Below are 67,593 nucleotides of genomic sequence, written 5' to 3'. Positions count from 1 at the left end.
TTTAGTATGATAACGAGTTTGAACGTTTATTGGGGAGCAAAAAAACGCCTATAGACGCATTCTTAAGTTGGCTGTTTTTAGCCGATTCTACGAAAATGCTATACGTTGGAATACTAAGGGCATATCTCATGGTAAAAAAGAAATCTCTATTTTGAACAGCTTACAGGGCTAGAAGTAGCATGTGTTGATTTAAAGTTAAACAGTGTGGCTGTGGCTGACCGCTGTGCTCTTGGCGAAGGAACCTGAGACTCTGCACCAAGGCGTCAGCTAGGAGGAAGAGGAAGCGCAAAAGGATGGAGAAGACGACGATGACGATGAGGAAGAGGGCCAGGTGCGACCCCCACCAAATAAAGCCTAGCCCAACCGCCCCCCATGGTCGGAGCGTCGACAAGTCGTCGCCTCTCGATAGTTTGAGCGAGGAGGAGGATGTTGAGGCGCAGGACTCCGCCCACAGCTCCCTGGAGGTGGTCCCCTCCCAGGTTGCCATAGATTTCACGGTTGATCAGAAAGCGGGAGCCAGTAAGGGTGGGCCAGCAAAGAGGGGCGGCTTTAAGGACCTGTTGATTCAGATGCGGGGTAACAGCCGCATGATAGTGAGAGAAACACATCACCATTGACCACCATGGAATGGTGTTCTGATGGACGTGTTTGTGCGGAACAGTGTTTTCACTGAACGCACCTTTACCGCGGTGTTCTGATGGACGTGTTCGTGCGGAACAGTGTTTTCACTGAACGCACCTTTACCGCGGTGTTCTGATGGACGTGTTCGTGCGGAACAGTGTTTTCACTCAACGCACCGTTACCGCGGTGTTCTGATGGACGTGTTCGTTCGGAACAGTGTTTTCACTGAACGCACCTTTACCGCGGTGTTCTGATGGACGTGTTCGTGCGGAACAGTGTTTTCACTGAACGCACCATTACCACGGTGTTCTGATGGACGTGTTCGTGCGGAACAGTGTTTTTACTGAATGCACAAGTGTTCGAGAAGTGTTTGAGTGGAATAGCATTGTACACAACCCCAATGTTAACCATGGAGATCTGATGGAAATGTTTGTGCTGAATGGACTTGTAATTGACTGCACTGTTAAGCAACTTGAAAAATCAAAAATGCATATAGCAAAGCAAAGGTATAACATTTTGAACCAGAAAATGGCATATTTGTCTGTTTCCTTGTGGCGTCCTCTTGACAGTTTGCTGTCATCCGGACGACCACACGGTGGCGCCACATGGCAGAAATCCAATAGAAGAACCTTTAGGGTCGTTCAGATCGCAGTCACCGCATTGACTGTTTGCCATAAGTCAACATTGCCGCCAAATTTGATATGCAAAGACGCCGGTAAACGAATTGAAGAAAACGGTGCTGCTGGAGTCCTGCTTTATTAAAAGCACAAACGTTTCCAACGAAATTCAATGAACGTTTTTATATAGATATTTAATACTTTATTTATATAAAACATAAAGGTGAAAAATAAGAGGTGGGTTACTCCTCATTTATTCATATAAAATAGGTTTTGTGTATATTTTGAATTTCTTTCCATCATAACCCCACGAATAATAACGACTCAATCTGTTGGGGTAATGTAAACGTAGTGCTTTCAATCAATAAAAACCGAAGCTCCCCTGTTTAATTGCATTACTTCTTTGCCTCTCCAATATTGTGGCTAAGTTGAAGTATTGCATCAATGCGACGACTATGTATATATGGCTATGGTTCAGACTCTCCCCTCCTTTTCCTCTCCAAACGTTCTTGTTAGTTCACGCCATTCTTATCTCTGCTGTTCTACTGGGAGTGTTTTGTCATTCGATAGGTGAAAATCCACAGACTCCGGCTATTTTCTTTTACCTGACAATAGCAGGAGACGGAGCATGTGGAAGAATGCTGAATGGGAAGATAAGGATCTTGGATTTGGGTCTCTTAAGTAAAGTGAGGGAGGGGGGTGTTTTCTTGTGTTTTCCGAAGGGATTTGTTCACTGGTGAAGGATGCCAGATTGACCACTAAAACCTCTGTTGACAGAAATCAATGCATTGCTCACAGCCACAATATAGTGAAAGAGGTTTTGGGGTTAAATACTGCCTTGAATCTCCAAACACCTACATGCATGATCAAACTTTATTGTTTAGGGTTGGGGGCTGTGATGTGAATACCTGGAATTCATCTGAGTGGTTAAATACAAGAGGGATGATTTTTTATCTTGCATTCACGTGCAGAATATGACTCACACGCACAATCACAATCCTGTCATGCATGTGCCCTCTCTCTCCCTTGCTTCCACAAACACACCTTCCTTCACACATCACATCATACGATGACACACATGAGTGTAGTGGAACGTCTTCACATTCGGGGCGGGGGGAACGCTTGAGTTTCTCTGTGTGAAGTAATGAAGGTATTGCTGCTGGTCCAGAGGGTCGTTACAGCTTGTGTGTGTGTTTGTGTGTGTGTGTGTGTGTGTGTCTGATCAACACGAAGCCTTGCTTCTGGTGGTGCTAGGAGTCCATAAAGCCCAGCTCATTGTTAGATTCATATCAGTCTTCTTTTCTTTTACTGACAATTCCTCCTCATTATTCCAAGCCTTGGGTCTCGGGGTCTAAACAATACAAGAGCGGCACACACACACATGCGCGTGCACGCAAACACACATACATACCCACTCATAGACTCACAGACTCACACACACACATGCACGTTGACCTGCGATAGAAACCGTATCAACACCTGACTCTTACAAAACAGGAAGAGCGTTTCAGCAGGAACACAGATGTGTCTGAGTGTTTAGGGGAGGGTCCATGGCCTTGGGGGGGGGGGGGGGGGGGGGGGGGTGTACATAAACACACCAGATACACATCTCCTCTTCACTCCACACTCGCTCCTGGAGAGAGAGACGAGTTAGAGAGAGAGAGATAGAGAGACACAGACAAAGAGTTAGAGATATAAAGACAGAGAAACGGCTAGAAAAGAGAGACTCGTCGCTAGATCGAGGAAAAGAGCGGCATACAGAGAGATTGTGTGAGATAGATAGAGACACAGTGAGAGATACCTTCCCACAGAGAGACGGAAAGAGTTACCAGACCAATCGATTCCATCATGTCTTACTATGAGGTGAGTGTCCCCGAGCTCCGAAGTCACTCCATTCACAGGCTTCCTGTGGCGCATCACTAAATGTACATTTAGAAAGATAGAGCGCCGTTCGCCCTTTGCTGAATCTAATGGTTCCCGCTCACTACTCTGCCTCCTCCAATCCTCCCCCGTCTCCCTCCGTCTCTCCCGCTCCCAGCACATCTTCATCGAGGACTTCAACTACACGGGGTCGGGGTCCGGGGACATGGGCATCGACCTGGAGGAGCCCTGCAACGTGGAGAAGGTGGTGTCCCCGGACCTCCAGCAGGTGTTTCTGCCCGTCGTCTACACCCTCATCTTCCTGCTGGGCATCACCGGGAACAGCCTGGTGGTGGTGGTGCTGGGCTGCCAGCGCAGGTGAGCAGCTAGGGCGGTGGTGGTGGTGGAGGAGGTGGTGGTGGTGGTGGAGGTGGAGGAGGTGGTGGTGGTGGTGGAGGTTGTGGTGGTGGTGGTGGTGGTTGAGGTGGTGATTGTGGTGTTGGAGGTTGTGGTGGTGGTGGAGGTTGAGGTGGTGATTGTGGTGTTGGAGGTTGTGGTGGTGGTGGAGGTTGAGGTGGTGATTGTGGTGTTGGAGGTTGTGGTGGTGGTGGAGGTTGAGGTGGTGATTGTGGTGTTGGAGGTTGTGGTGGTGGTGGAGGTTGAGGTGGTGATTGTGGTGTTGGAGGTTGTGGTGGTGGTGGAGGTTGAGGTGGTGATTGTGGTGGTGGAGTTTGTGGTGGTGGTGGTGGTGGTGGTGATTGTGGTGGTGGAGTTTGTGGTGGTGGTGGTGGTGGTGGTGATTGTGGTGGTGGAGTTTGTGGTGGTGGTGGTGGTGGTGGTGATTGTGGTGGTGGAGTTTGTGGTGGTGGTGGTGGTGGTGGTGATTGTGGTGGTGGAGTTTGTGGTGGTGGTGGTGGTGGTGGTGATTGTGGTGGTGGAGTTTGTGGTGGTGGTGGTGGTGGTGGTGATTGCGTTGGTGGTGGTGTGGAGGTTGGGGTGGGATTTGACCTGTGTTATGAGTTTTTTGTGTTTCTGTCCTAAACAAGTCTAAAAAAAGGCAGATGGATGTGGCTTTACACAAGTATTGTTGAGGATTATTTCTTTAACAATAATTGTCTGTAAGTTATATGAAGAAAACAATATGTTCAGAATGTTTTATTATTACTATTAATAGATTATCTTGATAGGGTTTTCACCATTCTCTATCTAATATTCTGTTTATTGAACCTTTATTTAGCCAGGTTTGTCTCAATGAAGAACCTCTTTTAAACGAACCAAAGTAATCTCTCTGTTCTAAACATGTAATAATCTTTCCGTCCGTCTCTCTGTCCGTCTCCAGGGCCAAATGCAGTCTGACGGACTGCTACCGTTTGCACCTCTCTGCGGCGGACCTCCTCTTCGTCCTCTCGCTGCCCTTCTGGGCGGTGGACGCGGCGCTGGCCGACTGGCGGCTGGGCCCGGTGGCGTGCGTGGGCGTGCACGTGATCTACACGGTCAACCTGTACGGCAGCGTTCTCATCCTGGCCTTCATCAGCCTGGACCGCTACCTGGCCGTGGTTAGGCCCACCGACACCAACACCGGGGGCCTGCGCCAGCTGCTCGCCAGCCGATTGGTTTACGCCGGTAAGTCCAGCCCCCGCACAACTCAACTCTCCGACCCGGCAATTATCCTCAATGACGTGTGGCACATTTATTGTTAAGTCTTGTTGAGGATTATTTATCTCTAAATTGTAGGAAGGAAATTATATGTGCTAATGTTTTTCAGGAAGTATTATATTATTTTACATTTCTACCATTCTATATTTTATATTCTGTTCATTGAAACTTTATCTAGCCAGGTTTGTCTAAACATATAACTTTTTCTACAATCTAACTAATCCCCAAAGACTTTATCCAAGTGAGACCCAGAATGATCAAAGCCTATAATCTAAATCGGAGACCAAAGTTAAAAAAACAAATCTGTCCAAAACAACTTGGCAGAGTAGCTGGTGGAATCAGAACACCAATTTAGAAGATTTCAAATGTTTATTTTATTTAAGTTCCATCCAGATTAGATCCACTCTCTCTCAATCTCTCCCAATGCCGCCTGCTCTCTCTCTCTCTCTCTCTCTCTCTCTCTCTCTCTCTCTCTCTCTCTCTCTCTCTCTCTCTCTCTCTCTCTCTCTCTCTCTCTCTCTCTCTCTCTCTCTCTCTCTCTCTCTCTCTCTCTCTCCCTCTCCCTCCCTCCCTCCCTCCCTGGTGGATATCTAGCTCTATCTCTTCTCTCATCTCCCGCCTCCTAATGCCTTCCCGTTTATCTCCAAGCTTAATGTTTCCCACTGCGTGGGCCCACCAGGCCCTTTGCACATGTTCCATGACCTATTCCAGGTTGTTGGCCTTGGTCCTCCATGTGTATTTGGATGTGTATTTGCATCACTGCCGGCACACCTCAAACCTCGTCCAATAACTCTCTGACTCCCCCCCCCCAGGTGCCTGGCTGCCCGCGGCGCTGCTGGCCGTGCCCGACCTGGTGTTCGCCCGGACCCGGGAGGGCGGCGAGGGGGTGACCCTGTGCCAGCGCTTCTACCCCGAGGAGAGCGGCCCGCTGTGGGTGGCCGTGTTCCACCTGCAGCTGGTGCTGGTGGGGCTGCTGGTCCCCGGCGTGGTGCTGCTCATCTGCTACTGCGTCATCGTGAGCCGGCTGACCCGCGGCCCGCTGGGCGGCCAGCGGCAGAAGCGGCGGGCGGTGCGCACCACCGTGGCCCTGGTGCTCTGCTTCTTCGTGTGCTGGCTGCCGTACGGCGCCGGCATCGCCCTGGATGCCCTGGTGCGGCTGGAGGTGCTGCCACGGAGCTGCAGCCTGGACGCAGCCATGGGCGTGTGGCTGGCGGTGGCGGAGCCGCTGGCCTTCGCCCACTGCTGCCTCAACCCGCTGCTGTACGCCTTCCTGGGGGCGGGCTTCAAGACGTCGGCGCGCCGCGCCCTGGCGCTGAGCCGGGCCTCCAGCCTGAAGATCCTCCCCCGCAGGCGGGCCGGGCCCTCCACCACCACCGAGTCCGAGTCCTCCAGCCTGCACTCCAGCTAGCCCTGCTAGCCCAGCTAGCTAGCCAGCTAGCCCTGCTAGCCCAGTACCCCCCCACACCCCCCCACCCCGAGGGGGGTGGGGGGGTGTGGGGGGGTGTGGGGTGTGTATATGTGTGGGGGTTTGTGTGTGTGTGAGTCTGTATGTGCGTGCGTGGGTGTGTTTGTGTGTATGAGTGCACTGCCCGTACACACAAACATGTGTGTGTGACTGAATGGATCTGCGTATGTGCATTCCGATTTTAGTTTGAGGAAACGAGACTTCTGTGTATGTGTGTGTGCGTGTACGGACGGGTAGGCTGGTCCATAACCTGTCCTCTTGCAGCTTCCATCCGTAACCTCTCATGTAAATATTGTTGTGCTTTCATAATAAAACTGTGATGTTGTGTAATGGGTTGTGTGCTGTGTGCTTTTCATCTCGTTTCCTCAGTGAAACGCTTCCTGCTTCACATTTATCCATGCAACCAGAATTTGTACTACTACTGTACACTCTACACTCGTATCAAAGCAGTCTGTCTGTCTGTCTGTCTGTCTGTCTGTCTGTCTGTCTCTCTGTCTCTCTCTCTCTCTCTCTCTCTCTCTCTCTCTCTCTCTCTCTCTCTCTCTCTCTATCTCTCTCTATCTCTCTGTGGGTGCATTTCCCATAGGGGTCAAACATCAAACATAATAGAACTGATTGCAATCACGAAAAAAAAAAAATTACCCAGAAGAGGGAGAAGTAGGGGATTATTCACTGAGATAGTACCGTCTAAGTTACTTATTCGTGCAAGTTGTACTTTTTACTTGTTATTGTAAGTGTTAAAATAAATCTGGCAATATATAAATATAGAGATATAAATAGAAGCCATGAAGAAAAAAATTAAACAAGATAGAAAGGTAGATTTGGTTTAGTGTAGGATATACCTCCTTAGTTGTAAACAAAATTGAGGCAATAAACTAAATGTTACTTACAGAGTTTGCTTATGGCTATGCTCCCATACAGTATTACAATGTCTTCCCTTTGAGATGCAGGTCTCAAAGCAAACCACTCATCCTGATCACGAAATCTAAATCCTGTCTGGTATTGAAACTCAGCTGCGATCGTGAGACAGACCGTTTGTGAGTCAAATTCTCTGTCAACATTGTTTCCCAATAATGAGTTTTTTTGGTGTGTTTCGTGTGTGCGTTCGTGTGTGCGCGTGTGTGCACGCGCGCACGTGTGAGTATGGTAGTTTGAGCGCATTTCCCCATCACCTTGAGTGCGACAGTGCGTACACACGCATTGGATGACGAAAATGTCTCCATAGGTTCACTTCCACCCGGAAGCGGGAGAAACAGTAGCTGGAAGCTGCGTTTCCCGGACCGAAGGCGATGCAGAGGAAAAGGTAGCTTTTGGTGACGCTCTGCTCCACAACAAAACATATTGGAATAAATGTGTTACCGTTCTAATCAAAATTAAGTCAAATTAAGTTAACAACAACCCCTTTAATATACCAACATCCTCTTTATGTGTTGGACATGTAAATCAGCTTGGTCCCATTCACATTAGCGCACAATAAACAAACAACCTCTTTCACAAAGGCCTGTTCTCACACGCACACACACACACTCACAAACTTTTTTTTGCTATTCATAGTGTACTCAAAACAGGAAAGACTTCCTCTACCTCATTTTAGGAAAAACAAGCAGCTCAAACAATCGCATTGGCCAGAAAGTGGTTGTAAGGTTTTCAACATTGTGACCGGTAATGTATGTATTAACCTACTTAGAGACCCCTGGATACATGACCTTCTTGACCTGGGCTTCGTAAGAACCTGCAATAATCTATGTTCTGTCATAGAAACATGTGTAGGTAGAAAAAGGCTTTCCTATTTCCTAGGTTCTTACGGAACTCATAACGTTCTGACCCAAGAAAAAAAATAGATTAGATTCGATTTTTGGGGATATCTAAATGAAAATGGTATGGGGCCAGATTATGAACTAGTCAGGGTTTTTCACTCCCGAGGAGCTGAAAGGTTCTGGATTCATCCCCAATCAATGCAGCGTAACCTGGGGGCAAGATGCATGACATCACTGTAGTGTAGGGGAATTGGACCATATAGAGAGCAGATAGAGAGACACATTATAGCTTCAGATCAATGAGGAAATCAAAATATTTTTCCGCCGACTTGACTGCTCTTTTACTTACAAAAGAGCATTAGTGCATTCATTGAGTAACCCCCCCCCCCCCCCCACACACACACACACAAACACACACACCCAAATGTAGAAGCCGCTGCAGAAATGTGCAAACCAACAATCGTCTGAATCTCAAAAACGAACAATGTACGAAGCACGTAAACCTGAAAAACCTGAGGTCTTTGCCTAACGGTCAATTATTCATAAAATAACACCTGAACCAAGATGTGCTGGCTCCGACAGAGCGTTGATGGACCTGATTACAGATACAGTTTGTCTGTGTGGAGGTCTCTAGACTTCCGTGTCTGACTGTCTCTCCCAGACGCACCAGTTGGTCTGGCTGCAGCTGCCGCCGTCACGCTAAGTTGTTACTGTAATGCTGCCAGCCTACCTGCTCCCTGTCTCCTGCAGGTGTGTGTGTGTGTATCTCTGTGTATGTATTTGTGTGTGTACGTGTGCGCATGAGCATGCATGTGTGTGAATGCATGTGTATGTGAGCGATGGTGTTCGTTTTGTTTGTGTTTATGTAAATGTGAGTGTTTACATGTCTGTGAATGCATGCATGCATATTTGTGTGTTTGCATGTGAATGATGGCGTTTGTATGTGAATGTTTATGGTGTTTGTGCTTTTGAATTACTGTTTGGGTGTATGCGTGCGTATTTGTGTGTGTATGGGATTGATAGTGTTTGTTCTTGTGTCCGTGTTTGTTTGTGTGTATGTGAATGATGGTGTCTGTGTATGTGACTTTGTGTGACAATGTGTGTGTTTTTACGCATGAGTCTGTGGATGTGACTGTTTGACAATGTGTGTGAATGCGTCCGTGCCATGGCGGTCCTCAACACAGATGGTTCTTCCAGTGTCAGAGAGGCTGCGCTTCCTGCCCGCGAAACAATCCTGGGAAAACGCCGCTGGAAAGAGATGCATGGGTTGGATCCAAATAGCCCGCAACTACTTCCTGTTAACTTCCTGGTCTCTTTGCGCGGTGTGATAGGTGAAACCAATAGCTAGTCAGGGCCATCCCTATTGCTCCCGGCTGGAGGAGAGGAGCGATGGAATCCCCCATGTCTCGTTTATTGACACGCCACCCTATTAAAACGATGTATGTACAGCGTCCACTGGGCTCCCGGGCCGCCATTGTGGAGCTGGATCACACAGTGTATTGAAACGTATACAGGCTCCATAGGGAGCCATTTTGGAGCGATTGCACTACACTGTATTCAAACACATACAGTCTGGATAGGGTTCTTCCGGGAACCACTTTGAAGACAAACCGCACACTGTATTATCACAATGTAGGAGTGTGTGTGGATGATTCCGAGTCAGACTGATTGGACTCTGGGGCTGGGTGAGGCTTGCACCTGTTGTACAATGAGCAATTAGTGTGCACAGGTTAAACCAGCCATCTCCACACACAAGGAGAGATCTGCTGCATGGCAACATTGATCACCAGCTCATTTATCATCCTCTGCAAAACTTAAACCAGCCTTAACATCACAGGCTCTCATTTTTCAAACAATCTGTCGTCTTTTTGGTCGTCATTATTATAGCTTTGTAGTTACACCGTTGTAAATGATGTTCTGGTTTCTGGTATGCAGCTTCCAGATGGGAGACTGGGAGGTGAAGTATGTGAGAGAGGCGGAGGAGTTGATCCGGAGGCTGAACACCTGTTGCACGTTGAGCAATCAGTGGGCACAGGTTAAAGGTGACATATTGTTCCACCAGGTGTGAGTGTGATAAGCAGTTACAAGCCGTTTTGAGAATCTGCCTCATCTGACATCACTAGTGGGCGTGTCCACCTAGATGTATGACGGATAGATGATCAAAGTTTTCTACACTCCACTGGGTAGGCTGGTAAGACTGATCTATCCAGCACACATCTAGGTGGTCACGCCCACTTGTGATGTCAGAACAGGCAGATTTGCAAAACGGCTTGTAATGGCTAATCACACTCACACCTGGTGGTATAATATGTCACCTTTAAGCCAGCCATTTCCGGCATGGCAACCTGGAGCCCCTCGCCACGTACCAGCCTCTGCAAAATGTTCATTCAACCGGCTTTAACACCACCACCCTGCATCAGTGAAGAGTGGCCCTGGTTTAGCTACAAACAGAGATAATAATTTCCCTTGAGAGCCATTTTGGAGCCAACCGCACACTGTATTATCAGATATATATATATATATATATTTACAATTTATTTATTGTTTTACAATCATTTAAAATGTATATTTATTAAAAGCACAAACAAACATAGAATAAATGGATAAAAAGTGGGCATTATCCACAATATGATGGGAAAACTGTTTAAATGCCATTATTATATAATGGATAACATTATGCGGGGTTGGTGTTTTCTGTATGCATTGCAAAAGTAATGGTAATCAGTAATAGTAAACACTGCCACCCTTAGGTTCGAAGTACACATAACAGTAGGAAAAGCAACATGCCTTATGAAAACGACCTATAAAAGTGTATTTATGGTGTTCGATCTCTATTACCATATCACTACTGTATTAAGAGTCTAGCCTTCATCTTTGCAGACCCCCTGCTGCAGTCCGGGTGGCTGTTTGTGACATTGACGTATTGTTTTAGGCCCCTTTGTCTAGCATTAAGAAGTTGAGAGCATGGTTGAGTATTGTAAAAAGCTAACATAATGGTGACCTCTAGTGGCCAGTCTCTTTCATTACGAAATAGAAAGGCTCCTCTTTCAAACCACCAACTTTCAGAATAATTTAAGTATTGTATTTAACTATTTCACTGCATGCGCATATATTAAGTCCAGAGTGATAGAGATAACACTTCTCTCTCTAGTCAGTCCATGCGGTTTTTATTTCGCGGGAAGAAGAGGGGATGTGCACTGCGTTGACAGGATTGGTCACAATCCAGATCCAGATCCAGCAATTGGTTGACAGTGTTGCGCTGATGATCACGTGGTCCAGGTTTTCGCGCGAAACCGTAGAACATCCTCTTCCTTTTGGTGCTGTGGATGCCCAGAGGAAATCGTTGCACATTACTTGCATTTCTTTTACTTTTTATTTAGATTTTAAGACTATTTAACCATGGATGTCGCACCGCCCGCAGTGGTTAACACCGGAGAAATCGTGAAAGACGAGTTGGCAGAAAAATGCCAGAAGTTATTTCAAGCTTTCTTGGAAGAGTAAGTATTTTCAGAACCTATTGTTTCCAACAAAGGCATCGTGGCCCAAAAAACTGCGCTGTATAAGTTAACTTAACTACTGGAAACCATTCGCCTCTTCTTTTTCAAACAATCGGTCGTCTTTTTGGTGGTTATTATTATTACTTTATAGTTACACCGTTGTAAATGCTGTTCTGTTTTCTGGTGTGTAGGTTCCAGACGGGAGACGGGGAGGTGAAGTATGTGAGGGAGGCGGAGGAGTTGATCCGGCCTGAGAGGAATACTCTTCTGGTGAGCTTCGCTGACCTGGAGGGCTTCAACCAGGAGCTGGCCACCACCATCCAGGAGGAGTACTACAGGTGGTTATACCGTAATAGTTACCAAGAACACAGCCGACGTTTCTTATATACCAGGGCTTGATTAAAATCTCAGATGGAAAGGTTTGGTGTCACAGTAGACGTACACGAATTAAAAAACGATACACTTTATATTGACAGGAGAGGAATTCATTTGCACAGAGTGACTATTGCATTATTCTATTAACATTATTATATCAATAATTTAACTGTTACTATCAAAAACAACCAAGGTATTAGTAGCATCAGTAGTAGTACATCATATAATCTGTTACAAAATTTAACATTACTCTGAGACAGTCCAGTGTAAACCCACCAATTGTTATTATGACTATAATCTTTTTGCAAATGTAAAACAACAACACTGGTTAGTAGTTGGTAAGGAAAGGGTGATCCACCAACAGAAGACTGTTCTATAGGTTGTAACTGATGTTGTTTTCTGTCTGCAGAGTGTATCCGTTCCTGTGTTGCGCCGTGCGTAACTTTGCTAGAGATCACGGAGAAGTGCCGCTCTGCAAAGAGTTCTACGTGGCCATTCAAGACCTGCCAACCAGACACAAGTGAGACAAAATCCCACACATACTCTCTGGGGCCAAATCTGCAATAAATTATAAACACTGAGCCTGTGATACCGTTGTAACAGTTGAACTTTCTCGTTAAAAATGGCAGTTTGATTCATAATGAGATCTCTGTTAGCGTATGTGTGTACTTAATGTGTCGTGTGTGTTTCCCAGGATACGGGAGCTGTCCTCCATGCGCATCGGCACGCTGGTGAAGATCAGTGGTCAGGTGGTGCGGACCCACCCCGTGCATCCCGAGCTGGTGGGCACGCACACACACACATGTGCAACCACGCACACACACGCGCACACACACACACACAAACATGCTGAGGATTTACAAAAAGTGCACGCAGATTTGTAGAAATTAAAATTATAAATATGTACGCACACGCGCCTGAAAATCGCCCTCGTCGCACTTAGAACATTTCCAGAGAACAACAATCTAGTTGTTCTGAAATAACAACTAAAAAAGATTGCACATACGCACACATAATGACGTTGTCTGGGCCCGTAGCAGTAGACCAGGGGTCTCAAACTCAGCTTACCTGGGGGCCACCGGAGGTAGAGTCTGGGTCAGGCTGGGCCGCATCAATTATTCCACAGAAAAAAGGAGCACAACTGACCCAATGTAAGATAATGATCGGGCTATCATTAGATCACGTTGGCTATGTAATCGCTGACGACAGGGGACATTTCATAGTGGTTGGTGGTAACCGCGACATTTTAGCGTCCTTTGGCTTTTGTCGGGACTCAGGACACGCAACTCAAAATTGGGACTGTCTGGTCACCCTATCACAAGTTATAAAAAAGCGTGGCAAGCCACTTAGAAAAAATGTGCGTTTGACAACAACGCGTGGGCCGCACTAACACTAAACTTTGATGTCAAGTAGGGGGCCACAAAATATCATCCCGCGGGCCTCAATTGACCACGTTGCCTGGGCCCATAGCAGTAGACTGACCACGTTGTCTGGGCCCGTACCAGTAGACTAACCACCCCCCCTGGTCCTCTCTGCAGGTGAGCGGCAGCTTTCTGTGCATGGACTGCCAGGGCTTGATCAAGGACGTCCCACAGCAGTTCAAATACGCCCCGCCCACCATCTGCCGGAACCCGGTGTGCAACAACCGCGTCCGCTTCCACCTAGACACACACAAGTCCAAGTTCATCGACTTCCAGAAGGTAAGGTCCCCAGATGTGTGTGTGTGTGTGTGTGTGTGGTTATGACATTCGCTTGTTTGTGGTATTGCGTCTGTATGAATAAATAACATTTACTAGGAACTACAGGTGGAAAATAGAAATTGCTAAAACTTGGTGCAATGCATCTCATCTTGGTCTAAACAAGGTTAATGTTCCTTTGTACATTGTTCCTGTTTAAATGAATGTACATTACATTACATGAGGTGAGAATGGGTTGTCAGATTAGGGTTGCTGAAGGTGTGTGTGTGTGTGTGTGTGTGTGTGTGTGCAGGTGCGCATCCAGGAGACCCAGGCAGAGCTCCCCCGCGGCTCCATCCCCCGCTCCATGGAGGTGATCCTGAGGGCGGAGGCGGTGGAGACGGCGCAGGCCGGCGACCGCTGCGACTTCACCGGCACCCTCATCGTGGTGCCGGACGTGTCCCAGCTCAGCACCCCCGGTACGCAGCACCCACCTGCCCCCTGCCATCCGCTCACCCATCCATCTGTCCCCCTTCCAGTCAGCCACCCACCAAGACCTCTCAGAATCGGCATTATCGTGTAATAAAGGGGATCGTTGGTCATCAGAAATATCACGTGAGGATGTATTGGGGAGAGAATGCGTTCATCCATGTTGATCAGAATACGACGGGTTCAGTGTTGTAACTGACGTCTATGTCATAATAACCTGTGTGTGTGTGTGTTTGTGTGTGTGTGTGTGTGTGTGTGTGTGTGTGTTTGGACAGGCCTACGTACGGAGACCAGTTCCCGCGTGGGCGGGGGCCAGGGCTATGAGACGGAGGGCATGAGGGGACTCAAGGCTCTGGGGGTCCGAGAGCTGTCCTACAGACTGGCATTCCTGGCCTGCTATGTAGCCCCCACCAACCCACGGGTAACACTCACTTTTACAGTACAGTACCGCATATCCTGTACTTTAGGGTTAGGGTTATTTAACTGTACACTTTTGTACTGAGGTCAATATTCGGGTGAGTTTATGCTCGCCCGTAGTTTACTTATCTTACAGTGTTGTACTTTACCGTAGTTAATATATGATCTTTATTTTTTGATCTTTATTCTGGCCTGTGGTTTACTTATCTTACAGTGTTGTACTTTACCGTAGTTAATATATGATCTTTATTTTTTGATCTTTATTTTGGCCTGTGGTTTACTTATCTTACAGTGTTGTACTTTACCGTAGTTAATATATGATCTTTATTTTTTGATCTTTATTCTGGCCTGTGGTTTACTTATCTTACAGTGTTGTACTTTACCGTAGTTAATATATGATCTTTATTTTTTGATCTTTATTCTGGCCTGTGGTTTACTTATCTTACAGTGTTGTACTTTACCGTAGTTAATATATGATCTTTATTTTTTGATCTTTATTCGGGCCTGTAGTTTGGCGGGAAGGAGCTTCGCGAGGAGGAGGAGACCGCTGAGAGCATCAAGAGCCAGATGTCGGTGAAGGAGTGGGAGAAGGTGTTTGAGATGAGCCAGGACAAGAACCTCTACCACAACCTCTGCACCAGCCTCTTCCCCACCATCCATGGTGAGCCCTTCAGTCGCCCCGAGGAGCCGATGTTGCCACAGAATCCACCAATAGCTGAGCAGCAGGGGCGTGGCCACAGGGGGGCATCCCCCTTCAATTAGATTGGTTGATTTATTTCCGCTGGTACTAAATCTGACATGTAAATGGCTGCTGACCTCTTCTCAACTCTACTAGCATAACTAACTGCACTTAATCAGTGTGGACATGCCCCTGCTCGGCAGAATAGTTGGGTACTAAAAACTCCCAAGGTCCAGAAATACCCCCTGGTATAACTGATTGGTGCCTATCTAGAAACACAAGGAGAGCCTGAAATTGACTGGCTCGCCAGTGTTATTTCAATCTGTGCCTTGCTCAAAGGCATCTTAACATGGCAGGTGCCATTAACCTCAGACTGATTCAATGATCTGTCTGTGAATGTACAACACTGCCGTGTTGCCCTACAGTCTGGTATTACCTTAACGTTGAACTATGGGGGCATGGCGGTGAATCTTTGTTGTCGTTGTTTGTTGTGCGTCACCGCAGGCAACGACGAGGTGAAGCGCGGCGTGCTACTCATGCTGTTTGGAGGCGTTGGCAAGACGACCATGGAGGGCACCTCGCTGAGAGGAGACATCAACGTGTGCATCGTGGGAGACCCCAGCACGGCCAAGAGCCAGTTCCTCAAGTACGTCGCACTCTCCTGCACAATCACACACACACTCACTGACCACGCGTCTGTGGTCATTGTTGTACCTGGCCCAATATCGATTTTCCCTTTTGATTGTAGCCGTGTGCTTTGGAACAAAGCGTCTAAGTGGCTAAATGTAACGTAAATGTAGTGAGATGAATGATTATAACACCAACAACTTTATGCATAATCAGAATATGTAAGAATTTGACGGTAGTTTGATTGTCTTTGGATATATCGTGTGTATATGGAGAGGCCGTATGCTGCTGCGTCTGCCTTCTCTCGAATGCCAGGACACATTCCTCCCAAGGGACACCATGTGGCTCATCGAATCGAATCTAAACTGTGTGTGTGTCTGTGTGTGTGTGTTTATGTGTATGTTTGTCTATATGTGTGTTTGTGTGTGTGTGTGTGTATGTGTATGTGCGTGCGTGCGGGCGCGTGTGTGTGTGCAGGCACGTGGAGGAGTTCAGCCCCCGGGCGGTGTACACCAGTGGTAAGGCCAGCACGGCCGCCGGCCTTACGGCCGCCGTCGTCCGCGACGAGGAGTCCCACGAGTTCGTCATCGAGGCCGGGGCGCTCATGCTGGCCGACAACGTGAGTACCACAGGTCGTCTCACAGTGGGTCATCATTAGTCTGCTGGTGTCTGGATCGTGTATTCTCTTAATGACACGACATGCTATGTTAAAACAATGGTAATAGTTAGAAGTAGTTAAACAAGGGGGTTAGTGTATTTCTTTGTTTCTGTGACTAAAAACGTGGTAATGGTAATAACTGTGTGTGTGTGTGTGTGTGTGTGTGTGTGTGATTGTTTGTCCAGGGTGTGTGTTGCATCGATGAGTTTGACAAGATGGAGACGAGAGATCAGGTGGCCATCCATGAAGCCATGGAGCAGCAGACCATCAGCATAACCAAGGCTGGAGTCAAGGTACACACACACGCCTCACATACACACACACACGCACACGCGCACGCACACACACACACACACTCACACACACACACACACACACACACACACACACACACACACAGAAGGATATCACCTGTTCCTTTCCATTGTCAAAGACCAACAAAGAGCTCCTCCCCCCTCTCTCCAGGCCACCCTGAACGCCAGGACGTCCATCTTGGCGGCGGCCAACCCGGTGGGGGGGCGCTACGACCGCAGCAAGAGCCTGAAGCAGAACGTCAACATGAGCGCCCCCATCATGAGCCGCTTCGACCTCTTCTTCATCCTGGTGGACGACTGCAACGAGGTGGGCGGGCGCTGGGGGTGTGTGTGTGTGTGTGTGTGAATACAGTATGTGTGTGTGATAGTGTTAATCATGCAAGTGTCTTCAGTGCAAAATACTACAATGGATAATTTATCGGTAATTTACGTATTTCCTTTCAAGCTGAGATGGCCTCAAAGTCAGTTTCTAAAAAATTCTTCTTCGCTTTTCTTGAACTGATATCGGGGATACGTCAAAAACACAAAAACCTGGGGAAAAGTTGCTCGGATTAAACATATGCAAAAGCATTTCGTGACAAGCAGAAAACGTTGGTAATAATGGATGTTCGGCCGTGGCGATAAACCAATGCGTGTTGCCTAGGTGACGGACTACGCCATCGCCAGGCGCATCGTGGACCTGCACTCCCGCGTGGAGGACTCCGTGGACCGGCTCTACTCGCTGGACGAGATCCGCAGATACCTGCTCTTTGCTCGGCAGTTCAAACCCAAGGTGGGGGTCTGACCATGGGGGTCTGACCATAAGGGTCTGACCGGGGGACTGTCCCTCCATCCGTCAACCCATCTCTGTCCATCCCTTCTCTGCCTTTCCGTCCTCGGTCTCTCTTTCCATCCCGTCCGTCTTCCTCTGTGTGTCTCTCGGCCTGTCTCTCTGTCCCTCCCTCTCTGGCTGTCTGTCTTTTGAGTCTGTGTCCACATCATGAGAGCGTTTTGAATCCATGTGCAGTATTAACCTCTTCCCGTGCCCATGTGACCTCGGGCCACCTGCTGTGTTTCCTCACATGGTCCTCCCTCCCTCCAGATCTCCAGCGAATCAGAGGAGTTCATCGTGGAGCAGTACAAGCACCTGCGCCAGCGGGACACCTCGGGGGGCGTGTCCAAGTCGGCCTGGCGGATCACAGTGCGCCAGCTGGAGAGCATGATCCGCCTCTCGGAGGGCATGGCCCGCATGCACTGCTGCGACGAGGTTAGATACGCTGCCTCTGATTGGCTCCCGCCGATTGGCTCCCCCCGATTGGCTCCCCCCGATTGGCTCCCTCTGATTTGCTACCTAAATAAGATGAGATTCGGCTCTATTAATCCCAGACTGGAAATTCAGAAATAACCTTCAAACGGATGTGTAAGGCAAAATATAATCTTTGTGTTCAGGCACTGCAACAAAATTGATCAAATCCATAAAAAAAACACCAAATCAAAACAGATAAAAGATTAAAATAAATAAATATGATAAGATACATGAAGGAACAAAATGAATAGATGTAAACCAAAAAATCCAATAAATGAAAAACGTACATATTTACATCCATTTTCAAAACATTCAAAATGATGGAGTGGGTTGGACAACAGATCCACCTATTGAAGGTGGTGCTTTCTGGAGGACGTGTTTGTGTGCATGCGTGTTGATGCGGTTGTCTCGGCCCCCCAGGTGCAACCGAAGCACGTGAAGGAGGCGTTCCGCCTGCTCAACAAGTCCATCATTCGCGTGGAGACGCCGGACATCAACCTGGAGCAGGACGAGCCAATGGAGGAGGAGGAGGAGAATGGTACCTCCCCACACACGCACGCACGCACGCACGCACGCACGCACGCACGCACGCACGCACGCACGCACGCACGCACGCACACACACACACACACACACACACACACACGCAAACATAATTACAAACGTACATATATAAACATATGTGTAAACATAGATAAGTACAAACATACATATATTCATACATACATACAATCATAATGTACAAACACACATGCATGCTAACGCACATGCACACCACGACCTACTGATACCGCATACACAACAATGCATAACATAATAATCATATACAAAATAGAATACACAAATCAAACCATCTTGTCCCCTCATCTACCCAGGCCAAGACGTTCCCAACGGCGTCAACGGAACCGACGGAACCAACGGCCACGGCAACGGAACCAACGGCCACGGCAACGGAACCAACGGCCATGGCAACGGCGTGAGCGGCCACGGCGACGGCGTGAGCGGCCACGGCGAGCCGGAGGGCCAGGCCCTCCCGGCCCTCCGCCTCTCTTTCACCGAGTACAGACGCATCTCCAACCTGCTGGTGCTGCACCTGCGCCGCGCCGAGGAGGGTGAGCACCACGAACCCAGTGCCTCCCTCTGGGGTTTGACCGCCCCTACCCACTACAACACTATCCAACCCCTTCTCAAAGTGTGTGTGCTTGTGCTTCCCTCCTATTTCCCGATTTATTGGTCTATCTTTGTTTGTCTTTTAAGTTTTTTATTTGAATTGACCTGTCCACTAAAATGCAACGGTTTGTGTCTTGTGTCTTTCTTCCCAGCTGAGGAAGAGGAGGAGCTGAAGAAGAGTGCGGTGGTGAACTGGTATCTGAGTGAGATTGAGTCTGAGATTGACTCGGAGGAGGAGCTGATCAACAGGAAGAGCCTGATAGAGAAGGTCCTCAACAGGCTGGTGCACTATGTAAGTACCACCACTCAGTTCGCAGGTCCCCACCACGCAGGTCCCCACCACGCAGGTCCCCACCACGCAGGTCCCCACCACGCAGGTCCGCACCACGCAGGTCCCCACCACGCAGGTCCCCACCACGCAGGTCCGCACCACGCTGGTCCCCACCACGCAGGTCCCACCACGCAGGTCCCCACCAGGCAGGTCCTCACCAGGCAGGTCCCCAACAGACAGGTCCCACCACGCAGGTCCCCAACAGACAGGTCCCCAACAGACAGGTCCCCAACAGACAGGTCCCCACCACGCAGGTCCCCAACAGACAGGTCCCCACCACACAGGTGGTGGGGACCTATCATTATTATTCCTGCTCCCATTCCCGCATGACCTAAGGAAATCCTAAAGACTTAACACTTGCTTTTATTTTGAAATGTGTGATATTATGGAAGTAAAATACATGCTGAATGCCATTCAATGTTGTCTTTAAACTTGGTGAGTTCTGAGTTTATCTCTCTCTCTCTCTCTGCCTCTCTCTCTCCCTGGTTCCCACTCTCTCTCCCCAACAGGATCACATCCTCATAGAGCTGTCTCAGGGGGGTCTGAAGGGGGCGGAGTCTGCGGGGGAGGAGCAGGAAGTGATCCTGGTGGTCAACCCAAACTATAACTTGGACGACTAGAGTCTAGGACACACACACACACACACACACACACACACACACACACACACACACACACACACACACACAACGTTAATAACTCATTATTGTGAGTTGTTTTTTTTTAATAGGTCGCTTATATGTAGCTCATACATAAGAATAGCGATCCAAATCTTTTTATTTTAAATGTTTGATGTTTGTTTTTTTAAAAGGGTTTGTCTCAAACTTTCAGACAGAGTTTGACGTTCTTTTAAAGAGTACTTTCGTTTTAGTCAAACTGACTTCTGTAAATAGGCTGCTATAAAATGTCTGTCAACTCAATTCATAGTTCTCAAATGTCTTTGAGAACTATGAATTCCTTAACTACATGATTTGTGGTTTATTCTCTCTATAGAACTCTTAATTTGTACAGAAAGTGTGTCCACATGATGCATATGTTGATTCTGTCAGCATCATGTAGCTCAACCCAATGTTCAGGGTGCTTACATGTTTTTCTTTTACTAAAGCCAATTTCTGTATTTGTCGATTTGAGGTTTGATCCATCGGGGGAATAAAGTTGCATTTTGGCTCATGTATATGTGATACCATTGTCTGATTACCGAATTAAATAATTAGTGTATTGACTTAATTCAAGCTAAACGTTTAACTCTGGGCAATATATTTAGACAGATACGAAATGGATTGCCTACACAAAACAAGGGATGTGTTTAGTTGACATTTTGAGTTCTGTGTAAATAAAACAAGTAAACATACCATTTACACCAAGATACCCATCCGCATTCATTTAGAAATCATTAAATTGATGGAAAAGTTATAAATTGTGGTAGTGTTTGATAAATGTTGTGCGTATTTAACGGCGTAGTTCATGGCAGTATGTCGTGTTCCTCTGCGCATGCTTGTTCCTCCTGTCATAACAACCAACAAAGATGGCGGCGACCTGTTGGAACCTTGCTAGGTCGGCTCTGCTGAAAGGTAACGTAACTTTATGTTATATTCTTTAGTTCAGACGTGACACTGTATAACAAATTGTGTGATTTGTAATATCCGAATGGCTATCGTTAGCCAGATAACTATGTTTGGGTTTTTGAGAAGAAAAGCACTGCCTTTACCGAAATCATATCACATCATCATAAAATAAATAGGTGTAGGCCGACTTGGTGGGTAATAAAAAACACCTCCAACTCTTAACTCTTCGCAAACCGACTTTGCGAAGACCGCAAAGTCGGTAACCGACTTCCCATATGGAATAGCCTACTCGGTGCATCAGTGCACATGAGCAGAATTCTGTCAATGATCATCTGTTTTGTCGCTATTAAAGAATGTTTTTTTTGTTCCTGTTGAAGGTGTGCGGCCCATGCCAGGCCAGCTTCAATTGACACATAAACGCCCAACCACAGCAGTGCCCGTGTGTATGAAGCCAGCTCAGTGCCGACCGCTGAGCCTCACCCACGGACCCGCACTCTGCAGCACCAGTAAGGGACAACAGACCACAGACACGCCGAAAGACGGCAAGAACACGAAGGAGGATGAGGAGATGTACGATGGTCCGGAATATATTCCCAGGAGGAAGGCCAAGAATCCTATGATGAAAATCGGTTATGCATGGTGAGATCTCCCCTAGCCTAACTTTCAAGTTGTAACGTTATCTTTGGTAGAAGCCTCTTATTTTTCTATTTCTATTGCGTACAAAATATAAGGAAACACCATTAGTTAGCATGGGCAGGCAGGATATGATTAACATTTTAAGGTTTTGTCTAGTGCTTTTCTACTTGAGTTTGGGGGCGAGGAAGAGACATCAACAGTTTGGCTTAAGAGTCTTGACACACCATATTTCCCCCATCTTGTCGATGGTCTAGGATGATCGGCCTTCCCTGCGGCATCTTAGGCTTCGTCCTGGCCAAGAGAGAGGTGGACAAGAACCGCCTGAAGCAGTTGAGGGTCCGCCAGAGGATGAAGAGGTCCAACGAGGGCGACTACGAGGGCAGCCGGTACCAGAGACACGGTGATGAGGGTCTGGAACTCGACCGGTAATGGTGCAGCCCGGAATGTTGGTGATGGCCATACACATGAATGGTTGTGCTCAGATAGGACTTTGTTTCCTGAAGTTGCTCTCCCTTGCTTGCAGAAGATAGGTTTCCCATTCCAGGGTGTTGAACCAAAAATCAGGTAGAGGGGGTAGCTACACGTCAGTTATTGAATCCGTTTTTATTCCGATTGAGAATGGACGGCCTCCTCAACGGTGGATTCATGGACGATGTGACTGGGCTCGCATACGACTGAATGAGGGGGAGGTGGTAATCTTTTTTTAATGTCATGACATTAATCAAATAAAGACTAGTAAATATAGAAGCAAAGTCCTTTGTCCATATACTCTGATCATGTATTTATTTGTATTGTAAGTGTTTAATGAAAAGATGAGAACTTACAAAATTTAAGTGATGCAGCAGCCGCACTGGACCACTTGCAAATAAAATATTAATTGATTTATAAAACCTAAACATGTAATTTCATTCCAAGCCCTTCCTCCCTAAACATTACCTGAACCTTTCTGACCAAATTTATACCATCTTAAAGCTGCAAAATAAGTGAAGCATAAATAAAGTAAACATGATATGGGTATTTTCTTCCTGGCATCAATGGTTTAACATATCACTCAACAAGTGATCCCTTATCATTTGGTACGAGGGCAAGATTAAGTGAAAGTGCACAAATGACATGCAAACTGCTACCGAGATTTGCAAATAATAAAAATAAAGCGAACAGCTGGAAGACAGAGGAAGCAGTTCATTAAAAAGGCATCTCATGAGGTACACAGCAAATGAAGCTAAGCCTGCAGGCACACACATTTAACATTCAAAACACTTGACGTTTTCTCATTCACTTTCAAACTTCAGCCGCTGACTTAGTTGAAATAATGTAAAGATAAATGCAAGAATATAGGATACTAACTCCGTGCTAAGTAACTATTTGACCAGGTCACTGTTTATATACACATATACTGGAGTTACAATAGTGACCACCTTTACAATAGTGACCAACGTGTATGTGGCACAAATGTAGATTTGTTCCATCAAAGTGCATTATATGTGCTTATACTATACATATAAATCATCCTTTTACAAAATACCCTTTTTGGCTTTCTCCCTAGCAAGCCTTTGTTTAGTTTGTCAACATGGAATGATTCCCATGTAATTTAAAGGCTAGTTATTGATCCTTTTTTTATTTTTAAACAATGATCTTTACTGATTAAGTCAGACAAATTCCTTATATATTAATACAACTAAATGGAGCAAAAAAGCACCGGGATAATGTTTGCTGCTGCCGACCATTAAATGCTGTCTTTCCCCTGTTGGCCATATAAGGCGGTGTGAGCCTATCTTTTTGCAGCACCAATGAGCTGCAGGAGCATGAGAAAGATCTGGACAATGTCGATGTAAAGGGAGAGGGCGCCGAAGACGTACTCTTCCGGGCTGATTGAGTGCTTCCTGTTGCCTATCAGCAACTGCGTGTGGTACGCCAGGAACTGTGGAAGATACAGGAAGTGACATCACGGGTGAGCACCAAGTGTTTTCAAGGACGCTTACAATTAAACCGAAGGAAATTAAGCTCTACGCTAGTTTAACGAGTCATCTGTACAAGGAAACAGTCGATATCCTTACACACCATGGAATGCTTGTATTCTGGTTTGTGTATGGAAAGGTTGGAGGGGAAACTATTGCGCAACCACACATTTGGAAACCATTACCCGAGCCCCATAAAATAAAGGGCGCCAGCACTACTCACCAGGGTGTAAACAATGGCCCCCATAGCGGCATACAGCATGTGAAGCCACGGCATCTGTTTGAGACAAAATGTTCACGTTTCAACAGGGATGCAGTAATATGAAATGTATCGGAAGATGAGATCTTCATAAGCTGCTGTATGCTGATATTGAGGACTCAGTATAGAGCAAAAATCATGAATAAATTGACGCCCATAATACAAAATGTCCATATGCTACAAGATATTCCTAGGTTCCTATATTAAGTTATAGGCCGTTTTAGTTTTTATATATTTAGTTAGATCGCTTGGTACAGATATGAACAACTACAGGCCAATAGTGCTTTTGATTAGTATTTTACAGCAACAATGGTCATTTGGCCTATAAACAGCATCATGGGACGACATTTGTTTTATTTTTTTATGAAATGGCACAAAATGTAAAAAATTTAAAAATTAGTATTACTTTCAAATAAGTTCAAGGATGAACAGATAATTTGTGTAACTCACATATTTGAAGGACAGCACGATGGTGGTGATGATGCCTGTAACAAGCATCACGATCCCCAGCACACAGAAGAGACCTTGGCACTTGGTGAAGTCCACCTGAGAGACAGGAACCACATGCGCGCGCACACACACACACACACACACACACACACACACACACACACACACACACACACACACACACACACACACACACACACACACACACACACACACACACACAGTATTATTATGTGACAGTTTGAGTTGGGAGGGAGTTGACAAAGAAATGGTCTATTGTTAGACTTTGTCCTCTTGTTTTTGATTTGAAGTTAATTTTCTTTATTAAAAGTGGATTTCCATTTCCGGACAATGGACAATAACTGGCTCTGGGAGATGAAACCATTGTTACTATCTCACCTGGCTTCACCAAGACAAACGTTACAAATATAATTTTTAACGTATACCGATTCTTCCAAAGAACATTAAGTTGAATGTAAAAAAAAAAAGGTAAAATAGCAATTTGGTCTTGTAGTCATTGTGCAACACACTCGTACCTTAGTCTGGAAACAGAAGAGTGTAACGACAATGCAGACCACAGCGGTGATGCCCAGTGCCAGGAACACTGATTTGGTATCATAATGACTGATAAAGGGATTAAAACCACACAGACGCTTACACACAAAGCGATTTACAACATGGGAACAATCTGAGAATACAATCAAAATCTGAGTAGCTAGAAAAAATGAAAATAACTGGACAAGAGGAAGAGTAGCTATATACGAATCAGAACACAGGATAACAGAATCATTTATATTCATAATTTTGTAGTTATAATTATTAGCAGTCAAGTAATCACTACAGTGTTCACAAATTAAACATAAGAGTAAAAATTGTATAGATTATATATTATTTAAAAAAAATTCCATCCTTTGATCTCTACTAGCGTCTTTTACTTTCTGCCTGTGACACCCAATTGGGATAAAGTACCCCCTTATCTCTTATGTTGGAAACAAAGTATGCAGGGTTTATGAAGATTATAGAAGGACAGGTGAACAGTGTTTGGGTGTTAATGTAGTGCCTCACCTTGATATGGTCCCGGTCATATAGGACAGGGCCAGGGTCTGTACGGAGCACAGGAGAATCGAGTCAACACCAACACAAAAAACACCAAACTTCTAATTGGCTTCTAATTATTTGGCCATTGTTTGGATGTAATTTATTTTCCATGACCATCACATCAATTCCAAGTGAACGCCTCAGTTAGAGGATTATTGAGCAGTTACCTTCTTTAAATGTCATATTGCCTTGCATTTTTGGACTCACAAATATCAGCAAAAGGATGACATTCCATGGGAATTTCCTCCTACGAAAGGTACAAAATGTATTTCAATTAAAGAAAGCATTACAATTTGTACTCGATGATCCCTATCTACAAATCTGGTCATCCAGTGTTCACTCACCTGGGTCCTGTGCAGCAGACCAGAACAAGGTGTGTTACAAAGTACACGCCACTATAGAAAGGCAAAGGAAAGGAGAGAAAGGGAGAAAATGCGTCACAGGTATCAATGGGTATTGGGACTCGATGAGTTCATTTGCAGCCGAAAAGGAATTTTGTTACAATGTCATTACTTACAATGAGGCCCAATAGATGGCTGGGTTTTGTTTCACAAACAACCTGACCGGCTCCCTAAAAGGATAGAGACACAGTTACAAACCACACCTGCAGCCTACGGCATCAGACATGAAGCCGTGCGGCCGTCTGCGCGTACTTACACGAAAACAAACACAGCCACGATCGCCGTGGTGAGAAGCAGCTGGGAGGCCAGTATCATATACACCTGAGGGAAGACAGATGCAGAGATAATAAGAAACTTTGTCCCACGTACCTGAACAGGTAAACACAATATTTTTCAGTCAGTGAGCTGTTAGTGGTCCTTAGTGGTCCTTACCTTGCGGATGAAGGCGTGGCGAACGCTGAGGCTGTCCCAACCGCTGTCCCTCGCAGCAAACCCCTCCCCTTCTGCGTCATCTGGTCGGAAACGGAGCAACTGTCAACAGTGACCTCAGAGTTACAGCTGAGGCGTCTTGCTCTTAAAGAAGCCCACCGGTTATGGCTGCCGAGATAGGGTATCAAACCGAGCGCCGGTCGGCTGGGACTGAAACCCCCATGGCGGCTGCAGTATCCTGCCCTCGCCCTTTAGCCCCCACACAAACAAACAGGAACACATCACAAGGAACACAGGTCGCTGGCAAGGCATGTCATCTGAACGGCCACAGGTCCTACCTGAGCTGAAGACATTGGAGGGCATCGTGGGCGGCATCATAGGGGGCATGGGGGGCATTGGTGGCTGGTTGGGGTACCCATAGCCAGCACCGGGATGAGGCTGCCCCGCGTGCGGACAGGGCGGGTAGCCCCCGGGCTGCCCTGAGTAGGGGGGCGCGTTGGGGGCGGCGCCGTACGGTGCAGACGGGTGGCCCTGTGGGGGGCCCCCGAAGCCTGGGAAACCATAGGCCGGGGGAGGGGGGTAGCCGCCGCCACCCTGGGGCCCGTACAGCGGGGCGAGGGAGGGGTCGTAGCCGGGGGGATAGTCTGACCTGGACATGCTTACCTGGAGGAACATGGGGAGAAGGAGGCACGGCCAGGGTCAGACAGACACACTGGTGTCTGAGATCACAGCAGGGTTGTTTATTTTAATTAACTTGAGTCCATTGAAACACAAAGCCTACCTAACCTAAACTCTTCATTGGGCAGTTTAGTTTCCAAAACGTTGACAAGAGATCACTGTCAAGACACTTCTAGACTATAATGTGGGAGAAATGAAAAATAAATACCCCAAAAGACAAATCCTGTCATGGCTGTCTCTAAACTGGATCTCCCAGGCACCAGTCTGATAGCAGATCAAAATAGCCACACATAGGGCCATTACTCAGTCTCTTGATTTATATAAAGATGTGCAGGAATACTGTTTACATATGTCTCCAATTTTCGGAAGTCCAATTAACCATTTTACTCACTGATGACTTAAAAATGGGAATCAAAACATGGGAATCAACAGTAAGCCTACCAGTAGTTTATGAGCATTACCGTTCACTACTGTCAAGAATGGTCAGATAGAGGCGATAATTTACACGTTGCCTTCTGCACACCACTAATGAGAGGGAACAGGGAGAAAAGTTAAACCAAATGCCCTCTCCCTCTAAACAAATCATGTGGCTAAATTCAAGGTGCGTGCGTGCGTGGGTCCACGCACACAGTAGCAACAACAGGGTATAATTGTACAAAGACACCCCTATACGCCAAAGTTATCCAGTTCCAACGTGTTCCCTGTTGTAAACACTTGGTTCATACAATAACTGACCAAATGTATTTACACAAAGTAGTTACCAATCAAAAAAAAGTTTGACTTTCCGAAAAACGGACATAAATGAAAATCAATGAGGATGTAGTCATTGCGCATTCCCGATCCCCAGGCAACAGCATGAAAACAAACACATGGAAAGAAATAGCTCAACAGACAGCCATGGTGCTCGGCCTAAAAAAAAAAAAACACACCCAACATTCACAGCCGCCTGGAAAGATGTTGGTTGTGCTTGTTCTTGAGGCGGGGCCCTTAAAAAACAAGCGCCTCCTTTGGCTCCGGCGGCCACGGTCTCGGATATCGAACAAAGCAATGCGTTCAGGAGATTTGCATTTATTTGGCCAACGGCACCAGTCATTTGAGAAGATGACCCCCCAGACATCACACAAATAAATAAAACTCTCCCTAATTTTAGTTCTAACCTTTGCGTCTTCACAATCTATGAGGTTAATAATAACGTGTTTCAAACCAAAACAGAAGAGGTTCAGAGCAGGGGCCATGTTCATCCGGATTGAGAACTCACAGGCCTGTAGAGTGGGTGGAAGTGAATTGGAACACTGTAGTGACGTCCAGGTCAAGCCTACTCAATGAACAGGGTTTCTATGTATTAGCATTTGGTTGTTTAGGGATACTGGATCACTTCAACCGATATAAAAACGATATGATTAAGGACCAAGTTTTCAGGGGTAGAAGTTGGAGGCAAGTGAGCTTAAAATGTTATAAACGTCCTAAACCTGGATGTTGAACGACACATGCACGCCGACGTATTCGTTCGCTCAAGTGGGAACATGGCGAAGGTAGAAAAATAGTTTTGACTTACCCGATAAAGATTACAAACGACAGGATGAGGTCCCGCAGTTTACCGACGAAAATACGTGTTAAGATGATCAATGTCTTGCCAAGCCTAACAATGCCATTCACTTAGTAAAAGAGCAGCTATTGTTTGGGAAAGACCAAACTTTGAAGCAGCAACCATCAACTAAACCACCAGGCCGCACCTAGCGATCATCACACTAGATCCCGATGACTAAAATATTTCCTGGTAGGCTACTCCAAGCCATGACAACTAGGGTGGAGCCGAGCATATCTGCCAAACGCGAAGAACACACCCAGATGAGTGAGCAGCACGGCTTCTGGACGTGAGACCAGAAAGGGAGAGGGACCAAACCATCCTTGGATTTGGTTGCCTTAGCTGGCGGAGATAGTGACAAAAGCTACAGTGTAACCAACCGTTCTAAAGATGAACAGGTCGGTTGTGTCTCGAATTAATTATTTGCTTAGAAGTGATTGAAACCAGTTGCATGGAGGTGGGATGTCGTCCCCGCGACATTCCCGTGTTTACTCGCTTTTCATTGGTTAAAAAAAAAAAAACGACAGCTGCATCATGCTTTACGTTTGCATCCAGATCATTATCTAATCAGATAGTTACCGGACGGTTGATGGATATATAGAGGAAAAGGTAATCCATCTATATTATTATAGACATAATATATATATATATTATAATGTATATATAATATTGTACATCTGTAGATATAGATATATAATATCCTCTCCTAAACAAACACAATACACACCAAAAAAAGAGGTTTACATATTTAATCCACAGTTATAGTGACAAAGAATAGTTTACATTTAGTTATTCAGCATTTCATCATTTTAAGTAAACATTGCAATCCAAAAGGTCAAATACATTCTTAGATATCCTTATCCATCCCCCTCTCTGTAAATCAAATGTTGGCACTCATTAATGTGATCTTTAACAACATATAAATGACATTCTACACTTAAGATAGATAGATAGATAGATATCTCTCTCTATATATATTTTGATATATAGATCCATCTATAGATATAGATATATAAATAAAATACTTAAGAATGAATTTGAGAGAACATTCCAAATCAGTAGATGGACCAGAATGATGTTTCGGTTGTATGTGCTGAATCCTCCCAGTACTTCTTGTGGTCATCCATGGGGGTTCAACCTTACTGCATATGACTTATAGACTCAAACAAACGGAAGGCTTTGTGTTCGTGTGGCACACTCTGCATTTGGTGTCATGTTTAAAAATCAAGTCCCAGTGAGTCCGGAAAATCTGACCGTCGGTCGTTTAGTTCTAGAGCGTCTCCATCTCTGTGAGGACCAGCTTCTTGGTTAGGGTGTACTTGGGCTGGGGCATCTGTTTGCAACGGAGATACTCTCCTTTGCTGACCTCCCGGTTGACTCGCGTGAGCGTAGTGAGGAGGTCGTCTTTACTGCACAGAAGATTAAAAAGAAGAATGAAGAAAATCAGTTGGATCAGGAGCCAGAGGAAGAGCCGATCAAAAGGGTTACTTTGGTCTTTGCGTGGAACTACTTTAGCTTCTACCCATCGAGATCATTAAACCATTTCATCCATTTGCTCGTCGTTCCGGAAGTTGTCTTCGTAATCACAATTATACACCCTCCACCATTTGGAGGAATTTGATTAATGAGAAATGACCAGCTTGTCTAGGCTGATACGATTGTCTGATTCATTTTTATTCAACCATGTCAAGAGAGAGGGGAGAGGGTTTGGATGCTGTTCTTTAAAGGGCTCATGTCATGCCACCAGGTGTGGGAGTGATTAGCTGGTACAAGCCATTTTGCTAAGGGAAGGAATGATTTTCATAGTGACATCACCAGTGGGCGTGTCCACCCAGATATATGAAGGATAGATGAGCAACGTTTGCTACAGTCCACTGGGTAGGCTGGTAGACTGATCTACACCGCCTTGCGAAATTATTCACCCCCCTTGGCTTTTTAACTATTTTGTTACATGACAGCCTTCAGTTCAATATTTTTTTAATCTGAATTTTATGTGATGGATCAGAAGACAATAGTCTAAGTTGGTGAAGTGAAATGAGAAAAATATATACATAAAACTATTTTTTAGAAATAAAAAACTGAAATTTGGCATGTGCATATGTATTCCCCCCCTTTGTTATGACGCCCATAAAAAGCTCTGGTGCAACCAATTACCTTCAGAAGTCACATAATTAGTGAAATGATGTCTACCTGTGTGCAATCTAAGTGTCACATGATCTGTCAGTACATATACACACATTTTTTGAAAGGCCCCAGAGGCTGCAACACCTAAACAAGAGGCACCACTAACCAAACACTGCCATGAAGACCAAGGAACTCTCCAAACAAGTCAGGGACAATGTTGTTGAGAAGCACAAGTCAGGGTTAGGTTATAAAAAAATATCCAAATCTTTGATGATCCCCAGGAGCACCATCAAATCTATCATAACCAAATGGAAAGAACATGGCACAACAGCAAACCTGCCAAGAGACGGCCGCCCACCAAAACTCACGGACAGGGCAAGGAGGGCATTAATAAGAGAGGCAGCACAGAGACCTAAGGTAACCCTGGAGGAGCTGCAGAGTTCCACAGCAGAGACTGGAGTATCTGTACATAGGACGACAATAAGCCGTACGCTCCATACAGTTGGGCTTTATGGCAGAGTGGCCAGAAGAAAGCCATTACTTTCAGCAAAAAACAAAATGGCACGTTTTGAGTTTGCGAAAAGGCATGTGGGAGACTCCCAAAATGTATGGAGGAAGGTGCTCTGGTCTCATGAGACTAAAATTGAACTTTTTGGCCATCAAAGAAAACGCTATGTCTGGCGCAAACCCAACACATCGCATCACCCAAAGAACACCATCCCCACAGTGAAACATGGTGGTGGCAGCATCATGCTGTGGGGATGTTTTTCAGCAGCCGGGACTGGGAAACTGGTCAGAGTTGAGGGAAAGATGGATGGTGCTAAATACAGGGATGTTCTTGAGCAAAACCTGTACCACACTGTGCGTGATTTGAGGCTAGGACGGAGGTTCACCTTCCAGCAGAACAATGACCCCAAACACACTGCAAAAGCAACACTTGAGTGGTTTAAGGGGAAACATGTAAATGTGTTGGAATGGCCTAGTCAAAGCCCAGACCTCAATCCAATAGAAAATCTGTGGTCAGACTTAAAGATTGCTGTTCACAAGCGCAAACCATCCAACTTGAAGGAGCTGGAGCAGTTTTGCAAGGAGGAATGGGCAAAAATCCCAGTGGTAAGATGTGGCAAGCTCATAGAGACTTATCCAAAGCGACTTGGAGCTGTGATCGCCGCAAAAGGTGGCTCTACAAAGTATTGACTTTAGGGGGGTGAATAGTTATGCACATTGACTTTTTCTGTCATTTTGTCCTGTTTGTTGTTTGCTTCACAATAAAAAAAAAAAAAACATCTTCAAAGTTGTAGGCATGTTCTGTAAATTAAATTATGCAAATCCTCAAACAATCTATGTTAATTCCAGGTTGTGATGCAACAAAACACGAAAAATGCCAAGGGGGGGTGAATACTTTTGCAAGGCACTGTATCCAGCTTAGATCTAGGTGGACACGCCCACTTGTGATATCACTATGATAATCATTCTTTCCCTGTGCCAAACGGCTTGTACCAGCTAATCACACCTACACCTGGTGGCATGACATGAGCCCTTTAAAAGAGCATCCAAACCCTCTCCCCTCCCCCCCCTCTCTCTCCTCCACCACCCCTCCGCCTCCCCCCCTCCATCTCTCACCTCTTGGCCGACACCAGCAACTGCTTGCACAGCTCCTGGATGTAGATGGACCCCATGGAAGTGTGCCGGAACGACTTGCACTCCTCCACTGTCGCCATGCCCATCAGGAAGTCCGCCTCCTCGGCCACCAGCTCCACCGGCAGGGGCCCCGCGTCGACCTCCAGGCTCATGCTAGTCCTGCGTGCCTCCTCATCCTGGGGCCTGGGCGGACAGGGCACCGCCCCCCTCTGGTATTTTTTACCCTGGCAGGCCTGTATGAAGAACAGCTTGGGCTTTCCGGCCAGCGAGGGGGCCCCAGCACTGGTGAAGGGCATCCGCAGATCCCTCAGGGAAACAGTCTCCCCGTCCGTCCCGAACACGCACTCATTCTCCCCGTGGGACAGCACACACACCACCTGGCCCGGGGCAGAGGAAGACAGGGCTGGATGGTCCGATGGTCAGGGCGTTGGGACTCCCAGGTGAAAGGTATGGGGTTCCAACCCTATATACATTTGTAGTATACCCTGTGGTCCTCCCTTGGCCATCCACAAACCTCTATCTGCTCATGAATAAATCTAGACATGTCCCTTAAGTGGCTTTGGATAAAAATACAAATAATAAATAATACAGTTCAGGTGAAACTATGCCAGTGAACCCAAAACCACTTTTATCCAAAGCAACATAGTGATATCAAATACAAGTCAGTAACAAGCTTATCTAGCACAAAGAATTTGACAAAACATCTCTCCATTATCTGCACATTCAAACCACCCGTCTCCGGGTGTTCTCCGCGGTGGGATGAGAGGAGCGTCTGGGAATGGGGCTTCAACGGGACGCCGACGGGTTAGGCTGCAGATTGAAATAGTGTTGCTGCTCACCAGGACATCCGCCTCATAAAAACTCATTTTCCCGAGGTCTTCCAGCACCCTGTGTATGGCGTCTGCAGTAAGGTCGTTGTGCACCACAACCTTGAAGCCCAGCTTCCCAAACACACGTTGCAGGGACTCTGAAGACGGAGCCGGGGAAGAGGGGAGGGGGGCAGTAATAACAGAGAAAAAAAACAAAACAGAGAGCAGCAGGTGAGAGCAGATACACCTGTGGCCCTTCGTAAGAATCACCATGAGAACCTTTGGGGCGGATCACACAGTACAGGGTCACAACAGACATTGGGCGCTTCACAAAACGCCTCTGAAAGGCTTTGTCAGGAACCGCTCGGACCCCATGCATGCTGCGATCAGGCCTTTAAAAAACTGTTTTAACAGTAGGAATGGACCTGGTTGATATGCTGCGCTCCTACGATGGCTCTACTTTTGAAATCAATGATGTTCCCTACATAGCACATGCAAGCGCCCACATTAAGGTCATCTCACAAAGAGGCTTACTCTCGTCCGCTCCGGTCCCTGGTCGGTTTGCCAAATCACATCCGGTGAAGCGCTCGTTGTTGATGACCAGACAGGTCCCCCGAGGGTTGTTCCTCAATGGGTAGAAGTCCTGCATAGAAGAGCAAGATTAATTAAACCAATAATTACTACATTTAGAAACTGTCGTGCCGAGACCCTGAGAACAAACCTGGCATGTTTCCGTGGTTACCTGGTGCAGAACAGAGGACGTTGCTACACCGAGCTCGGAGTCTGAGATGAGACTCTGCGCTGCGCCGGGGTTGCCTGGTGACCCAAAGAGATCCCCAGCAGGTGAAACCGATGCTCGCACAAGTACCTGTTCTTTCGTGACCTTTCGTGATCTGGATTCACTGTTTGGTGTGGACCCAGCAAAAAATGTTGCATTGAAAGAACAATTGTGTTGAGACCCATTGAGAGCAAGGGTTATCAAGACCAGAGCTCCTCGTATTTGTGGGTCTACGGCAAAAACAATAACACCACCGACATTCAACGTGAGGGTAGCTGCGAGCAGCTATACATCCGTGTACACAGATTAGTGTAGCATAGAGCCTAAAATATGTGCTGTCAATTGTGAGGGGCTTTATTAAACCCCTCAATACAAGGGTGTGTTTTCTAAGGAGTGTGTGCGGACGAAGCCCCTCACTGTAGTGTGTCATACCAGGCACAGAGAGACTGATGGCTGGAGGTGCCTCCCTCTGTGAACGCAAACACAGAAACACTATCAGTGAGTTGGCTCAGAATCTCTTCTTACACCATATTGATCGGAGAGGGGCATACACATTCACACACATACCGGGTTTTCCATGCTGAAAGAAGGCTTATCCTGGGGACCGATTAGCTCCCCAATGCTTGGTGGCTGCGATGCATACCCACCTGCTGAGACAAAACACATTAGTTGTTCAGCTCATTCTGCTGTAAACAAACATTGTGGCAACAAGCACTGTCGACGGGCAGTGTGTGTGTGAGTGAGCATGTGAGTGTATTGTGCACCGTTGATGTATTTCTGCACTGTTTTGACGAGCTGTGAATCACACTCCTTTAGTATTGCCTGAAGCTTGTCCAGCCGTTGTCTAGACAGCAGGCCGCTGTCCTCCATGAGAGAAAACACATCCAGCGCCGTCTGGGACAAGAACAGAAGACCACCAACCTTCATTCCCTGTTTGTATACTCACTCTCTCTCCCACTATTTCACACACACACACACACACACACACACACACACACACACACACACACACACACACACACACACACACACTTACAGTGCAAAGCTCAATTTGCCCCCGGCCCAGTCCATTGTTGCCGAGTAGGTACTTCATTTTCTTTAAATTCTTCTCAATCACATCCTCGTATAGGTTGTACAGCATCTCCCTGACACACAAAAGCAGGTTAGAAGGGGATGTAAGTAAGGGGGGAGAACAATTATTCTGGGGAAGAAAGAGCCAGACGTTTTATTGCTACAATTACACCAAAAAAAAAAAGTCAATGATCCTTCGTAATCGATTGTTCACACCTGTAATCTGTTACAATGGGAATTGAGTCCGTCTGAGTTACATCCCCCTGCAATCGACTGAGCAGGTCTTCTCTTTTGATGATACGGAGCAGTTGGTAGAGAAAGCAGCTGTTGCTGAGGAGATCTTTCTCATCCAGCTGTTTGAACAGGTCTTTCCCATCTTTTACCTGAATTGAACAAGTAAAGTTAATCATGCATCCATATAATTTAGCCAAACAGAATGGCCTTGCTAGACTAAACATTGTATCCGATTCGATTTGAGAAAGTCGAACTTTAGAAAAGCGTCACACAGCTGAACATTGACGAAAATAAGAATAGACGTGGGCTAGCGCGTTTAGCTATAAGAATAATGGAAAGAAAGAAATACTTGCCTTCTTAAGACCTTTCTTACTGAGTACATCCCGGCACAGGAAGCAAAGGGCAGCAACTTCAGACGATTCGAGATCATCGTCGATGCTGGCGAGTGTAGTCAAGTCCATCAAGGAAACCAGAAAAACGACCCGTTCTATCAAGGATGGGGGGTGAGAGCGAAGAAAAAGTATGACAAACCTCATGTGAAAGATGAGAAAAAGAATGAAAAACCTCAGCATACCTACAACTTTACAACCTAGTTGATGCCTTTGGCGTTTCGTCCAGTTATAATGTAATGTTACATGTTGTTAGATCAGCTGATATATCATGGCACGAATACCATCTAATGTCCAAACAGTCTAATATAAAACACATTTTATGACCCACCTGATAACAACGAAGAAGCTACAATGTACTCGCGAATAAAATCTTATTGCGTTCTCTTATGTTGTTCTGTTGACATGAACCAACTTATCGACGTTCTTTCTGCAAGTACTTTCATTGGTCACAGACGTTTACGTCATCCGCGTATGTTTCGCTCATTGGTCGAATCCAGACTTGCGACACTCAGGTTTTTGTTGGTACTTCCCAATGTAGGCCAACAGACAAACAAGATAAAATATGCAATCAAAATAACTTACATCTTAAAAATAATAATGAAATATTTACACACAAATAAGTGTAATGAGTTATAAACATAGAGGTTATGAATGATTGACAGAAAGGATTTCACAAACACCAAACCATCTGTTGAGCGAATTCAAAACTTTCAACTTAATTAAAACAACTACAGCGCCAAGCAAATTCTCAAAAATAAATAAAGGACGCTATTTAAAAAAAATCAGCCAGCAGGTATTGCAGCTCCGGGTGCTGTCGAAGGTATCAGGCTTGGTCCGCCTTGAGTTCACCCCATATATATATGCATAGGTGACTTTGCATGGTGTTTTGCATGGTTCCCACCAAGGTTGTCTCTATAAATGGCTCTAGTGTTTTCCAATGTAGGAAAACTGGCATACAATATAAAATCGGAAATCATAATATGGAACATCTTTGAATAAAGAAACACATATTATCACACAAATAAATACTTCCAAAAGTGTATACCAAGTTATAAACATAGAGGTTATGAATGATTGACACAAAGGCATTTACACAACTAAACCATCTGACGAGCGAGTTCAAACCATTCAACTTTATTAAAACACAACTACAGCGCACAGGAAATCAAAAATATATAAGGGATGCTAAAATTATTATTTTTTATACCACGGGATTGACATGACACTACCAAGTCTAGCACCCAGATTCTGTATATTTCCTCAGGAGTGGATGAGGTCTAAATTATGTTTTGGTTTCTGGACAACACTTTGAGCCGAAAGGGAGGAAGTACTTTCCCAAAATGTACGACGTCGTCCGGTTTCCGTATCAACAGAACCTGCAGAAAGTCAGCCAGCAGGTTTCGCAGCTCCGAGTGCTGTCGAAGGTATCAGGCTTGGTCCGCCTTGAGTTCACCCCATACACTAACCATAAAATGTATAGGTGACTTTGCATGGTGTTTTGCATGGTTCCCACCCAGGTTGTCTCTATAAATGGCTCTAGTATTTTCCAATGTAGGAAAACAGGCATACAATATAAAATCGGAAATCATAATATGTAACATCTTCAAATAAATAAACATATATTATCACACAAATAAATACTTCCAAAAGTGTATACCAAGTTATAAACATAGAGGTTATGAATGATTGACACAAAGGCATTTACACAACTAAACCATCTGACGAGCGAGTTCAAACCATTTAACTTTATTAAAACACAACTACAGCGCACAGGAAATCAAAAATATATAAGGGATGCTAAAATTATTATTTTTTTATACTACAGGATTGACAAGACACTACCAAGTCTAGCACCCACATTCTGTATATTTCCTCAGGAGTGGATTAGGTCTAAATTATGTTTTGGTTTCTGGACAACACTTTGAGCCGAAAGGGAGGAAGTACTCTTTCGCAAAATGTACGACGTCGTCCGGTTTCCGTATCAACAGGAACTGCAGAAAGTCAGCCAGCAGGTGTCGCAGCTCCGGGTGCTGTCGAAGGTATGAGGCGTGGTCCGCCATGAGTTCCTCCTATTCACACACACACACACACACACGCACGCACACACACACACACACACACACACACACACACACACACACACACACACACACACACACACACACACACACACACACACACACACACACACACACACACGCACACACACACACACACACAGGCACATGCACAAACACAGGCTGTTATAAGACTAGTATACAATTTGAAACATATCTTTGAGAAGATACTTTGTTGTGTGACCTTTCTGTCAAGGAACTTGGAATGCATCTCCATGTCCTCCTCCCAGACCAGAGGTGCCTTCCCAAAGCATTGCTTGTCATTCTCTGCATCTGACACACACAAATACACACACACACACACACACACACACACACACACACACACACACACACACACACACACAGTGATTGTCTTATTCTACTTCCGATTTGAATTCTACTCATCTGTGTGTGTGGTCACCCTTTTCAAGTTGTCGGGGGAGTTGCAGAAGCCTCATGGTAACAGGTGAACCCACCTGCTCCCTGCTGGCCAGGTGCCTGATGGGAAATGCATCCAACAAGCAGAGCTCAACACCGCCCTTTACACCTAATGTTCACATCAGCAACACACACTGACACATATAAGCAGAAACTAACATCTCACTATTCCAGTGTGCGTGTGTGTGTGTGTGTGTGTGTGTGTGTGTGTGTGTGTGTGTTTTCTACCCATCGGCCAGGAAGAAGCAGCGCCAGAGAGCGGGGACCTCCCCGGGAGCCTCGACCGCCCGCTCCACACCAAACACCTCCAATGTCTCTTGCCCCACCGCCAGCTGCTTCACCCCTAGTGACCTCTGGCCCGAGAGAGAGAGAGAGACAGAGAGAGAGAGAGAGACAGAGACAGAGAGAGACAGAGACAGAGAGAGACAGAGACAGAGAGAGAGAGAGAGAGAGAGAGACAGAGAGAGAGAGAGACAGAGAGAGACAGAGACACAAATCAGAAATATCAAAACATACAACAATAATAAATTCGGACCACTCAACAATTTGGATAAAAATATCAAAAAATATAACCGGCACAGACAGAGATTTATTTCTATGTACGGTATATATTCCCCCCATCGACTCTCCCTACTACAGCGAGGAAACATTCCCCAACCTCCACACCCAGATCTGCAGATTTCAGGCCCAGGGAAATGTGCTGATCTGTGGTGACCTCAATGCCCGCACAGGCTGCCGTCCAGACTCAAATCCTGATAATGGTAACGTCCATATATTTGGCCAAAACTTTCCCCAAAACACCACTAACCTTCCTCGCCATAACTCTGATCCCCAGACAAACAAGAATGGAAGAGAGCTGCTCCAGCTATGCCAAAGCCTCGGTCTGTACATTGTTAACGGTAGGTTTAGAGGTGACTCCTTGGGAAGACCCACCTTCTGCTCACCTCTTGGCATTAGCACAGTGGATTATATGATAACGGATTTAGACCCTTTCTCTCTCAGTTCATTCATAGTCAAACCACTAACCCCTCTTTCTGATCACAGCCAAATTACTGTGTTCATTAAAAGGACAGAAACTAACACCTCACCATCACAGCCCAGTAATCTGATTAACATCCCCAGAACCTTCAGATGGGCCCCAAACAGTGAACAAGAGTTCCAGAAAGCAATCGGGCGTACACAAATTCAGACACTATTAGACAGCTTTCTGGACACCCCACATGCTCACAGTAAAGAAGGCATAGACAATGCAGTTGGAAAAATTAACCACATCTTTATGACTATAGCTCATAAATCACAATTGAAAAAATCCAGCCACAAACCCCAAAAACATAAAGAGAACAATTGGTTTGATAGAGAATGTCAAGAAAAAAGAAAAGAACTTAGAAAATTATCCAATCAGAAACACAGAGACCCAAGCAATACAGACGTTCGCCTTCTTTACTGTGACATGCTCAAACAATACAAACGTACACTTAAGATCAAAAAGGCTCAATACACACTCAAACAACTGACAATAATTGAGGAGTCCATAAACACAAACAAATTCTGGGAAAATTGGAAAAACCTAAACAAAACCAAACCCAACCAACCAGTTATACAAGATGGAGACATTTGGATCAATCACTTCAAAAACCTATACAGCAACATCCCTATCAAATCAGATTCGGAGCAAACTCAAATTACAGAAAACTTAAACAAATTAGAATTGGCCATCAAAGACTCCCAGAACCCTTTAGATCTATTTATCACTGAAAAACAAGTGGAAGAAAAATTAAACAACCTTAAGCCAAAGAAATCATGTGGAATTGACGGCATCCTAAACGAGATGTTGAAACACAGCAGTAAAAAAATCAGATTGGCTATTCTAAAATTATTCAACTTGATCCTGAGTGTAGGTTACTTCCCAGACGTCTGGAATCGTGGTCTCATAACACCTATTTTTAAAAATGGAAATAAATCTGACCCTGATAATTACAGAGGCATTTGTGTGAACAGTAACCTGGGGAAGGTTTTCTGTAGCATTATTAATTCGAGACTCATAGACTTCCTTATGAAACACAATGTCCTGAGCAAAAGTCAAATTGGATTCATACCAAATCACCGCACATCAGATCATATTTACACCCTACACACCCTAGTAGACAAATATATCAACCAAAACAAAACCAAAATATTTGCTTGTTTCATTGATTTCAAAAAAGCATTCGACTCAATTTGGCACATTGGATTACTTTACAAACTTCTTCAAAGCGGTGTAGGGGGTAAAGCATATGACATAATAAAATCAATGTACACAAACAACATGTGCGGCATCAAGATTGGACACAAGCGAACAGTTTTTATTACTCAGGAGCGGGGAGTGAAACAAGGCTGCTGTCTATCACCTGCACTGTTTAACATTTACATAAATGAGCTGGCCTCCATTCTGGAACGGTCCACAGTGCCTGGTCTCACTCTCCACAACACCGAGATCAAATTCCTGCTTTACGCAGATGATTTAATCTTGTTAAGTCCCACAAAAGAAGGACTTCAACAGAGTCTAGACCTACTCGACCGTTACTGTCAGACCTGGGCCCTGGCTGTTAACATTAAGAAAACAAAAACCATGATATTCCAGAAAAGACCCAGATGTCTGGGAAACACATTGCACTTCACAATAGGAACACATAAAATAGAAAACTGTTTAGAATATAATTATTTAGGCCTGAAAATAAGTCCCACTGGAAGTTTCAATCCAGCAGTCAATGAACTGAGAGAGAAAGCACTTTTTATGCAATCAAAAGACAAATTTACATTCAGATTCCAATTCTAATTTGGCTCAAATTACTTCAAGCAATTATTGAACCCATCTTGCTCTATGGAAGTGAAGTGTGGGGCCCACAAACAAACCAACTTTTTGACCAATGGGAAAAAAATTCAATTGAAATTGCAAACACCGGATTTTGCAAAAGCATTCTGCAGGTACACAGGACAACCACTAACAACGCCTGCAGAGCTGAATTAGGTCAGTATCCACTTCTATTAAAAATCCAAAAACGATCAATTAAATATTGGCTACATCTAAAACAAAGTGACCCCCACTCCTTCCAGTACAAAGCCCTGCAAAGCCAAGAGATGAACAGGAGTCCCCTCACTCAGCTGGTCCTGAGGCTCTGTCCACAGACAGGTTCCCCCTCTGCTCTGCCTCAGGACCAGTCGGAGAATATATCAATTAGACTCAACCAAATTATAAAACATCAGAAACAAACCTACCTCACCCATTGGAACACTAAAACACACACACAGAGCAAAATGCAGTGTTATCTGGCCCTAAATAGACAGTACACTGTGGCCCCCTACCTGACCTCAGTGACTGATGTTAGACATAGAGTGTTGCTAACAAAGTACAGACTGAGCGCTCACTGCCTGGCCATAGAAACAGGCCGCCATAAGAAGTCATGGCTGCCCCAAGAGGAGCGGCTGTGCCAGCAGTGTGAAGAAGCTGCTGTAGAGACCGAGCAGCACTTCCTCCTACACTGCCCCAAATTCAAAAATATCCGCGAAATATACTTTAGCAAATTCGGCCAAAAACACCCTCATTTTATAAACTCCCATGTAGACCAACTACAAATATTAATGGGAGAGAGAAAAGAGAGCTCCGTCCTCGCAGCACAATTTATTTCAGCTTGCCACAACATGAGAGGATGACATTCTACACCAGGCCTCACTGTTTGATTGATTAATGATTATTAGTAACCTATAATGCGTTTTATGTAGCTTTTCATTAATTTTTTTTTTTTTTTTTTTTAAATTATTATTATTTTTTTTTTATTATTATTATTATTATTTTTTTTTATATATATATTTTTTTTTTTTACATATGTACATATGTATATCTGTATGTTATGTTATATTGTTACAGGTTGATATATGTACATATTGTTCTGACGTTCCATATTGTTATTATCGTAATATTTGTAATACTGTAATGCTTTGGCAACACTGTTTGGATTACGAATAGTCATGCCAATAAAGCTTTTTTGAATTGAATTGAATTGACAGAGAGAGAGAGAGAGAGACAGAGAGAGAGAGAGAGAGAGAGAGAGAAAGAGAGACAGAAAGAGAGAGACAGAGACAGAGAGAGAGCGGGAGAGAGAGAGAGAGACAGAGAGAGAGACAGAGAGAGAGGGAGCGAGAGAGAGAGACACAGAGAGAGAGAGAGACAGAGACAGAGAGAGACAGAGACAGAGAGAGACAGAGAGAGAGAGAGAGAGAGAGAGAGAGAGAGACAGAGAGAGAGAGGGAGAGAGAGAGGGAGAGAGAGAGAGAGAGAGAGACGGAGAGAGAGACAGAGACAGAGAGAGACAGAGACAGAGAGAGAGAGGGAGAGAGAGAGAGAGACAGAGAGGGAGAGAGACAGAGAGAGAGAGAAAGAGTACAGAGTATCGTTAATTTATTATTTGTGTGCGATATTATACTATAATATACCACATTTAACTTTTTATATATTAAGTATTTAATATTCTAATATCTGATATGTATATATATTTTGTATATAACGTATTATGCTTTGACCTCTTTATTGTTCACCTGCTTTGGCAATGCAAATATATTTTTTGAATAGTCAATGTCTGCCACAACAAACAACGACACCCAACTAGAGAAGGTTGACCGAGACACACAAGTCAGACCGAAACATCAATTTGAAATGTTCACCTCCAAAAAACAGCCAACAAGTGTTGGACACCTGATGTTGCCAACTTGATCGTACGTGCAGACACACATCTTTTGTTGATTCCTGTATTCAGTATTCAGCTCTTATTTACCACTTAAAGGCCCGATCGTATTGAAGTAAAACGGCATTTTTCGAGACGTTGCCTCGCGAGGCCACTGCTGGGGCTGGTACTTTGATTGTTTCTAAAACTGGGTAGGTTTGTCGGTAGAGCATCACCTTAAAATTTTTATAGCCTCATGGTTTCATTATTCTGTTTGTATAAATTGTCTATGCTTAATGAATGAATGTTTCACATAACTAATACAGCGCCGTAATTGTTTCAATAAAACTTAAATCGCGGAAAAGACGTGAGTTTTGGGCCTTATAAGTTCATGAATAATCAATTATAATTTGTTCAAGTGTGGTATGCAACCCTAATAGGTTAACCAACTCAGACCTTAGAGTGCTCATTTTTCATTTTGCGGGAGCTGTGGCCTCTACTCACGAAGGTGGTTTGTCTGAGCTGGGGCCCCTGGTGGAGGGAGGGGAGGGTCGCGGTCTCTGGCACGGCCCTCCTCAGCGCCATCACGCGCATGAGCAGCATGCTGGAGCCCTCGCTCAGCAGCCCTCTGACAGCAGACAGGCAGTAGCTGTCGCTCTGCCGCGTCACCTCCTGCAAACACATACAGTGGGGCAAAAAAGTATTTAGTCAGCCACCAATTGTGCAAGTTCTCCCACTTAAAAAGACGAGAGAGGCCTGTAATTTTCATCATAGGTAAGCCTCAGCTATGAGAGACAAAATGAAAAAAGAAATCCAGAAAATCACATTGTCTGATTTTTTAAGAATTTATTTGCAAATGATGGTGGAAAATAAGTATTTGGTCACCTACAAACCAGCAATATTTCTGGCTGTCACAGACCTGTAACTTCTTCTTTAAGAGGCTCCTCTGTCCTCCACTCGTTTCCTGTATTAATGGCCCCTGTTTGAACTCCTTATCAGTATAAAAGACACCTGTCCACAACCTCAAACAGTCACACTCCAAACTCCACTATGGCCAAGACCAAAGAGCTGTCCAAGGACACCAGAAACACAATTGTAGACCTGCACCAGACTGGGAAGTCTGAATCTGCAATAGGTAAGCAGCTTGGTGTGAAGAAATCAACTGTGGGAGCAATTATTAGGAAATGGAATACATACAAGACCACTGATAATCTCCCTCGATCTGGGCAAGATCTCACCCTGTGGGGTCAAAATGATCACAAGAACGGTGAACAAAAATCCCAGAACCACACGGGGGGACCTAGTGAATGACCTCCAGAGAGCTGGGACCAAAGTAACAAAGGCTACCATCACTAACACACTACGCCGCCAGGGACTCAAATCCTGCAGTGCCAGACGTGTCCCCCTGCTAAAGCAAGTGCATGTCCGGGCCCGTTTGAAGTTTGCTAGAGAGCATTTGGATGATCCAGAACAGGATTGGGAGAATGTCATATGGTCAGATGAAACCAAAATATAACTTTTTGGTAAAAACTCAACTCGTCGTGTTTGGAGGAGAAAGAATGCTGAGTTGCATCAAAAGAACACCATACCTACAGTGAAGCATGGGGGTGGAAACATCATGCTTTGGGGCTGTTTTTCTGCCAAGGGACCAGGACGTCTGATCCGTGTGACGGAAAGAATGAATGGGGCCATGTATCGTGAGATTTTGAGTGAAAACCTCCTTCCATCAGCAAGGGCACTGAAGATGAAACGTGGCTGGGTCTTTCAGCATGACAATGACCCCAAACACACCGCCCGGGCAACGAAGGAGTGGCTTGGTAAGAAGCATTTCAAGGTCCTGGAGTGGCCTAGCCAGTCTCCAGATCTCAACCCCATAGAAAATCTTTGGAGGGAGTTGAAAGTCTGTGTTGCCCAGCGAAGGCCCAAAAACATCACTGCTATAGAGGAGATCTGCATGGAGGAATGGGCCAAAATACCAGCAGCAGTGTGTGAAAACCTTGTAAAGACTTACAGAAAACGTTTGACCTCTGTCATTGCCAACAAAGGGCATGTAACAAATTATTGAGATGACCTTTTGTTATTGACCAAATACTTATTTTCCACCATAATTTGCAAATAAATTCTTTAAAAATCAGACAATGTGATTTTCTAGATTTTTTTTTTCATTTTGTCTCATAGCTGAGGTTTACCTATGATGAAAATTACAGGCCTCTCTCATCTTTTTAAGTGGGAGAACTTGCACAATTGGTGGCTGACTAAATACTTTTTTGCCCCACTGTACACACCCTTATAGAGCAGACAGACTAGCCGCCGCTCTGGCTGTCACCTCCTGAACATACACGCACGCACACACGCACGCACGCACGCACGCACACATATAGCAGGCAACCAGTAGCAACCTCACCTCCCCTGCAGTGGTGATCCTGTCCACCATCATCCTGTGGTCTCGCTGCACCATGTGACACCTCCTCTCCATCTTGTGGTCGGGCAGCTGTGGGGGGGCGGGGCATAGAGTTCACATATTAAAAGGTGGAACGCCACCTTGGTTCTCAACGGTAGCTGGGTGTGGGATTCAAATGGACACTGTGTAGACAGATGCATGTAGAAACACACTTAATAAAATCGTCATCTTATGAAGGTCTTAAGCTTCATCCACCCGCGAACACACAAAAATGAACACCATCAGTAAGGGTAATGCAGAGGATCTCGTAACCAAGCTCGTGGACACACTCATCATCCAAGGAAGACAAACCTATTTCATTGAGGTTCTACAGGACAGGGACGCCCTACAAACGTATCTCAAATTAGAGAGTGAAATGGGAAGGTAGACCTTGAGGGGGGCTCACCACCGGCATAAAGGTGCCTTGCAAAAGTGTTCAACCCCCCTGCTAAATTACTAATTTCACTGGGTAACCATTAATATGTAACTTTTTTCAATATATGATATTTATATTTTTAAAAATTATACTTCTAATGAATTACTACAAAGTATAGTTACATGGGTTTTACACCACAAGATATCTTTCAAGAAAAAATGGAATTGCTGTTCTTTTAATGCCCTGCTACTGCAGTTAGAATTGGTATGGCTTGAATCTCCTGGTATGTATTTTGACCCCCTGAATATGAGTAAAGAATATGGTACTTTGAATATCTATGTATAAAACTTTAATTTCTGTATCTGAATTAGTGAACATTGATAATATTATATTTGAAATCGAGATTTTGAAAAGGTTCAACATAAAATATATTTGAATTTCAAGGGGAATCAATTCAAAATGGATAATTTAAGATTACCTTGTTTTCAAAATCATTTTCGATGTTATAAATCCAATGGTGTGTTCACATTTCCATACACATAGTTTAACGGCTTTTAAAGTTCACATTTGCTTCCATAACAGTCCACCATATCTTCAAACAATGAAATCGACCTTACAGCCACTGTCAAATCTGGCCCTCCCTCCAATATGTGCTCCCAGGGAAGAAGCAACTGTAAGAGATAACGATCTCTGCTTATAAACAAGTTCAATGACTGCTATAAGGAAATGTGTATGAGTCACATTTCCTGAATGCTGTACAAGTATGGCCTATACGGCATAAGATCAAGAGAGAAGCCATTACTTTTTTTTAAATAGTGGGGGAAAATCATCAAGCATCCATCTTGGAGTGACAGGGATCTAGTTCAGCATGCTTAGAATGTCACCGTAATAGTAGGATAATAGTAGGATCATTAGTAATAGAATTAGAAATATAGTTGTAGTAGGCTAGTATAAGTAAAAGTAGTAGGCTAGAAATAGTAGTAGTAGGCTAGTAAGTAATAGTAGTTGAAGTATAGTAGAAGTAGACTCTTTGAAGTGATAGTAGTAAGCTAGTGATAGTAGCAGGAAAGTAGGCTAGTAATAGTAGTAAAGAGTAGTAGGCATATAGTAGTAGTAGGCTAGTAGAATTAGTAGCACTAATATAGTGTAGGCTAGTAATAGTGAAAGTAGAAGTATAGTGGGCTAGCAGTAGTAATTGTAGAAAAGTAGTTGTAATTGTAGTAGAATAGTAGGCTAGTAGTAGTTGGCTAGTAGTAGCAATAGTAGAAGTATAGTAATAGTAGGGTAGTAGTAGTAATACTATAGTAGTAGTAGAATAGTAGTAGGTTAGTAGTAGTAGGCCAAGTCTACGACTAGTCGTGGTTTTGTCTCACCTGGACATATTCATGGAGGTCCTCTTCCAGCGTCTCCAAGGCAGCAGAGAGGTAGGCTGAAATAGAAACATTGATAAGAAGAGTCAAAGACTTGTTCAATCAGGTCCCAGTGCAACACACAAATAAATCCCTGTCCGTTTACCACTTGGTTCGTGCAATAGGGCTTTGAGCCGGCATCATGACAATCCAATGGCCATGTGTCGGCCCATTTGTCATTCTTGGTTGTCTCTGACCACTAAAGTCAGATAGATGAGATGCTCATACTATATATTTCCCCATGTGTTTTTGTAGCCCACCTGTTACCTAAAGTTGAATAGCCCGGCCCCTACACTTTCCTCACCTGTCACTCTTGTTCCGCAAGGGGTGCCGTCGATGGTTCCTCTGCTTACGGCGCGCAACAGTAAACAGGGCTGCGGGCCTCGGCTGGCAAAGTCCACCGTTAGGCTGAACTCGCCTAGGTCTCTGCCTCCTTCTGACACCGTCACCAGAGAGTCGGAAAACAGACATTTCTGCAGCTCGGATGGCTCTGCAACACACACACACAAGCGCGCGCGCACACACACACACACACACGCGCACGCACACATAGACACAAGCGCGCTCACACACACTGAGGATTACGATTTCAACCCCCCCAAAAAATTGGGAGAAAAACAAAAAACAAACCGATAACCCAAGAATCACACCATGGACGACCATGATTTAAGCAGAATAGGATTTTCACGAACACTGATACGTTGTTGCGGAGGAAAGACGCTATAGTCTAAAAGAGAGACTGGTTTGTTGCACTGGCCGCTCCATCACAAAACACATTTGACATTGAACGATAGATAGGCCTATTAAAATAGGCTATTTGCAACTTACCAATGCTTGTAATGAATTGTATCGCCTCTTCTGTCGCTTCAATGTGGGGGGTTTCAACTTCAGATTCAACAGGAGCCTCGTCTTCATTTGGGACTTGCATGATTTACTCGATATTCAGAGTGATACTAAAAGTGTATAAAACGAACGCCAATAGGCCGACTTGGACCTTGAGCGACGATCATCCTCGGACTTTTCATTATAGTTATTATAGGTCGACCGGTAGATATGGTTTGACTACAACACGCTTCAAATATCTGACCCAATGAGACACAACAACGCATCGAAATGACGTTGCCCGGCAACGATGTTGAAGTACCGTAACTATTATTTATATGCGCATTAAAACAAAACCATGTGCGCTGATTTATTTATATAGCAATTGATGGATTTTAATTAAGTTTCACATATAAAAACCTACACACAAAAAACCGAAACAAAAAACAAACTGGATGAAATATTGTTAAAAAAATGTATTCATAAAGATATTGTAGGTCTATTCTACATTTGGTTTTCATAAAGACAGGAAGGGAATCATGTCTGTTTCTTATGCATGATCACTTATTTGATCTGCATACAGAGAATTTGCCGTAATGTTCAAGCTGAGCAGTAGCACCGTTACAGCAATGTTGTTGTGGCATTGTTTACTTCTACAGCACTTTAAACAAACAGTTCACAGTAGAAAATAAGGCAGATAAAAGAGTAAAAAAAATTGGCTACCTTCATACAGCGAGGTAACTTCATGAAAGGAAAATCTTAAAAACTTATTGAATGTGTATGCATTGTCTGATTGAATACAGAACGTACAGAACAAAAGAGAAGTCAACTAATGTGTACTGTGATATCGACTACCGCGTACACGCTGTACAGTGCAGCAGCAGATTGCCCTTGTCGTTTTGTTTTCTCAGCTGGAACACGGCGAGAACACAAGTCTGCGGCGCAGGGTCACTTTTTGGGTTTCAGGCATCTGTGTCATTACTCCACACTTTCCAACGATTTCTTTCTGGCTAACGTCATTGTTTACGCGGTAGAGGATCTCCATGATATCTTCACCCCTGAAACAAAACACAAGCAAATATAAATATTGGAATTAGTCTCAGTTAAAGGCTGCTGTATGGGTACTTCATTCAACTTCAGGACAGATCTTTCGTCTTGTGTCTATGTTACTACACTTTATTACACTATTGATATTCACAAGCAGAAGTACCTGGGGCATCCCTCCCTGAGCTGCTCACACAGAGACTGGATGAACCAGCTGCCGTTTACTGTGTGTCTGACCGCTTGGTACTTCTCAACCGTGGCCATGGCAACCAGGAAATCAGCCTCCGCCGGGATGAAGACCAGCTGGGGGGTGTCCTGCTCTTGCATCTCAAAAGTGAGGTCATCCGCCACATATCTAGGCTGAAGACTATGCCCCTGGCAGGCCTGGATGAAGAACACCTTGGGCTTCCCAAGCAGAGCCAAGCAGTGCGCTCCATTGAAAGCCGAGGTGATGTCGCTGATGGGCCGTTTCTTGCCGTCAACACCCAAGACCACCTTCTCTTCGCCGTGACTCAGGACGCAGCAGACGAAGGCGTCGCCGTGCCGCGGGAGCACGCTCAGTGGGGTGAACCTGCCATCGGACCACTCCTCCAGCTTGCACTTCTGCAGCCCCGCCAGGTCCTTCAAGGCTGCCAGCAGCTTGGTGACCTGGGCCATGTCGCTCGCCGTTTGGTCCTTACACATCAGCACCTGGAAGCCAAGCCAGCTGAACACGGTGGCCAGGCTTTCTGTGGGAAAATAGAAGAAAAGCGAGGGATTGAGCAGTCCTTTGAAGACAAGGCAGTGGTGTGTCTAAATGCAGGAGGGATGGCCTGAGAGTGGCACCAGACCATAACACCCATCCTTTGCAAAGTGATGAGGAGAAATAAATTAAAACTGAACTGAAAGTGAAGTCTAAGTTTTAGAATCCTGGGCCCTCCATGGACACACCCCTGCACCAAGGAAACAAGGAGCTGGGGTAGCTCTCCTCTTGTCTAACACCTACCAGCGTCCTTCTCCGTTCCACTTCTATTAGTTTTGTCATGGAAGTTCTCGTTGTTAATGATCACGCAGAGACCGGTGGGTTTGCTGGTTATCGGATATTTGTCTTCCTGCAAGCAGAGTAGAGATGCAGATACATTTAATGCTATACTATTTTAGACTGTGTTTTACAGAGTATAAGTATTTAAAGAATTTTAGAAACTAGAACAAATGTTTGAGCCATGCAACCTGAACCACAGAATCGTACAGAATCTCTACTTAATCGAATATAGTGAATCAGTGCTGTGCTATGTGTTTTCACTTGTCCAAACGTAATTTCCTTTTCGACTGACATGTTGCAACTGGATTGACAACATTCTTTTTGGACAACATTCTGATTCTATATGACTGTGCAGGGAGTTTTGTTGAACAACACGATAAATCGTTACCGTCTTTTGACTTTTGGTCTCTGGTGCATCTGTGGAAATGAGAGTTCAAGAGAGTTGAACATATAGCCTAATCACACTTTCAGTTTAGAGCGAACATAGAAATGAACATAGAGGACGTAAACCACTTTTTATTACCTTTACTCAAACTCTCAGTGGAGCGTTTTAAACTGCTTGATGAGGCGGTAGATCCACTGTCTACCCATTCCACGTCTTTAAGCCTGGGATATGTTTCTAGGACGATCTCATCCTGTAGAACACCAATGAACTCTAATTGTCTTTGGACTCCTTTGTTGTTGATCCTGTCCACGAGCTTGATAACGATATCCTCTGCGTCCCCCTTACCGATGGAGTTTAGTTTTATGTATTCGCGGCCGGTTATCAGTTTTTTCTCTATCACTTTGTCGAGTATGAATTGGGGATCTGCGGATAGAATTTCTTGAATGATTGTCTTGTTCCGTACAATGGCGTTATTGTGTGCCATTCTTGAAGCTCAGGAAGAGAAAATGAAACTATAAGAGAGCGGAGAGGCTACGATGTTATGCAACTCCTAAGTGCTCCCCCTCTTAAATGCTCCTCCTCTTAAATGCCCTTGATTGTCCCCGCTTCATCCCAACTTCCCTTCTATCTAATATAGTCACAAAACGGATCCAGCTCCTTCACTAAATGACACACCTCATACAATCACAATGATTTACATTCAACCAAATTAATTTGCAGAAGTATGTTGTTTATTAGGCCTACCTTAATCTTGGATCCAGCAGTCCTACTATGTTGAAGCAGAAGGTCTCCAAGCAGCTGATTGCATCTTTTACAAGATTTTATAAGTATATATATTGGGGGTCCCAGTCAGGCCCTAAAATAAGGTTTTCAAGTTTCAGGGTATAGACCTTCCTATCTCAAAAACTGTAACGTGAGTGTTTGGCTGAACCCAAGTGCAAAGACTGGCGAAGAGCTTGGAACAGTGTCAATCGTTTATTCGGATTCAGGATCGGCAGGCAGAATAGTCAGACAGGCGGGGAGCAGGAGCAGACAGGATAGTCAGACAGGCGGGGAGCAGGAGCAGGCAGGATAGTCAGACAGGCGGGGAGCAGGAGCAGGCAGGATAGTCAGACAGGCGGGGATCAGAGAGCAGGCAGGATAGGTGGTAAGTCAGGATTCGAATCGCGGGAAAGCACTGTGAAACACAAGAGACAATCTGGCAGGGAATGTTTGGGAGGAAAGGACTGATATAGGGGAAACACAGGTGAAGGTGGTTGGGTTAATTGGGAGTGATCAGGGTGGCAGGCAGGTGAATGGGAAAACCAGGGGCGGATCATGACAACAACGACCCTATTTCACCACATTCTGATCCACTAGGTCTTGCAAGAAGCACTTCTGGGAGGCTATGTCAAAAAAAACAGCCCACTTTTTTTCTGTAGGGTCAAAAGGAGCTGGATCCACGCCCTTATGAGATAAAATAAAGTGAATTAACTTTTTCTCACTATGAAAGAGAGGCCTGATTCTCAGATATGCATGTTGGATGGCTGGGTGTAGGTCTGAGAGGGACAGCCGAAAATCTTGCAAGCGAGCCGCTGGGAGAGGCGCAACGAGATGGAGCATTTGCTAAGGCTTTGCGAGTATTTTCTTGTTGGGCTGGAGCCCCCAAATTGATAATCGTATATGTTCTTTGAGACCCTCTTTGATATAAAAACGAAGCAAGGTCTATAGCTTACCCGTTACTGTCCTTGACTCAAGTCATTCATTGCATCACTTCCTTTAGGGCTTCGGCCTCCTAATTGATCATTGTAGTATATTTGAATGCCCTCTTTCATATAAATGACACCACCCTCAATGAGGCGTGTCAAAAAATCTCCATAACCATATTGGGAGAGGGTGCTTGTGGACAGTAGGGGTACACAATACATAAATAGGAATCTTTCCATTAGCATTCAATCAACAGAAATAGTCAATACACACTGGGGATGACGAAGGACCTCTCACACATGATAAATTAATGAATTGTTTCAAATAAATCTGCCTCGTTAAATCAATGAGCTTGGTGTTTTGCTTTAACGAATAGGTTTAACGAATTGGCTGTGTCACTACCAAATCTGTCCATGGCCATCTTTCTGAGTGACGTAACTAGCCCCCAGGCAGTGATAAAAAAGAACGAGTCACGTTGATTACAAAAGTAACTTATTAATTACAACTAAACTGTGTTAACTGCGACGAGTGAGCTCTGGTTTGGAGCAGAGATTTTGTTTGGAGTAAAAGCAGGCTAAATCATTTATCTTTAATTACTGAAGTGCACTATTAAGTTGATAAATCATCATCTAGGTTTGTGTAAATACACATTACACGGAAATCATATAGTTAGCAACGTGAACGGTGCTTATAGAGGCCTTTAACCGGCCCTACATTAGGCTTGTGTTTGGTGCGAAGTGGGAGAACTCGTTCGCACGCGTGTGCCAATAATCAATGTCCAATACCTCCAATATCTTTGAGTGCTGTGACCCATTTATTTGTGTTGTCGGTGCATGCATTGCTTACCGTATCACATATTCAAGTTAGTTTGATGTCCATTTCAGGTAATTTAATTCTCTTCAATAGGTTCTGTACAGAGCAAACAGATATTGCTGACACGCTGACATGGTACAAAACGGTTTGCTTTCCCATATTACACTCACCTGGCGATAGGTGCCACTGTGCCAGGTGATAACCTATATGCTTTCACCGGAGCCAATGCTCCACCCAGTGGTCAAACACAGAACTGCACGTCACCAAATAAATAAAAGAAAGAAGCATAATGGCTACAACACATTGTGTACATTAATGTTCTTCATCACAGCGTCCCGCTCCTATCACAGGAATGTATAATCAATATATTTGGGGGTTGTTCAGAATATTGTGTTCATGTAACATGTTCATGTATTAAATACAGGATAAATGCGTGTATATTGCAGAAAACGAATTAACAGCCATAGGTCGTAAACAAGTGCATATGGATGTAACTGTGTTTGTGAGTGTGGAGGGAGGGGGATTCATTTTCCTGAGCATATGCACGAAAACGCATGATGCCGTGTTGTGTTACTGTAGCAGTTGGCAATTATTATTATTATTATTATTATTATTATTATTATTATTATTCCGGATTGGTAACCCCTGTAGCTCATCCTGATTGCACAAAAGTTTTCAAATATGTAGACAAATATTTATTCCCTGTAAGCAGGTTAGATGGTGCCCCGTGGGGAAAACTCCAACCATCTTGGAGTGGCAGTGATATAGTTCAGCATTCTTAGAAGTCATAGTAGTAGTAGTAGAGTAGCAGGCTATTAATATCAGTAGGCAATAGTAGAAGTATAGTAGCAGTCGGCTAGAAATAGTAATTGTAGCCTGGTAAGGAATAGTAGTAGAAGTCTAGTAGTAGTAGACAGGTAGAAGTAATAGTAGTAGACAAGTAATAGTAGTAGGCCTATGTAGGCTAGTAATATAAGTAAAAGTTTAGTATTAGTAGGCTAGTTTAAGTTATATTAGTAGGCTAAGAATAATAGTAGTAGGCTAGTGAGTAATGGTATGTATAGGTATATATACTTATACTCAGGGTGCGATTTGCCGGTGGGGATGGTGGGGATTATCCCCCCCTCTGGTTTACACGTCCTACCCTCTGCTGAATTATTTTTATCCTCGGTGGGGATAAAAATTATCCCCCCCACCCAAAGTATTTTAACCATTACATCGTAATAATTAACAACCAAAATACACAGGGTCCGTCTTCATTTTGAAACATTTTAAAATGTTTCTCAAAATTATCCCCCCCTCTGGTTTTTTCACAAATCGCACCCTGCTTATACTACTATAGTAGTTTAGATCAGCGTTTCTCAACTGGTGGGTCGCGACCCAAAAGTGGGTCGCGGACTCATTTTGAATGGGTCGCGGAGTGTAGGAGAAAAAATAAAATAGCTAAAAATAGTACCAGTGATTAGGCCATCTGATTAGAGATGAGATTTTAGGTTATTTTTAGTGAGCCGGATAATTTGGATCAGCTCACCAACAAGAGCCGGCTCTTTCGGCTCCCAAACGGCTCTTCAAATGACCACTTATACCTTTTATAATTCAGCCAAATGTAGCCCGTTTTGACTTATGATTCCTATGTGTCGGCCTATATATCACTTTAATTACTAAGTTCAGCACTACCTATCTCTGCGAAAGTGGCTTCTCAACTTTGGTCCAGCTCAAGTCCAAGCAGAGCAACAGGTTGGACGCTGAACATGATCTGAGAGTAGCTCTGTCAACCATCACCCCAGACTTTGAAACAAAGCACAGGAGACAGGAAAAAAGCACATCCCCAACTATCTGAAAAGCTTCACTGAACACTTGTTGAGTAAAAACAATCCGTTTACTAAGCCAACTTGAAGATTATATTTGTGTGATCAGTTATGATGTTCATCTTTTTCATATTCACCTAAATCAGCAGCACGCAGTATTGATTGATCAGTTTCTCATTGCTAGAGAGCTCTGTATGCAGGGATGAAAAAGGTTTTGTTTCTTAAGTAAAAAAACATGATTACAATTGTGTATGTGTGATTGTTTTAGAGAAATAAATTTGCTAGGTTTTAATAAAAATGGGTCGCGACATAATGACCATGAAAAATGTGGGTCCCAAGGCCAGATCAGTTGAGAACCACTGGTTTAGATTGTTTTCCTCTCCACCTCACAGACCCAGAGCCACGCCCCTTTATCTGACCACATTTTCCCAAATAGCCCATGGCAATCGGTTAATCCCACTGCCCTGCCAGACTATTTAATACACACCTGTGAGTCACAGGCTGTGACTGACTACACCCCTTTACTTTGTTCAGAGACACTGAACACCTTGAGAGCTGTGAGCCTGTGAACTCCTTGTGTGCATATACTGACAAATGTGAGTTTGTTTTGTGGTCAATGAATTCCGTTATGTAACCTTATAAGGCTTGTCGAAAGATGTGTTGTTTAACTGAGTTGTAGCAATGCATTGTGGAGCTGATTGTTGAACATTTTGTTTGCTTCCTAGAAACCACACACCTAAGCCACAGACACATTCTAGCCAACTACCTACGGCCACATCCTACCAAACTGCCTACCCATCATACCTTAGCTAACATCCTACCTACCTACACACACTTACCTACACACATTCATACAGTCCTGCTCGCACCTTCGGAAAATAAAACTTATAAACTTGAACTCTGACTGGACAACCCTGTGTTCTCACCAACACCCCCATTGGTCTCAAGCCAGCACTTGGACATTCCTAAAACCTCCTTTTCAGTAGGAGTAGGCTCGTAGACGTTATAGTAGCCGAGTAATATTAGTAGTACAGCAGTAATAGGCTAGTACAAATAGTAGTAGTAGTATAGCATAGGCTAGCTATAGTCATAGAAAGTAATGGGTTCAACAGCAGCCTCGTCTTCATTTGGGACGACGCCTATATGCCGACTTGGACTTCCCTTGAGTGACGATCTTCCTCAAACTTTTTATTATCGTCGACCTCTATAGGCCAACCGCTAGGTATGGTTTTACTACAACACGCACCAAATATCTAACCCAGTTGTAACGGTCCTGAGCCGTCTTGCGTCCCTGTTTCGGCTGGCCTCTGCTCTCCTTCCAGGGAAGCTGATTGCCTGGCCCCTCCCATGTCATTGAGGGATTGAACTCACCTATCGAAGCCTTCATAAGATGGGGGGAGTCCAACATGGCCGCTCTCTCCCACATAAAAGGCTGGTGCCTGCCTGGCACCCAACTGGGTTTTGTTTGGGGTTTTTGTTCTCTTCCTTAAGCCTTTGTTGCGAACCGTTAGTTTAGCTTAAAATGTTTCACATCACTCAAACAACGCTCTACACTACTGATTACTGATTTATTGTTTTACAGTTGTAGAACTTTTAGTTATTAGATGAATGTAACTGACATTTAACTGTCCCCTTCTTGGTTGTGCTCTTAAACAGGCCGGGCACAACACGGTTAAGGATAAAACAACGCTGCAAAACTATGATTTCTATGCGCAGTAAAACAAAACCATGGGCGCATTTTTAGTTATATAGCAATTTATATTGTTTTAAGTTTCATAGATACGAAAAGCACTATCAGCAAACAGTTCACACCGTAAAAATCAAGGAAAGTAAGGCTTATAAAAGAGTATAAAAATAAATTGTGTACTTTAAAAAAAGCGTCCTCCTAAAAGGAAAACCTTAAAAACACAGGTTGTGTGTATTGTATTGTGTGATTGAATAAAGGATGGAAAGAACAAAGGGAACAGTTAGAAATGTGTGTTGCAGTCTATTTGCCAGCGTTGTTTTGTTTTCTCAGCTGGAACACGGCGAGAACACAAGTTCGCGGCTCAGGGTTACATTTCCAAATTCAGGCATCTGCTTCCATACCTTCTCCAGATCATAATTTTTAATAAAATCTTTCTTGCTAACGTCAGCGTTTACGCGGACAAGAATCTTCAAGATATCTTCACCCCTGAAACAAAACACAAGCAAATATAAATGTTTAAATCAGGCAAAGTCCTGGTTAAAGGGTGCTGAATGGGTACTTCATTCAACTTCAGGGCAGATCTTACGTCTTGTATCTGTAACTACACTTTGTTATTGTTGCACTATTAATATCACAAGCTGAAATACCTGTTGCATCCCTCGCGAAGCTGCTCACACAGAGACTGGATGAAAATGCTGCCTTTTTTGGTGTTTCTAAGTGATTGGTACTTTCCAACCGTGGCCTTGGAAACCAGGAAATCAGCCTCTATCGGGTGATAGTCTTCCCCCTTCTGCTTCTGATAAATGTAGTCATCCACAGCCAATCCTTGCTGGAGACTATGCCCCTGGCAGGCCTGGATGAAGAACACCTTTGGCTTCCCAAGCAGAGCCGGGCAGTGTTCTCCGTTGAAAGCCGAGGTGATGTCGCTGATGGCCAGCGGCTCAAAGTCGACACCCCAGATGGTGTTCTCTTCGCCGTGACTCAGGACGCAGCAGACGAAGGCGTCGCCGTGCCGCGGGAGCACGCTCAGTGGGGTGAACCTGCCATCGGACCACTCCTCCAGCTTGCACTTCTGCAGCCCCGCCAGGTCCTTCAAGGCTGCCAGCAGCTTGGTGACCTGGGCCATGTCGCTCGCCGTTTGGTCCTTACACATCAGCACCTGGAAGCCAAGCCAGCTGAACACGGTGGCCAGGCTTTCTGTGGGAAAATAGAAGAAAAGCGAGGGATTGAGCGGTCCTTTGAAGACAAGGCAGTGGTGTGTCTAAATGCAGGAGGGATGGCCTGAGAGTGGCACCAGACCATAACACCCATCCTTGGCAAAGTGATGAGGAGAAATAAATTAAAACTGAACTGAAAGTGAAGTCTAAGTTTTAGAATCCTGGGCCCTCCATGGACACACCCCTGCACCAAGAAAACAAGGAGCTGGGGTAGCTCTCCTCTTGTCTAACACCTACCAGCGTCCTCCTCTGTTCCACTTCTCTTCTTCTGTGGGTCACGGAAGTTCTCGTTGTTAATGATCACGCAGAGACCGGTGGGTTTGCTGGTTAACGGATATTTGTCTTCCTGCAAGCAGAGCAGAGATGCAGATACATTGTTTACATTAGACCCGCCCAGCTGCCGTGACAACTGGATATGCACGTCATGGGTGTTTTTTTAATTTTTTTGCATACTTTATGAATCTCACTTTTTTATACTATACTATCTTACACTGTGTTTTACGGAGTATAAGTATTTAAAGAATTTTAGAAACTAGAAATTATGTTTGACACATGCAACCTGAAACACAGAATCTCACTGTCCAGTATGTTGAATTGCAGCGTCAACTTGCTATTTGATTAGGCCTATTTAATCAAATAAAGTGAATCAGTGCGATGTGTTTTCACTTGACCGAACGTAATTTCAGTGTTGACTGACATCTTGCAACTGGATTGACAACATTCTGATTTGGTATTCTATTCATGATTCTGTGCAGTGAGGTTAGTTGAACAACACAATAAAACGTTACCATCTTTTGGCTTTTGTGGCTCTCTGGAGCATCTGTGGAAATGAGAGTTAAAAATAGTTTAATATATAGCCTTAAAACACTTGTAGTTTAGAGCGAACATAGAAATAAACGGACGGAAAAAACCCTTTTTTTTACCTTCACTCAAACTCCTCTCAGAGGAGCGTTTCAAACTGCTCGATGAGACCGCGGTACATCCACTGTCTCCCCATTCCACTTCTTTAAGCTTAGGGTACGTTTCTAGGACGATCTCATTCTGTAGAACCTCAATGAACTCTGATTGTCTTCCTTTGTTGTTGAGTGTGTCCACGAGCTTGATTACGAGATCTTCTGCGTCCCCCTTATTGATGGATTTTAGTTTTGTGTATTCGCGGTCGGTTATCAGCTTTTTCTCCATCACTTTGTCAAGTATGAATTGGGAATCTGCGGATAGAATTTCTTGAAGGATTGTCTTGTTGCGTACAATGGGGTTATTGTGTGCCATTCTTGAAGCTCAAGAAGAGACTGAGAAAATGGAACTGGAAGAGAGCGGAGAGGATACATTGTTAAGATCCTCCTCTTAAATGCCCATGAATAAGATAAGATAAGATAAGATAAGAAAACAAAAACTGATCTAGCTGCTTCCCTGGGAGCTTTTCAACCCACATATCAAATGCGATGAACATTATTTAAATTGTACCACATTCATTTGCAGGACTATGTTGCTTATTCGGTCTACCTTAATCTTGGATCCAGCAGTCGTACTATGTTATAGCGCAGGTGTGTTCAGCTTTCAGAATAAGACTGTGTAAGTGCTAGCATGGTCCTACCAGACTCTTGTACTAGTACGGAAGAGAAATTGAAATTGAGCGGGTGTGTTTAGGCGGGCAAAACCAGGCTATGTAAGTGCTCCTGTGCACAAATCCCCGTCCCTGGTGTGGGTACCGGATTGATTCGGCTGCCAGATCGACTCGGGGTCCTAGATGCGCATGCGCGTTTCATTCATTCCCATGTTATTTTCAAGTATTAACGATCTCCTTTTGTTTTCTAATCTATGAATAATAATCTAATGTACAAATTATTGTTTCTTATACGTGGGTTATATATAAAAGAAGAATCGATTAACTCCATTCACTGAACGGGCGATCCACTTTATTTCCAGCGCTCCCAACACAGAGTCAAAACAGCGACCCACACGCAGACACTTCCGTCCTCCTCCTTCAGAATAAGAGTCCCTAACAGGAACTGGGTTACATATGCATTCATCAGTGCTTTTAGACGTGTTTCCAATGGCTTTGTTTGTGCGAAAGAACGGGATGCGTTCAATGAAATCAAAACCAAAACGGATTGAGCCTTCTTTTTATGTCCATGATTGAGCCCCGTTTATAAACAACCCTTCTGCGTTTTGTCCGTTGGCTTGTGTCAATGCGTCAAGTGTCGATACGTCATCTGTAGGCGCAGGACCCCGAGTTCATCTGGCAGCCGAGTCAATCCAGTACCCACACTGGCAACCTAATTTGTTGAAACAAATATGATGCGAAAGAAAGTGAAACGTAGCCTGGCTCCTCCCGCCTAAGTACTTCCGCTCAATTTGTATCTCTGTACATCAAGGAAGTACGAGAGTCTGGTAGGACCAGGCTAAGTGAAACGCCTCTTTCACCGACATCTGATTCTTCAGATATGAATCTAAAGTGAGACTATATCACCGTACATTCAGATCGACTATTACTGGTCCTCCACAGGAAAAATGCATGTATATATATATATATATATATATATATATATATATATATATATATATATATATATATATATATATATATATATATATACACAGGGTGCGATTTGTGAAAAAACCAGAGGGGGGGATAATTTTGAGAAACATTTTAAAATGTTTCAAAATGAAGACGGACGCTGTGTATTTTGGTTGTTAATTATTATGATGTAATGGTGAAAATACTTTGGGTGGGGGGGATAATTTTTATCCCCACCGAGGATAAAACTAATTCAGCAGACGGTAGGACGTGTAAACCAGAGGGGGGGATAATCCCCACCATCCCCACCGGCAAATCGCACCCTGTATATATATGACTTAACTGCAGTTCATTATGGTGGGGTAAGTGACACGACTGGCTCATTCTACCCCACAGCGTGTGGGGTAGAATGAACTTTGCCCAACAGCCACGATTTTGGAAAAAACTGCCTATAGTTTAACAATTCAGGCTAATCTTTAGCTAAATTATTCCCATGGTTTTATACCTTGGCAAATCACCAACATGTATGACATGTATTTTTACGGGTGGATAAATTTGCTTTGACATAGCAGTCATTATACCTGATATGTTAAAAACATACTTATTGTGAAAAAAAACAGTTTGTTGTGAAAAAAATATTTTCAATTTTACCATGTATTTCTCTCCATCACGGCCACCTTAAAATTAGCATTGTCGACCTTTCTAAATATGCTTTCAATATTACTTCCAAGAGAAGCTCCTTGGGCTCATTTGACATAGCCTGTACCAATTCTGTAAGGATTTGCAAGGTATTCTGAAAGAAATTGGTAAAATCCGAAAAGTGTCATTAATGTTGGGGTTACTGGTATCGTTGGGCAAAGCCCAGAGGAAGAAGAAATAGTTATGAGGAATAAAACATTGCTGCCTTAACTCTGTGTAAAATAAACAGAATTCTTGTTTTTGGCATTCATCTTTTTGACGTAGTTTATCCAAGATATACAAACGTAAATATGTTCATGTTTGCATTAAATGGAAGGTGTATTAAGTTGAGTTTTGAAGCTAATGTTCTGACACCTGGGAACCTGAAACAAACGGTCATTCTGTTCTACATACCAAAATAATTATCAACTGGATTATAAAATACAAGCCCTATGTCAACAGACATAGGTGTTTAGCGTAGGTTCTGCTGAGCCAGAAGCTCAGCTCATTAAAGGGAACTATTGTAGAACCTTTATATCCTTAAAACATCTTCGAAACAAGGATTCTGAAATGGTTTTTTGGGTCAATCCAGCATATGTACTGTGATATTCAACCCTGAATGTATGCTCAGAAGGCGGTCCCTTCCAACATCTCTCTACCTGTTGATTGGTCCTTTTGGAAGCTGAAACCTAACTTAACCCTGCTAGGAAACCCTAACCCTGAAAGAGGCCAGAGAGAGGCCCAAAACAAAAACATTAAAACCAAACCTTAATTGGAAACCCTAACCCCAGAACCGAAAGCAAACCCTAAAACACAACACATAGAAACCCCTGGCCCTAAAACCAAACCCATAAAACCCACTAATAATAACCCCTAATCCTAGAATAAAAACTAAACCCTAAAACCCATCACATAGAACCCCCTAACCCTAAAACCAACCCCCAGAACCTCAAAACCAAACCCTAACCCTAAAACCAAATCTTAAAACAAAAGAATAGACCCTTGAATCTAACTCTTACAATAAAACTAAACCCATGAACATTGTAAGATGGAAGTGGAAACCCTAACTCTTAAACCGATTCCTATACTATATATATATTTAGTATATGCTACACGTGAACCTCCTAAGATCGCGTGAACCTCCTCGCAATTTGATTGTTTCGCTATCTCGGGATATTGGGTAATATCCAATGATTGAGATCTCAAACTTGGGATATTGTTGCGCATGTGACGGTAGTCTCGTCACGCTAATAAAAACAAATAAACCGCTAATATAAACAAATAAATCCCGGCAAAAAATGATACCTTGTTTATTTTTATTTTTACTTCGCCTTCGGCAAATAATTGTTAAACATATGCCATTATTTTTGACGAATCTTCTTCATACTTAAGAGACATAAAGGGGAAGTATTGCTGAGAGGAAGTGACTCAGGAGGTTCAACTGAAAACACTGTACACTCACTCTGTCCTCCCTCAGGAGGGCAGAAAAGCAGAAAAAAACAACGGCGCTGGTCGTTTGTGTGGAGAGTGTATGTTGTGTTCATATGTACAGTAAAGGATGAGGTAACAAGGATGATAATGAAGCTGTTAGGGTTTTGGCTCCTTCCCTCGTTTCTTTGGGCTCTCCAGACTCCACAGATGGGTAAGTCATCCGAATGTTTGAAAACTGTTATTCTCACTTGAATAGTGCTAGTGTTTGTGTGTGTGAAGTATAACATCTGTTGTTTCATCAACAATTTCATTTTGTTAACTACTGAAGGTGTTGTGTGTATAAAATGGCCTTTTTAATAAACTGTCTATAGGCGTTTTTTGGCTCCCAAATGAACGTTCAAAATCTTTATCATACTAAACATATCCCAGATCCATTTTACACCAGATTTCCCCTCTAAGAGACATAAAGGGGAAGTATTGCTGACAGGAAGTGATTCAGGAGGTTCAACTGAAAACACTGTACACTCACTCTGTCCTCCCTCAGGAGGGCAGAAAAGCAGAAAAAAACAACGGCGCTGGTCGTTTGTGTGGAGAGTGCATGTTGTGTTCATATGTACAGTAAAGGATGAGGTAACAAGGATGATAATGAAGCTGTTAGGGTTTTGGCTCCTTCCCTCGTTTCTTTGGGCTCTCCAGACTCCACAGATGGGTAAGTCACCCAAATGTTTGAAAACTGTTATTCTCACTTGAATAGTGCTAGTTGTCACAACTCAGAGCGGCAATCAATTGCAGATCAAAAAGGATTTATTCCCAAACAGTCCAGCAGGCAAATCAGATTCCAGGTACAGGCAGGGTTCGTAAACAGGCAGGCAGGCAGACAGACACAGACGGACAGGCACGGGCAAGAGATCCAAAACCGATAGGCAGAAGACTTAGTCCAAAACAGGCAGGGTTCAAAACCGGGAAGAACAGTAAACTATAGCTTCTCTTTAAAAAGCTTCATGCTAGTCTCACTCACGTGGCCGTCAGGTAGCAAACAGTACATACCGTGACGATCTGACAAAGTGAACAGAAAGGGCAGTGCTTAAATACTCCACCAATCAATACCCAATGAGAGACAGGTGAACCGAGAAAATGGAGGGAAACAAACAAAGGCAGGAAGTTGCCCAAATAAGGACATGGGTGTTACTCCGGGCACATGACCAACACATGACTGCAAACATAGACAAAGTCCAGAATTATCACACTCCAACAGGTAGTGGGAGACAAAAAAATGTTCCGGGCAGGGACCCAGCTCCTCTCTTCGGGGCCGTAGCCCTCCCAGTCCACCAGGTACTGGTGGCCCGACCCCGACGGCGGACGTCGAGCAGGCGGCGAACAGTGTAAACCTCAGACCCATCAACGAGTCTGGGGGGTGAGGGGGGTTTGGGGTCGGGGTTGGGACGCAGATGCCTACCCCGGAAGGGCTTGACACGGGACACATGGAAGGTGGGGTGGATGCGGCTGAGGGCAGGAGGGAGGTTCAAACGAACCGCAGAGGGATTGACCACCTTGGAGATGGTGTAGGGGCCGATGAAGCGTGGGTTCAATTTTGGGGAAGTCCCCTTCAGAGGAAGGTCACGTGTGGAAAGCCACACCCGCTGCCCCTGGGTGTAGTGGGGAGCCCTGCTGCGGTGACGGTCTGCCTGACTCTTTGTTCTGGTCTGTGTGCGAAGAATGGCGGCCCGGGTCCGCCTCCACGTTCTGCGGCAGCGTCTGATGAATGTCTGTGCTGAGGGAACCCCAACCTCCTCCTCCTGGGCCGGGAACAATGGAGGCTGGTAGCCGAGGCAGCACTGGAACGGTGTCAGACCCGTTGACGCAGATGGCAAGGAGTTCATGGAGTTCTCCACCCATGGCAGCTGAAGGCTCCAGGCTGTAGGGTCCTGTGACGTCAGGCACCGCAATGCTGTCTCCATCTGCTGGTTGGCTCGCTCCGTCTGGCCATTTGACTGGGGATGAAAACCTGAGGACAGACTGACTTTAGCACCGAGAAGGTTGCAAAAAGCACGCCAAAAATTAGAGGTGAACTGGGGACCTCTGTTTGAGACCACATCCACTGGAAGCCCGTGTAGCCTGAAGACATGCTGCACAAGTAAGTCCGCTGTCTCTTTGGCAGAGGGTAACTTGGGTAAGGGGACCAAATGCACGGATTTGGAAAAGCGGTCAACAATGGTGAGGATTGTTGTGTTACTGTGAGAAGGTGGCAAACCAGTGACAAAGTCCAGGGCAATGTGGGATCAGGGTCTCCTGGGTACTGGTAGGGGTTGCAGTAAGCCGGCAGGTGATTGGAGTGATGGTTTATTCCGGGCACATACAGAACAGGCTACCACAAACTCATGCACACTCCCCTCCATAGCAGGCCACCAGAAGCGTTGTTTGATTAACGCAGTGGTGCGTCTGACACCCGGGTGGCAGGCCAGCTTGGATGAGTGACCCCATTGCAGGACCTGGGGGCGGACGGATTGTGGTACAAAAAGACGGTTAGGAGGGCAAGCCCTGGGGCCGGACTCACCAGACAGGGCTGTGCGGACAATGGTCTCAATATCCCATCTAGCAGCTCCTATGAGGCACTGTGGAGACAGGACGGTGCTAGGTGCAGGAGCAGGATCCGAATCTGGGAACTGACGAGACAGGGCATCCAGTTTACCATTCTTGGAGCCAGGTCGGTAGGACAGACAAAAGTTCAAATGGTAGAAAAACAGAGACCAACGAGATTGTCTGGGGTTTAAACATTTAGCCGAACGGAGATACTCCAGATTCTTATGATCCGTCCAAACTAAAAATGGCTCCTTAGCTCCCTCCAGCCAGTGACGCCACTCCTCTAGGGCCAATTTTACTGCCAATAGCTCTCTGTCCCCAATGTCGTAATTGCATTCAGTGGGAGTGAGTTTGTGGGAGTAGAATGCACAGGGGTGGATCTTCTGATCTCCCCCAGACTTCTGAGAGAGAATAGCACCCACCCCAACATCTGAGGCATCCACCTCAACGATAAATTGATGGTCAGGGTCAGGTTGGCTCAAGATCGGGCCGATGTGAAATGACTCTTCAGGTCGTTGAACGCTGCTTCGGCAGCTGGTGTCCAAGAGAATTTCACCCTGGGGGAGGTTAGAGTGGTTAGGGGAGCAGCCACTGAACCATAGTTGCGGATGAATCGCCGGTAGAAGTTAGCAAATCCCAGGAATCTTTGTAGCTCCCGCCTAGGCGTTGGACGCTCCCGATCGGTGACTGCTTTTACCTTCGGACCATCCATCTGGACCCCTCCTGCTGTGATGACATACCCCAGGAAGGAAACAGTCTCTTTGTGAAATTCACATTTCTCCACTTTAACGAACAGTTGGTTCTCCAAAAGGCGCTGCAGGACACTACGAACGTGCTGGGAGACCGACGGAGAAAAAATTTAAATGTCATCTAGGTAAACAAAAACAAACTTGTTAAGCATATCCCTCAGGACATCATTAATCAGACCCTGGAACACAGCTGGGCAGTTGGTAAGACCAAAAGGCATGACTAAATACTCAGTGATCTGAAGGAGCATTAAATGCAGTCTTCCATTCATCCCCCTCCCTTACTCGGACCAGATGGTAAGCACTGCGGAGATCCAGCTTGCTGAAAATCTTGGCCCCTTGCAACAGCTCAAAAGCTGAGGACATCAAAGGCAGAGGGTAGCGGTTCTTCACCGTGATGTTGTTTAGACCCCTATAGTCTAAACAAGGACGCAGGGCGCCGTCCTTCTTCCCTACGAAGAAGAACCCGGCACCAGCAGGCGAGGAAGAGGGGCGGATGATACCGGCAGCTAGTGATTCACCGATGTATTTGTTCATCGCTGCGGTTTCGGGGGGAGACAAGGAATAGAGACGGCCCCTAGGAGGTGACGTACCAGGTAGAAGATCGATGGCCAGGTCATAGGGTCGGTGTGGTGGCAGGGAGGTTGCACGGGCTTTACTGAACACGGCCTTGAGATCCAGGTACTCAGGTGGTACATCAGACAGATCCATGGAATCATCTGTGGCTTATGAGATTGCGGGCAGGGGGGTAAGAGCATTCTTAAGGCAGTTATTCAGACAGAATGGGCTCCAGCCTAGGATGGTGCTATTGGCCCAATCAACATGTGGATTGTGCTTTACCAGCCAGGGCCGGCCGAGGACGATGGGTGCAGTCGGTGAGTCTAACATATGGAACACTAGGTTCTCTTGATGGTTGCCAGAAATGAGTAGACTCACCGGGGCGTGACATGGGTTATCTGGGAGAACCTTTCTCCGGTTAGTGCTCTTGCCTCCAGGGGTGTCTTCAGCTGGGCTGGGACGAGGTGTAGCTCAGAGGCCAGAGAGGTGTCCATGAAATTGCCATCAGCTCCCGAGTCAATAAGTGCGGACACGAGGTGGGAATGAGCTCCTGTAATGAGCGTTGCAGGGACAAGGGTACGGACGGTACCCATCTGTCTCTCGGCTTGGGACAGATGGGTACAGTCCACTTGCATGGGCTCTGGTACGCTGGGGTCAGCTGGCACTGGCAGGGATGGGAGAGGGACCCCCGAGAAGGATGACCTCGGAGGAGGACGGAACTCTCGCTTCTCGGCGCGCTGCTTCAGGCGTTTGTCCATTCGGATGGCAAGCTCAATGAGGTCGTCAAAGGTGGAAGGTAGTTCGCGGGTGGCGATCTCATCCTTGATGGCCTCAGAGAGTCCATAGAGGAAGGCATCATACTGTGCATCTGGATTCCAGCCACTGGGGGTGGCGAGGGTGCGGAAGTCTATAGCATAGACGGCAGCAGAGCTCTTGCCTTGACGGATCTGCAACATCACTGGCAGCCTCTCTCCCATGCACCGAGCGATCGAAGACCTTCTTCATCTCACCTATGAATGCCTGATAGCTGGGACTGGGGAGTTGGAGACCCAAACCGCAGTACCTCACTCTCTTGCACGGCCCGTCAAGAGGTTATGATATATGCAACCCGGGACTGATCCGACGGAAAGGTGGCGGGTTGCAGCTGGAACACAAGCGAACATTGCGAAAGGAACGATCTGCATGTTCCTGGTTCCCCGGCACATGACCTCCAAAGACCTCTCAAGTGTCTCAAACTGGGCTTGACATTGACCGAGAAGCGCTCCTTGCCTCTCCAGCACAGTCTTCACCTGAATCAGATCTGCTGATTCCGTCTTGGTCAGATCGTACTGTCACGACTCAGAGCGGGAATCAATTGCAGATCAAAAAGGATTTATTCCCAAACAGTCCAGCAGGCAAATCAGATTCCAGGTACAGGCAGGGTTCGTAAACAGGCAGGCAGGCAGACAGACAGATACAGACGGACAGGTACGGGCAAGAGATCCAAAACCGTCCAAAAGTCCAAAACAGGCAGGGTTCAAAACCGGGAAGAACAGTAA

At 45.0% G+C, this 67,593-nt stretch overlaps 10 protein-coding genes across 21 annotated transcripts in view; 5 read left to right on the top strand and 5 right to left on the bottom strand.

Moving 5' to 3' along the window:
* Nucleotides 1-1,631, top strand: part of LOC307086143 (uncharacterized protein) — a 4,499-nt gene extending 2,868 nt beyond the window's left edge. For all 4 annotated transcript variants that reach the window (XM_079751220.1, XM_079751219.1, XM_079751218.1 and 1 more), the window contains one exon: nucleotides 239-1,631. In XM_079751220.1, the coding sequence (XP_079607346.1) occupies nucleotides 239-617 (379 nt within the window). In that variant the 3' untranslated portion in view covers nucleotides 618-1,631. The remainder of the gene's footprint in view (nucleotides 1-238) is intronic.
* Nucleotides 1,632-2,870: 1,239 nt separating this feature from the next.
* Nucleotides 2,871-6,549, top strand: LOC307086139 (C-X-C chemokine receptor type 4-like). Its single transcript, XM_079751212.1, has 4 exons — nucleotides 2,871-3,101; nucleotides 3,277-3,476; nucleotides 4,438-4,721; nucleotides 5,567-6,549. Exons 1-4 carry the CDS (start codon nucleotides 3,087-3,089, stop codon nucleotides 6,160-6,162), a joined length of 1,095 nt encoding a protein of 364 aa, XP_079607338.1. The 5' UTR covers nucleotides 2,871-3,086; the 3' UTR covers nucleotides 6,163-6,549.
* A 4,752-nt stretch (nucleotides 6,550-11,301) lies between these two features.
* mcm6 (minichromosome maintenance complex component 6) lies at nucleotides 11,302-20,666 on the top strand. Its single transcript, XM_079751189.1, has 18 exons — nucleotides 11,302-11,473; nucleotides 11,665-11,811; nucleotides 12,258-12,368; nucleotides 12,543-12,630; nucleotides 13,387-13,548; nucleotides 13,838-14,003; nucleotides 14,289-14,434; nucleotides 14,941-15,091; nucleotides 15,614-15,755; nucleotides 16,214-16,355; nucleotides 16,580-16,687; nucleotides 16,860-17,015; nucleotides 17,352-17,480; nucleotides 17,790-17,954; nucleotides 18,414-18,531; nucleotides 18,869-19,105; nucleotides 19,316-19,455; nucleotides 20,004-20,666. The coding sequence occupies exons 1-18, from the start codon at nucleotides 11,376-11,378 to the stop codon at nucleotides 20,112-20,114; spliced, it is 2,517 nt and encodes an 838-aa protein (XP_079607315.1). The 5' UTR covers nucleotides 11,302-11,375; the 3' UTR covers nucleotides 20,115-20,666.
* A 344-nt stretch (nucleotides 20,667-21,010) lies between these two features.
* Nucleotides 21,011-22,313, top strand: LOC307086146 (uncharacterized protein). The gene is made up of 3 exons (XM_079751223.1): nucleotides 21,011-21,065; nucleotides 21,437-21,698; nucleotides 21,950-22,313. The coding sequence occupies exons 1-3, from the start codon at nucleotides 21,020-21,022 to the stop codon at nucleotides 22,122-22,124; spliced, it is 483 nt and encodes a 160-aa protein (XP_079607349.1). The 5' UTR covers nucleotides 21,011-21,019; the 3' UTR covers nucleotides 22,125-22,313.
* A 148-nt stretch (nucleotides 22,314-22,461) lies between these two features.
* LOC307086140 (protein lifeguard 3-like) lies at nucleotides 22,462-28,802 on the bottom strand. The gene is made up of 12 exons (XM_079751213.1): nucleotides 28,524-28,802; nucleotides 26,629-26,953; nucleotides 26,294-26,373; nucleotides 26,118-26,182; nucleotides 25,978-26,031; nucleotides 25,805-25,855; nucleotides 25,668-25,707; nucleotides 25,428-25,465; nucleotides 24,899-24,986; nucleotides 24,363-24,458; nucleotides 23,877-23,930; nucleotides 22,462-23,616 (listed from the first exon to the last, which is right to left on the bottom strand). The coding sequence occupies exons 2-12, from the start codon at nucleotides 26,945-26,947 to the stop codon at nucleotides 23,467-23,469; spliced, it is 1,035 nt and encodes a 344-aa protein (XP_079607339.1). The 5' UTR covers nucleotides 26,948-26,953; nucleotides 28,524-28,802; the 3' UTR covers nucleotides 22,462-23,466.
* Nucleotides 28,803-29,305: 503 nt separating this feature from the next.
* Nucleotides 29,306-36,306, bottom strand: casp8 (caspase 8, apoptosis-related cysteine peptidase). Of its 4 annotated transcripts, XM_079751196.1 has the most exons (12): nucleotides 35,931-36,306; nucleotides 35,564-35,697; nucleotides 35,193-35,359; nucleotides 34,942-35,050; nucleotides 34,670-34,799; nucleotides 34,473-34,555; nucleotides 34,338-34,374; nucleotides 33,849-33,943; nucleotides 33,662-33,770; nucleotides 33,158-33,285; nucleotides 32,301-32,695; nucleotides 29,306-29,962 (listed from the first exon to the last, which is right to left on the bottom strand). In XM_079751196.1, exons 2-12 carry the CDS (start codon nucleotides 35,669-35,671, stop codon nucleotides 29,824-29,826), a joined length of 1,500 nt encoding a protein of 499 aa, XP_079607322.1. In that variant the 5' UTR covers nucleotides 35,672-35,697; nucleotides 35,931-36,306; the 3' UTR covers nucleotides 29,306-29,823. The 4 variants fall into 4 exon arrangements, with proteins under 4 accessions (XP_079607322.1, XP_079607321.1, XP_079607319.1 ...); XM_079751195.1 differs by lacking the exon at nucleotides 35,931-36,306 and having other exon boundaries at nucleotides 33,870-33,943; nucleotides 35,564-35,902; XM_079751193.1 differs by lacking the exon at nucleotides 35,931-36,306 and having other exon boundaries at nucleotides 35,564-35,900.
* Nucleotides 36,307-37,090: 784 nt separating this feature from the next.
* On the bottom strand, nucleotides 37,091-47,992 carry catip (ciliogenesis associated TTC17 interacting protein). 4 transcript variants are annotated; one of them, XM_079751210.1, is made up of 9 exons: nucleotides 47,890-47,992; nucleotides 47,366-47,551; nucleotides 47,026-47,081; nucleotides 45,241-45,327; nucleotides 43,341-43,508; nucleotides 38,368-38,492; nucleotides 38,123-38,199; nucleotides 37,904-37,992; nucleotides 37,091-37,671 (listed from the first exon to the last, which is right to left on the bottom strand). In XM_079751210.1, exons 1-9 carry the CDS (start codon nucleotides 47,987-47,989, stop codon nucleotides 37,498-37,500), a joined length of 1,062 nt encoding a protein of 353 aa, XP_079607336.1. In that variant the 5' UTR covers nucleotides 47,990-47,992; the 3' UTR covers nucleotides 37,091-37,497. The 4 variants fall into 4 exon arrangements, with proteins under 4 accessions (XP_079607336.1, XP_079607337.1, XP_079607334.1 ...); XM_079751211.1 differs by having other exon boundaries at nucleotides 37,904-37,986; XM_079751208.1 differs by having other exon boundaries at nucleotides 37,535-37,992.
* A 260-nt stretch (nucleotides 47,993-48,252) lies between these two features.
* Nucleotides 48,253-50,855, bottom strand: LOC307086136 (caspase-8-like). The gene is made up of 5 exons (XM_079751206.1): nucleotides 50,472-50,855; nucleotides 50,337-50,365; nucleotides 49,913-50,018; nucleotides 49,094-49,655; nucleotides 48,253-48,941 (listed from the first exon to the last, which is right to left on the bottom strand). Exons 1-5 carry the CDS (start codon nucleotides 50,815-50,817, stop codon nucleotides 48,791-48,793), a joined length of 1,194 nt encoding a protein of 397 aa, XP_079607332.1. The 5' UTR covers nucleotides 50,818-50,855; the 3' UTR covers nucleotides 48,253-48,790.
* Nucleotides 50,856-56,281: 5,426 nt separating this feature from the next.
* Nucleotides 56,282-59,231, bottom strand: LOC307086135 (caspase-3-like). Of its 2 annotated transcripts, XM_079751204.1 has the most exons (6): nucleotides 59,048-59,231; nucleotides 58,468-58,847; nucleotides 58,333-58,364; nucleotides 57,782-57,890; nucleotides 56,975-57,524; nucleotides 56,282-56,813 (listed from the first exon to the last, which is right to left on the bottom strand). In XM_079751204.1, exons 2-6 carry the CDS (start codon nucleotides 58,811-58,813, stop codon nucleotides 56,654-56,656), a joined length of 1,197 nt encoding a protein of 398 aa, XP_079607330.1. In that variant the 5' UTR covers nucleotides 58,814-58,847; nucleotides 59,048-59,231; the 3' UTR covers nucleotides 56,282-56,653. The 2 variants fall into 2 exon arrangements, with proteins under 2 accessions (XP_079607330.1, XP_079607331.1); XM_079751205.1 differs by lacking the exon at nucleotides 59,048-59,231 and having other exon boundaries at nucleotides 58,468-58,891.
* Nucleotides 59,232-62,325: 3,094 nt separating this feature from the next.
* Nucleotides 62,326-67,593, top strand: part of LOC307086141 (uncharacterized protein) — a 10,032-nt gene continuing 4,764 nt past the window's right edge. For both annotated transcript variants that reach the window (XR_013812420.1, XM_079751214.1), the window contains exon 1: nucleotides 62,326-62,880. Coding sequence is in view for 1 of the 2 variants with exons in the window: in XM_079751214.1 (XP_079607340.1) it covers nucleotides 62,811-62,880 (70 nt within the window). In the remaining variant the exon portion in view is untranslated. The remainder of the gene's footprint in view (nucleotides 62,881-67,593) is intronic.

This window comes from Pollachius pollachius, assembly GCF_949987615.1.
Source record: "Pollachius pollachius genome assembly, chromosome: 14".
NCBI lineage: Eukaryota > Metazoa > Chordata > Actinopteri > Gadiformes > Gadidae > Pollachius > Pollachius pollachius.
The sequence above is the reverse complement of the archived record's forward strand: the minus strand, read 5'-3'. Positions and strand labels throughout refer to the sequence as shown.

Bases quoted from the DNA above. Each gene is read 5' to 3' on its own strand.
- LOC307086140 (XM_079751213.1), bottom strand. From the start codon at position 26,947: ATGTCCAGGTCAGACTATCCCCCCGGCTACGACCCCTCCCTCGCCCCG. The intron at 26,374-26,628 runs GTAGGACCTGTG...GTTTCCGACCAG, and splicing joins CTCCAATGTCTTCAGCTCAG to ATGACGCAGAAGGGGAGGGG. The intron at 26,032-26,117 runs GTAAGTACGCGC...CTATCCTTTTAG, and splicing joins GTGGCTGTGTTTGTTTTCGT to GGAGCCGGTCAGGTTGTTTG.
- catip (XM_079751208.1), bottom strand. From the start codon at position 47,989: ATGCAAGTCCCAAATGAAGACGAGGCTCCTGTTGAATCTGAAGTTGAA. The intron at 47,082-47,365 runs GTGAGGAAAGTG...TTTCTATTTCAG, and splicing joins TTGCGGAACAAGAGTGACAG to CCTACCTCTCTGCTGCCTTG. The intron at 43,509-45,240 runs GTGAGGTTGCTA...ATGTGTTTGCAG, and splicing joins GGATCACCACTGCAGGGGAG to GAGGTGACGCGGCAGAGCGA.
- LOC307086146 (XM_079751223.1), top strand. From the start codon at position 21,020: ATGGCGGCGACCTGTTGGAACCTTGCTAGGTCGGCTCTGCTGAAAG. The intron at 21,066-21,436 runs GTAACGTAACTT...TTCCTGTTGAAG, and splicing joins TAGGTCGGCTCTGCTGAAAG to GTGTGCGGCCCATGCCAGGC. The intron at 21,699-21,949 runs GTGAGATCTCCC...TCGATGGTCTAG, and splicing joins ATGAAAATCGGTTATGCATG to GATGATCGGCCTTCCCTGCG.
- LOC307086135 (XM_079751204.1), bottom strand. From the start codon at position 58,813: ATGGCACACAATAACCCCATTGTACGCAACAAGACAATCCTTCAAGAA. The intron at 57,525-57,781 runs GTAGGTGTTAGA...ATTTTCCCACAG, and splicing joins TGGAACAGAGGAGGACGCTG to AAAGCCTGGCCACCGTGTTC. The intron at 56,814-56,974 runs GTATTTCAGCTT...GTTTTGTTTCAG, and splicing joins CTTCGCGAGGGATGCAACAG to GGGTGAAGATATCTTGAAGA.
- LOC307086139 (XM_079751212.1), top strand. The intron at 3,477-4,437 runs GTGAGCAGCTAG...GTCCGTCTCCAG, and splicing joins GTGCTGGGCTGCCAGCGCAG to GGCCAAATGCAGTCTGACGG. The intron at 4,722-5,566 runs GTAAGTCCAGCC...CCCCCCCCCCAG, and splicing joins CAGCCGATTGGTTTACGCCG to GTGCCTGGCTGCCCGCGGCG.
- mcm6 (XM_079751189.1), top strand. From the start codon at position 11,376: ATGGATGTCGCACCGCCCGCAGTGGTTAACACCGGAGAAATCGTGAAA. The intron at 11,812-12,257 runs GTGGTTATACCG...TTCTGTCTGCAG, and splicing joins ATCCAGGAGGAGTACTACAG to AGTGTATCCGTTCCTGTGTT. The intron at 16,356-16,579 runs GTGAGTACCACA...TTGTTTGTCCAG, and splicing joins CGCTCATGCTGGCCGACAAC to GGTGTGTGTTGCATCGATGA.
- casp8 (XM_079751193.1), bottom strand. From the start codon at position 35,782: ATGCTGAGGTTTTTCATTCTTTTTCTCATCTTTCACATGAGGTTTGTC. The intron at 34,556-34,669 runs GTGCACAATACA...GTTTTGTCTCAG, and splicing joins AGTGCAGAAATACATCAACG to CAGGTGGGTATGCATCGCAG. The intron at 33,771-33,848 runs GTTTGTTCTCAG...TCTTCTATGCAG, and splicing joins TAACCACGGAAACATGCCAG to GACTTCTACCCATTGAGGAA.
- LOC307086136 (XM_079751206.1), bottom strand. From the start codon at position 50,817: ATGGCACACAATAACGCCATTGTACGGAACAAGACAATCATTCAAGAA. The intron at 50,366-50,471 runs GTAATAAAAAGT...TCATTTCCACAG, and splicing joins CACTGAGAGTTTGAGTAAAG to ATGCACCAGAGACCAAAAGT. The intron at 50,019-50,336 runs GTAACGATTTAT...CTCTGCTTGCAG, and splicing joins AGACCAAAAGTCAAAAGACG to GAAGACAAATATCCGATAAC.